At 38.9% G+C, this 72089-nt stretch overlaps 1 protein-coding gene across 1 annotated transcript; it reads left to right on the plus strand.

Annotated features, from left to right (window-relative positions):
- Positions 1-5577: 5577 nt before the first annotated feature.
- Positions 5578-59727, plus strand: LOC149007514 (uncharacterized). Its single transcript, XM_089166052.1, has 6 exons — positions 5578-6309; positions 16700-16786; positions 35493-35675; positions 35815-35901; positions 35979-36050; positions 56794-59727. Exons 1-6 carry the CDS (start codon positions 6121-6123, stop codon positions 58732-58734), a joined length of 2559 nt encoding a protein of 852 aa, XP_089022178.1. The 5' UTR covers positions 5578-6120; the 3' UTR covers positions 58735-59727.
- The last annotated feature ends 12362 nt before the right edge of the window (positions 59728-72089 follow it).

A 72089-nucleotide genomic window follows, 5' to 3' on the forward strand; every position in this document is an offset into this window, starting at 1 on the left:
CCCGTCAAACTTGTACTTTATTGAGAAGTCCCACGTGCATCTGATTGCCTTTTTCCTTGTGGAAGACTGACGAGCTTCCATGTTCCATTCTTGTCTAAGGCATCCATCTCCCCTTTCATGGTTGCGATTGAGGATCCTTCATGACATCCTCCACCCTTTCAGGAACAAGCTCAACAGAGACATTTGTAATGAAAGCTTTGTATGTTTCTGATAATCTTCTCATTGGCAAATAATTTGCTATTAGAGCTTCGATTTCCTATATTTGACTTTTGGAGAGTACCTATCAGGTGCCATGCCCCTATTGTGCCTATCAGGAAAAACATACGTCTTGCAACCATGTAGAGAATCACAGGGCTGAGAAGAAGTATTTACCTTAGAATCATTTGCAGGAGCTTGGTCGGGTACTAAGGAGGGAGAGGAATGGATCAAAGGTTGTTTGGTAGCCACTGTATGGTCTTGTTATAAAGCAATATGATCTGGAGTCCCTAGAGACTCTTCTTGAAGCCCATCACTGGCCGAATCCTTCTATTCATCTTCCATAGAGTGTCAGACTACCACCATAGGTGACGGTGAGATCATGGTTGAGGGGCCACATTATGTGCCAGTATACTCTTCTCCATCATAAGGGGCTATGTGGATGTAGTATTTTTAGGGATTGCAAGCAACAGCATATTTGGAATATCCCACCAATTTTTATCCGCCTCTTCTTCCTGGATACTAACACTTGGTGGAGATGTTGGGTAGAAAAATCAGATTCAATGAAGGCAACATCAAGTGTGACATATATTTTATTGGCATTGGAGTTGTAACATAAATATCCTTTTTTGTGTGATCTGTATCCAATAAACATGCACCTTTCTGCACATGGATCTAGTTTGGTCTATTGATTTTTATGTTGTGTGAAATCCCCTAAAATTCTAATCCGATAATCCATCGTCTTAGGTCCATGAACTCAAAGTGCTAGTAGAAAGCAGATTTGGATCATTTAAGTTGAGACTGAGATTTTGAAAAGTGAACCTATGGACTTGGACAAGTTAGAAGATGACCCAGCCACCTTAGATGATTTTGGAAGGAGAGAGAAAACTAACCCAGAAGGCTTAAAACTGCAATTTTGGCATGCAAGAAAACCCCAATGCCAAGGTAAAGTAACCATTGAGGCAAGAATGTTTAGAGGAGTCTACACTCCGAAGTTTGTTGGAAATCGCATTTGTATGAAGAAATTCTAGTGGTGGTCTCTTAGGGGGCAATCAATCAAACTGACTAACTACCTAGTACCCAAAAAAGGGCAATTTCAGGTTTTCAAGTCTTAAAACCCCATTTTATTATTCTTTAGCCTCATATACGAATTGTTTTTGTTCTTTGGAGGCTGAGAGCTTGGGATTTAGTGAAATCTTGGCGAAATTGACAGTGCCGAAGCATGAATCACAAGGATAATCGCATGCTGACAAAAGACCTCTAAAACCCTCTTTGCTACTATTCCTTTGATGTATTTATGATGAATGTTTGCATTGATGGTGGTGGATGTTGGTAGTTGAAAGAATTTAATGCTTGTATGTGTTACCTAGCATGTTTCCCAACTCTAGTAAGTGATGGATTGTGTTATTTCTTCCATTTAAGAATGATTTATCATCTCAAAGATGCTCACAAGCAACTCTTTGTTAACCAAATTGGGGCTTTTTGGTTGAATACTTGTCTAGGTGTTTGGATGGGTTTTTTGGGGACACTGTTATTGTTCCATTGAAGTCCCACGAGTTTGGAATTTGAATTAAGCTTGAGATGGCCACTTCGGTTTGCAGCCTAGGGGGCAATTGACTGGTCCTGGTGAGCCTGGACCAACCGCCCTATACTGGTGGTGTTCTTGGTCCGACTGATGCTTAGTTGTCCCACCCCACCCGGCGGTCTCGGTTACCCGCCCAACAACCCGTGGGAGTGATCCATCATAGGATCCACGCTTTTAGTCTATCAACAATAATAAATACAAATAAAGACAATCAAGAGCAATAATAGTTCAATTAAAGAATTAAAGGATTATAGGAGTCCAACTACTCCAATAAAATAATCAATGAAATAATAATAAATCAAAAGAATACGAGTTCAGCGGAAGCAATTCAAAAAGAGTTAAATTATTTTCTTTCTAGTTTCCTTCTCTAAAGCTAAGTAATGTTTCTCATGAATCTCTAGAAAGGGGGTCCTCCAGTTCTTCTCCATTTGTTGAGCGAACTGCCTGGCAACTTCTCTCCTCTGCCCATCAATGGGTGCGATAAGCGCATTCCATGCACTAGCAGGAGCTCCCGCACAGGCTATCTCCATTTCCCATTGTCGGTGCCACATCTTCTTCATACGGGAAGGTTCCTTCAAAGGAAACCAATCCATCTTCCGACACATTTCCTCGATCTGCACAGACTAATAAAACATATACAAATAAAGGAATGAGTTCTGGAGAACTCAATAAGAACAATAACAATTCCCATCCATATGTCCAACAAATCATAAATGCATATATGATATGTATGAGTGCAAAGCATGAATGCTACTAGATCTAACTATGCAAGTCTCTAATAGTTGACATGCTTTAAGATATACACCAACCCTCCTTTGGGTAGGTCTAGTCACTCTGATCCCGCAAGGACTGGTTACCTCTGTAGGGATCCTAGGTAAAATGGAAAGTCCACACCTGGGTCTCAAACCATGGCTGGGGTTAAGTCAACACTCTCTCACCACGACCATTGGCAATGAGTACTAGCGCATGTCGGGGTTTCTAATCCAATGCAAGGTCATACAGGAAACATGTCTACATGAAGTTCAGATACATCCCCTATGGCACCGACCAACTCGGTTCAGTATCCTTTGCAACCTAGGAATGAGAATCCTCACGGACTGGCTACCGCTATTGGACTTCATTCCATAACCCTATGATCATCCACATATTGTTTGGGCGGAATGCTCTCATGACTCCTCATGACACCCGGTCTGTTCCTTGGACGTCCATGAGCCCAACCCTAACATATGCAACCCTACCATTTATATGACCAACAGTGGACCAACGTCACATCACTATCATCACGGGTTATCCAGTTTCAATCCCCCTACCGAAAGGGTAGTAGCATGTGGGGTACCCAGCCATGCAATTCTAGACTCTACCTAAGTATGTCATCTAGTATTTATGACAGTGCTAGAGACATCAGCAGGCATGTGTCCCATACCACAGCCTTCTGATATCCCAATGGAATACCTCATCCATCAGAACCACATACTAACCATCATCAGTATATCACATTCACAACCATCAAAGTACATCACATTCATAACAATCATAGTATAAGTAAAGACAGTGTAAACAGCAGTCATATAACAAGATCAGCATATGAAACATGATTACAAAGAGTATATAGAACAAAAGAACAGTGAAAGAAGACACTGGACTAGCAAGTTCAAGCCAATTTATAAAGATAGGATTGTATGTCCTTACCTGCATATAAGTAATTCGTCCGTAAAAAGAAATCCGTAAACAATTATAAAACTTTCTCTTCAAACAGAGAACACCTATACATTGGGTTACAATAAGGTATAAGTCAAATGAATCAAATTGGATCAAAACCAAAAGCCATTTGGTCATTGTGTATCAGCCGGTCGCTCGTGCCGATCGCTTAGGTTGAGCGATCGCCACTAGTGACCGCCCCAAAAATAGTAAGTTTCAAATCCGAAACTCAGGCTTCTGATCATCCGTTTTCAATCCGGATTTCGAGTGATCATAGTTTGAATCTCGAATCTAACACTCCTATAGCCAATGGGTGAAAGGAAACCTAACAAAGATATCAAATTGGTTATCCAAAAACCTCCCTCTTGATATGATCAGCCCTTTTCACGAAAGCAGGGTTTTTTTTTGGATTTGATCTCACCAAGATTAACAAAAAGGTAGGCAATGCAATAGAAGGATCAAGAACAACCAAAGGGAATACTAATCTACCTTAATCATAGCAAGTGGTGAAACATAAATGAACAGGGAACCACTTACCTCAATTGGATTGACTATGAATAACAGTAGAACCTTCTGAGACTCCAACGACACTTCATATCTGCTTTCGGCACTTCTCCGCAGTCGTTTAACCTCCAAAAACGGTAACCACGAATAAAATATTCGTAAATTTAGGCAAGGGTTACTATTTATAGAAGTCAGGGGGCAAAATAGGGCAAAACCCCTCAACCAGAACCAGGCCGGTCGCTCCAGGGGTTGCTTGGTTCAATCGACTGCCACTAGCAACCGCCCCCATGTATTTTGCTATACAAGGGTGCTTTTGCTAGGGGGTTGATGTCCAAGTACAACCTAGCCCTAAAGAAGACATGGGGGAGATCTTATCTTCATTCCAAACATCCCCAGACATCACTTGTCTTCTAGAAGTCCAACTACAAAGCAAGGCAAGCTCTTCAGCCAAAGAATCCAGATCCATGGTTTCAGGGTATGGATCATGGACTTCTATCCGGACACTCCACAAATTTACCCGACTAGACCTTTGGGTTCTCGGACCTGCAAAACGGATCCCGGATTAGAAATACGGGGGTTGTTACATTAGTTCTATCCCAACTTTAACCTAATTTAATCTATATGTTTTCTAGGGTTTGTGTAGCTTGTTAACACTTTGATTTGTGGATTTCTTGGACTCTTGGAAATCATTTTGTCATTGACAGGTAAGGAATACATCCTTATGTATTTGTGTATTTGACTCGTGTCCTATTTAATTCTATTATTATTTTATTATTCACTCTTGTGATTGATGTGGTAAGACTTTGCAAGTATAGATGGCAATATGAATTTATTTTCTTGTGTTATTCATTGTTCATTTTTATTTCAAATTATGATGGTGAATGTGATGTGTTGGGGATTGAGTGGTAATGCATATTATATATAAATGTCAACCTAGGGTGGTGGATTTGCCCATTACCTTTGGTGCCTTTGCATTCATTTAGGGGGGCGGCGGGATTTCAATACTAAAGATTTCAAATTTAGACTCAAACATGGGCAATTAAATTGTGTGGTGGGAGAACGGACATCAAAACTTTTGCCGGATTTGGAGGGATGCTTTTAAACCGGTTTCACCCCCTCCGTCCTTTTGTGAGGTGCCGTCGGTTCATCATGAGATAACTATATACATGGTCAAAAAGGTATATAAGTACATTGGCTATTTTACAAGGGCGGAGCTCCCTTGGGGCCAGAGAGCCATGGCCCCCTCCAACTTTTCAAAAATTCTTGTTTCTCTCTTCATTGTTCCTTTTATGGAAATGATTTAATAGAAAAACCTAATCAAGCCAAAGCCAAATTAGGATATTAATGAAATGGAAGGATGAGATGGTATGGAAAGAATTCAAATGTAAAGAATGATGAATGGAAGGAATTCAAATGAGAAGAGTGATGAATGGAAAGAATTCAAATGAGAAGATTAAATGATATGGAAAGAATTCAAATAAGAGGATGAAATGATATGAAAAGAATTCAAATTAAAGAAAATTAGGAAAACGATGAAAAATCATATTTATCACGCCTAATATTTTTCAAGAATTTTCCCACTCCCTTATTCCCACTCCACCTTTATTCCAGCAAACAAACGCATTCAAGACGCATATGCGGATGGGAAATACTCGGAAAACAAAGAAAGGAGGAGCCTTCAGTTTTCGCTCTAACAGAGCCAACCATTACCCAATTAAGGTCGATTTTCACTGGTACTAACCAACAACAAAGAAAGTGCAACTCATAAACGCAGGGCCGAAACGTGAATACCCATTTTGGAGAACCTGTCACTTTTCCTATATCGCAATTCCGCATCTCTTTCCTTTCCTGTCTCATCCATTTCTCAATCTAGTTAAGCCAAGTGTAACCTCTCTGCAAATCAAATCAATCCGAGACTAAAGAAGAGCAACCAAGGGTTTTGTCCAAATGGCTACGATGAACCCTAGGGTTTCGGTTTGTGAAGCTGGTGTGCTCTTATTGTGAAATGGAAGAAGAAACTCTCAAATGCTTTTTACAGAAATCGAAGTCCGTTTGATCCAACTGAATCTGACGAAAAGGAAGGAAATTCATTCTTGGGTTTTCTAGCTTGGCTTCGTTATTGGCTATCTTGATCTGTAATGGACTTCCGAGATTTATCGTCTTCAGCGACTGCTAGTAGAGATGGTTCTTCTTCCGAAGAGGATGGTCTACTCTCCGTCACTGCTGGTCTTGCTAAGGAGGCGGCTTTATTGTTTCAGTCGGGGAGGTATACGGAATGCATCGATCTATTGAATCAGCTCCTACAGAAGAAAGAAGATGATCCGAAGGTAAGGTTCTGCAGGTTCTGTTTTGTATATTTTAGAGCTATTCGTGGTTTCAAGAAAGTGACCTCTCCCCCCCTTTCAATCTTTATCCGCTAGTGTCTGGTGGAGGTACTATCCAGATTCTTTCTGGTTCTTTGGTTTCGGTCTGCGGGTGTATCCCAACTTCTTTTGCTTTTGTTAAAATGTTTTAAGTTTATATCAGTTGTAAAAGCATTTAAGTTTATGTCATTGGAAAAAGGAAGTGCACATATCATTGTCTGGATCGTTGCTTTGGATGGCCGCATTCTCAACCTGTAGGATAACTCATTAGGAATTTGATTTTTTCCCCTTTCGAAATATGTTCATTTTGACCATCCAAGAATACATTAGGATGACTCAGTTACATTACTAGTAATGAGCTCACATTACACTAATCCTTTGAGGGATAAATTTTAAAAATGCCCTATTTGGTTCAATACTCATTTCTTTGAAGTTCCCGACTCAGGAGTTGTGCCATGCTGCTTGAAAGTTTTAAAGAGTAGGAATTAGTAAGAGGGTGAAACAAAATTAGCAGTTTTAGGATAATGAAGTAATGTTCATCTAAATTTACGTGTAGAGTGGGATTTTATGTCTGTCATGGAAAGGTTTTTTGTTGTATGATTCATTCATGAGATTATGATCATCTTGTTTGATCATATATTTGCCCAAGAATGCTGCATGGTCTAGACTTTGTTGGATTATCCTTCAAGTACTAATATCTCCGTTTTAGTCCTCGCCAGGATTAGTTGAGGTTGGACACAGTTTATGGTTAAGGATGGGATAATGTTTTAGGAGGGTACTTTTGAGTGAGCATGTGTGTAAGATTAATAAGATGGCCCATGGACGCTCACAGTGGAGAAGTGTAAAACACCTAACCCATTGAGAATCTAAAGAGGTTATATTAGAGCTTCGTGATACACCCTGAATCATCTAGCACTGTCCAAAGGTGGAAAATGTGGTCAAATGGAAACCTGTATTTGGTCTTTTAAGTAAGATGGATGTAATTTCAGACAATGGCTGGAGGATTTTGATTATTGAGGACTAATGGCTGGTTAAAAGCTATTTGCATCTTGCCCTTTTAAATGGGTTTATGAAATGAGTATCGGTATATTGAGAACCAGTATTGAGGTGTACAAATTCTTGTTATGATATGGTTTTCATGTATAGGATTGGATTACAGCCCAGTAAGGGACGTTGTATTTGATAATATTGGTAATAAGGTTCTTACGAAAAAGTAGTATCTTCAGTCTTATCTCAGCCAAATGCATCCATCTGCTTCTGGTTATTTCTATGGGTTGAGGCAGGTTGATGTAGCCCTGGATAATTCAAAATGTCTTAAGGATTTAGGGATTTTATGATTTTGGGGTGGTTGATTGGGATACATAAGAATGCAGCTCATGGTGGTTGGACATTTTTGGAGAGATTTAGGGTAATGCGGTGTATGGCTGAACAGGGTTGGTTCTTGAGATTTGGGATGAAAAGTTATTTGAATGGAATGAAACTTGGAGAGACTTAGGTAATGATATACGGGAATGATCTTTTAAAGTTTGGGACCGTTCTAATGGTTAGATTGGTGTAGATCTAAGTTGGAAATTTGGGATTTCTGGTTAGTATGAAAATATGAAGTAAAAAAAGAAATTTATGGTTGGGGAATTTAGAAGGTTAGAAGAAGAACTTGAGGAAGAACTTGAGGTGGGGATAATTCAAATTAGTACTGTTGAAGATATTCTTCAATGTCTGGCTACATGGGAAATATATCCTTGGGGGAGAACAAAAGAGAAAAATAGAAGACAAGAAAGCATAAGGGGGGGCTGGAAGGAGATGTTATGTCATTGAACCTCACTGACCACTATAAACAAAAATCAAAATTTAATTCATCAATTCATTATCAAAGGTGGGGGATGATTATATATATTTACCTTTTAAAATTCCTAATTTGACTCATCTGAATCACTCTAGAAGACTCAACAAGGTAAATAAAATCAATACACAATTCTATGTATTAACCAAGTATCTTAATCTAACTCAAAACACTAAATCAAATATTGAAATTAAAGCCTAATTCCGTGATGCCATTACCCCCATCATATGGGCTTATAAATTAGGCTCATTACATCAATAAACCCCCAAACAAGAAGTTTACTGTCTAGAGACACACCCATGGCCAAAATTAAGTACTTGAAAGGCCAGTTAACCCTTTTATACATTCTTTACTGCATCACTAGTGGGGAAGTGGAACCAAACTGAGTGCTTCTTTTAGTATCTAGGGGTTGTTTATTTATATAAAAGAATATACAAGTGTTGGTAGGACAAAGTGGAAGGCCTTAAACATTTCATTGTATAAGATGATTAAAAAGGGTAAAAGTAAATTCCAAATGAACATACATTCTACGCCAGAAGAAATGAAGTAGGTTTAATGAAAGAAGGTTTAGTTGTGTTCATTTTCTATGACCCTGGTTGGTAAGGATTGACAACCTCATGTAGCCCAACTCTAGAGTTAAGGATTGTTTGAAATAATCCCCTAGAATTTAGGGTTAGACCGGAATCTTCTTATTGAGCCAACAAATAATTAATAAAATCAGATGGGAACGGAGAATCTGCTATGGTTAGGTTTTCGGATGTCAAAGATCTAACAAAAATCTAATAGGTGATTTTAGGATAACTTAGAAACCCAAGGAAAGAGTTATGGGGAGATTTGAGAGATGTTGAGGTTTTAACAGATTCCCAAGGGATAGTTTGGTAACCCAGAATCAATATGGGTTGCAACAAAGAAGCCTGGGCTGTGTTTGGTGATACATAATATTCCCAGGAAAGCTTGCAGTTGGGTATGGAGGGTTTAGGATGATCTTGGGTAGGTTCTTGGAGATGTTAGAAGAGATTTCTTGGATCCTGGTAAGTTCTTGGGCTGTTCTTGATACTCCCCCCTTTTTTTTTTTTTTCTTTCCTTTTCTTCCTTCCTTTCTTTCTTTCTTTCTCTTCTGTCTGTTTTTTTTTTTTTGTCCTCTCTCTCTCTCTCTATTCTGAAATTTCAGAACCTGCTGCAACAAATAAGAGGCAAGAGAGGGGGCTGAATGAGAGGACAGGGAGGGGTGCTGCAAGGTGTGAGAGGGGAGGGAAAAGGGTGCCGCAGGGTAGGGGAGGGCTTCTTGGTGTTGTGCAAGAAAGGAGAGGGGAGGGGAAGGGTTCTTGATGAGAAAGGAGAAGGGAAAAGGGGCTGTAGTCACTGATTAGGGCTTGGATGCTGCTGGAATTGTTGTACTGCTGTAGAAGGTGCAAGAACTTGGAAGAAGCTTGAAGAAGATGATTGCAAGATACCCGCTGTGGCCCTTCCAAGAAGACCATGACTCAATTCCCTCAGATTCAGATTCTTTGTTCAACACAATGTAAAAATACATGGCCGGAGGGCTTTATTTATAGCCTTAAATAAAGAAATAAAAAGACTCTTAAGTTGGAAAATCAACTAGAACTCTAGTTGGCTTATCCAAAACTAAACTACTACTCAACTACGACGTTTAAAACAAGAAAACTCAATAACTCACACTAGAAGACTCCAATCCGAATTCTATTAGTAGATATAGATTCCTAAAAATAAGGAGATTAAAATTGACTCTACTTCTAGGACCCCAACATCTCTGGGAATTTCACCTAGACTAGGACTCTTAAATAAATGGCGAAATACTAACCAGAAAAATAAAACAAGATTATATCCAAGGTCCAGACAACATTCTGGACTCAATGGGACCCTGATCTAGGACACCATGACATTGACTAAAATTACCAAAATATCCCTAGTGTTGGTCAAAATTTTCTGGCTTGCTGGTGGGGCCGTAGGACACTAGTGAACCCTTTGGAGACTGGGGTTAATTTTGTTGAGTCTTGGGAGGGGGGGGTTGGCTTGCTTACTCATCATAACTGTGTTTCATAAATATCTATATTGACAAATAATGGAGGAGTGCATGATGGTTAATTTGTTTTCTGCTTTTAGAAGTGTAGTGTTAGATCAATGATTTTCTTAACTTGAACTACGGTTGGTTCCTTAGTCACGTAGGCCTTTCTGATGGCTTCCCTAGAAAGGAGGTAGTTTGGTTGTTGAATCCATGTGAAGATTTTGTGCGGATTGACCACACTATGTTAGAATGGGGCTTAAACCTTGGCTTAGATGGGAGAAACTCTATGGATCTTATGTTTGGGTTGATGTAGTGATGATGTGGTTTGGTAATGATATGTTAACCAAGAAATCAGTGATTAAGGTTCTTGATAAGGGGATGAGTTATGTGGGTTCCCTTGGATTTGAGGATGTTGTGTGTAGGCTTAGGCTTAAGTTAGGATGGATTCCAATGGTCTATATAATTGGTAGGAGTGTTCTTGGGAATAGAGGTATCTGAAAGTCAACCTAGAGGTGAGGGTGAGGGGAATAGGTTGAGACTAGTGAAACATTCTTGTCTTTGCAAATAATTAACAACTTAAAATGAAAGCAAATAAAATAAAGGAATGAGAAAAGATAGGTTTTTATAATGGTTCAATTCAAATGAATCTATGTCCAATCTTCTAGTCCTCTAGAAGGATTTCACTAGTATGTCCACTTTCAGTATAGTGGGTGGGGATATAACACCTTTTACGAACCTCTGTCTAGGCAAGAGTACTTTTATAAGACCTTGCTTCTGGGCAAGAGTACCCAATTACAAATAGTGATGTTACATAAAAGAAAATTGCAAGCACGTACAAAACCTTGAGGTGGCACGTCTGTTGGACTGAAATGCCAGCCCTGAAGATTCCAATCTCTACCTTGAGATCAACACTACAGCCTTCTACAAGAAAAGGGAATGAATTTTCAAAAGGATTTTGGATCTAAGGGAGGCTAGGTCGCTATAATGATGAAACAATAATGAGGGCTTTTTATACTTGGATTCATGCTTTAGAGTGTTATGATGACCTTTATTTGTAGCCAAAAAAGGGGGTTAGAATGGGTCCCAATAGACAGAAGAAGATCATATTTTTGAGCTCAAGGTTGACCTTGGGGATCCCCTAGTCGACTGACTCATTCTAACCATTGGAAACTAGCCATTAGAAGGCTAGTTGTCTCCTTGGTCGATTGACGGTTGACTGTGACCATCATCTGTGGGGATTGTTGGTCTTTCACGGTACGTACCATGAGCTATCTGGAATGGTGTTGGTTGATAGGCATATTTTACTCACAGTCGATTGGCACTTAGATTATAGGCCTTTCAAGGCTTTTTAAAAATGTTTTTAAAAAATTATGGTTACACGCTATGAGGCTGAGCCAATAGCTCGTTTTGCCCATATGATTAGCTTCTTTAAAACCCTAACTTTTCATGCAATTACGTGCCACTTTCCTAATCTATATGCATGGTTTGCAAGTGCCATCTTTTCTTCATCCTTGAGCCTTGAACTGGTACTTGCATGTGAGGATGTCCATTCGTTGCTCTTCTATGCGTTGAGTCCTTAAAAATTTTGGGTAAGTTTCTATCTCTCCCCTGCACTTATTCTCTATTTAGCCTGACTCCCCTCTTAAAAGGCTCACCTCTGATTACCCCCAAAAAGTTAACTATTACCTCTTCTTCTCCCTTGATGTTTCAAATGGCCAGATTACCCTTTGTTTTTACCCCTTTAATCGTTTTTTATTTTTATTTATTTTTTTATAATCTTCTAAACCTGTTTTTCTTTGTTTCTCCCCCCTCTTCTTTTTGTCCCTCTTTTATGGTAATCATGATACTAATTAAATTTTTTTTTTCATTTTTGTACAAATTCTATATCTTATTTTTTCCTCTCATCTATTTTATACGATTCCATTAAATGTGTTTATATGGATTTTTTTTAAAAAATTGTCTTCTTCTGTCTTTTTTGGAATCCATTAATCATTGATTAGATGTACTTTTTCTTTTAATATCTGCATCTTTTATAAGAATCCATTGAAGGATAAAGGAAAACATTAAAAACAAAATGAAATATAAGTTCCTTTAAAAAAGAGAGAAAGGAAACAATAAATAAAAATACATCTAATCGCGTATAATATGTTCCTATAAAAAAGGAAGAAAAGGAAGGAGAAAAATAGATTAGAAAAAGAAATGGCTTTAATCGTAAAAGAGGGAGAAAATGAAGAAATACCAAATTAAATAAGAAGATTGCTTTGACCAATTAAAGGGGTAAAAAAAGGTTAACTTGGCTATTTTGAGTATCCGGGGAGGAGAGGTAATACTTCATTTTTTGGGGGAATCTGAGGTGAAACTTTTGAGAGGGGGAGTAATAGTAAACACAGAGTAAGTTCAAGGGAGAGAAAATTTCCCCAAAGTTTATCTTTTCATGATGCTTGGACTGCTTCTGTGCAACATACACTCTCTCCTTGGTGTTCTGCTTTGTATATTGTGATGTCAACAGGGTTGGCAAAAACCCTAAGGTGGGCTCAAAACCCACAGATAGGTGAAGGCCTTCCTAGGCTGGGTTAACCATGGGGGGCAATTTTGTCCTTATTTCCCCTTAGAATAATTAATTCTCTAATTTCTGCAGCTGTCTTTAGTTAATTAGGCTTCAATTTCAGCATGTGAGTCTTTAGTTTTTGATTCCAGCATGTGTCAATTAGAGTCTTTAGTTGAATAAAATTCAGCATGTGTCAATTAGTCTTTAGTTAATAGAATTCAGCACGTGTCAATTAGAGTCTTTAGTTGAATAGAATACAGCATGTGTCAACTAGTCTCTTTTAGTTGAATAGATTCACCATGTGTCAACTTGTCTCTTTTAGTTGAATAGAATTCAGCATGTGTCAATTAGTCTTTTAGTTGAATAGCATTCAGCATGTGTCAATTAGAGTCTTCAGTTAAGTAGGATCTTAGTTTCCATTAGATCTTTTATTTTTATTTTGGATGGTTGTGATTAAATGTAATGGGATCCTAATCCATAATGGAGTCCCACTTTGGTTTAGACTCTTCGGTAGGCTATACAAACCCTTTTCCTTTGTAAAAAAAAAGTCTTGACTATTTGAATAGGAGTTATTGAGCTGAGGACCTTGGTTCCTGTTTCAGAGGGCCATGGTGGATTTCCAGCAAGCTTCTTTTTTAAAAATCAGCAACCATCTTCCAGCTAGCACCCTTCATATGGTCTCCATCAACGACTCTAAGAAACTGCAGCAGCCTACAAGTAAGTACAGCATACCCCATCCCCTTCTCTCACCTCCTACAGCCCCTCTCCTGCCTGTGCAACCCTAATTCCCCCTTCCCGTTGCTGTGCTACTCTGGCAGCATCATTCCTCAATGCCCATGACACTCCAGCCCCTTCCTCAACCCGCTATGATCTTCCTTAGAACCTCCCCTACCCTATGACACCCTTTTCTCCAAACCTCTCAGCCCTCTCCCTCTGTCTTTTCTTCTCTATGGCAGCAGCAGCACCTGTCCCCTATTGGGTCTCTAATACCCACCCCCTTACCTCCCTTTTCCCTCCTAGCTGGATTGCATATCACCCCTCGTCCCATGCCTACCCTTGATTCCATCTAAAATCTGAAACGCTGTCTCTTCTAAATTTCCTGCACTTCATCTTCTTCAGTAAAATTCTGCAATTCATCTTCTACCTCTAGATTTAAACCCTGGGTCAACATAAACCCTCAACCACACTCCAAACCCACTTAGGATTAGCATCTCCTATACCTGCTCTACTTCCCCTTCCAAATCCTAATGCTAGTGGACTTCCCTAAGAGTCCCCCTCCAATTAGGAAACGTCCAACTAAACCTAAAACCATTAGGATTAAATCTGAAATTACAAAATAACAACAACAGCCCCATTCCTAACCTAACAGAAACCCTAAGATCCTAGTTTCTAAACGCTAGCTTCTAACGTCCAACTAAACCTAAAACCATTAGGATTAAATCTGAAATTACAAAATAACAACAACAGCCCCATTCCTAACCTAACAGAAACCTTAAGATCCTAGTTTCTAAACGCTAGCTTCTAAATCCAGATCTATAAATATCATTAGAGCAAGGTTTTCAATTTTAAATTGCTCAGCTTCTTAACCCTAAGCCTGGCTGAATTCTTCTAAGCCTTTATCCAACCCTTGTGAACCCTAAAACCATTATAATATTAGACTTATTTGCTGGAAGATTCTTGGCAGCCCTTAATTTTAGGGAAATCATCAAAAAACGCTGACCTTAAAGTTGGGTTTCACATCATATTGACAGGTTCATTTTAAACGCACAAGTAGATCATTAGTTCTCAATTATATGTGTTTGCGATCATCAAAACATTTTGAGGGTAGTTAGGTCATTTTCCTAACAATTTCTAGAAATGAAGATAGGATGAGTTACAGTTCAGAGTTAGTAGGTTTTGGAGAAGAATCTTGGGGATGCAGATCAATACTTGATTAAGTTGTTTCAATGGCGGCGCAGCAAGGATCCTTTATCACAATGCTTGCAGTTTAAGCTGACTGTGAGTAATGTGTTTATGTTCTTCGACTTAATTAAGAGGAAGCTTCAATACCTCCCGGGCTTCACACTTTCAAGGAGTTGACTTGTCCCACCAATCCCACTAATTTAGATAGAATTCGCTCAATTAAGGATCTCACACCATGGAGAAGAAGCCAATGGCAGTGGCTAGCAATTATGAAGCAATTAACTTGAAAATTCTTTAGTGTTCTAGTTGCGGATGATGGGTTACTTAAATAGAGGGGTGTGTAGGCTTTATCCAATTGTGTTTACAACGAGAAAGTATAAATGTCAAAAAGCATAACACTGTCTTAAAAATTGTGGGAAGCAGTGGGGTTCCTAGTTTCATTCTAATTATGTCATGGACAACTTAAGTTACTACCTTGAATTGAACCAAACCACAAACTTAAATTGAACCATAGTTAACCACTGGTTATATGATAAAGAGACTGAAAAAACTAAGTGTTAACAAAATTACTAAACTACCAAGGTTTGAAATCTCGGCAAGATGGGCTGGAACCTGGAAATTTTCCCTGGAACTTCCGGCCTGGTTTTGGCCCTATTTTGACCCATTTTTGGAGCTGGGTTTTGGCACACACCTTGTCTAAAGCCTTATAAACACAACGAATGAGCTCTTCGTATAAAAAGTCAATGAAAATAACTCATTCATATTCTATTAATTGAGAGACATAATTCGTTTTGACAAATAGAAAGAGTTGTAAATTGCCATTCTTTGAATGATCATTACAATTTACATTCCATGACAAACACCATGGTGGCCACAAACTAAAGCAATATGAGACTTAATCCTAGATCTCCGTGTAATTCCAGTATGTGTTCCTTGGTGGATGTTGTTTCACATATATTAGATTCAATGCCATCTATCATGTATAGATAGTAATTTTTTCAAAATAATATGAAAATTAATTTAAAAAAAAAAAACACTAGGTCTACTTCAAAATAAAAAAGAAAGAAAAGAACTTGAACTACATTGATTGATAGATTAGGCCCCTAAACTAAACACATTGATTTGAGCAAGAAGTAACATGAATTAAACAGTTAACCATAAAAAAAATCTAAAATTTTGGGAAGAACACATACCTTCTTCAAATGAGCTTTAATCCACCGTAATCTAGCAAGTGGGAGTAAGAATCACAAAGGAGTGGAGGGATTTGAGTGGAAAATGGAGGTTTGAATTCAGAAAACCACTTTGGGAGCTTGAGAGGGTTGAAACTGCTAAGTTGATCGAGGATAGATCTGCAAAACTCGCAAATGTCAGTCAAACATTTGGGAAATGGACCGAAGTGGTGGTTTCCAGGTACATTTTATCTCATGTTTTGATTTCAGTCAGATATTGGCGAAATCTCACTGAAACTTGGACTTTGACTGCTACTACTAAAAGTCTAAAACTACAACTCTGAGCAGCTTCTTCTTCGGCGTCTTGCCGATATAGGTACTCAGATAGTCAGATCTGAATCATGTTGTTTAATTAATTCAATTCAATTCTTTGTTATATTCTGTTTATCCACTGGAAGCGAGGAAGGTGCCTTCTTGTTTGATGGGTTTTAGCAAATTTTAGTCTTACCATGTAAGCACTGATTTTATTTCTTTAATTAATGTTTATGATAGTTTTCTCAGCAGACACATACTTAGTGGCTATGGGATGCTTTCTTTTTACTGTGGCTTTTATACAACCATCAAGCTCAACCCTAATGGACCATAGGAAATAAAGCATAACAATGATGTGTGTTTAGAATAAACAGACTATGCTTTTTACTGTTTTAGTGTTGTTGGTGAACAGTCGCCTGGACTTGGTCTCTCCTTTTGGAGGGGGCACCCCCTTCTCTTGAAGTTACCTGGTTATTTTCAAAGTTCCTTGAAGAGTTTCCATTTGCATCTGTTCTTCATGTTCTATTCTTCTAATGTTATTGATAAATATCTTTCAGGTTCTTCATAATATTGCAGTCGCTATGTACTTTCGCGATGGTTGTTCTGATCCCAGAAAGCTACTTGATGTGTTTAATAAAGTTAAGGTATGCAGAAAGAGAATGAATGTGCATGTTGTGTTATTTTAATGTAAATTTACCCTCGTGCTGTGTAATGGAAAGTATTTTTTTTTTTGGATGAATAAATAAATTCATTACCAAGAAGATAAAAGTATGAGAGCACAAAGGACAAAGCCCGAGCACCGAGAGCCACAAGACTCAACAAATATGCAGTCAAATAGACAACAAATTTAGCAACCACTTAAGAGTGCAATGGTAAGCAAATAAGGCATACAAAGTTGCGCCAATATAAAGATTTTCTAGACACGCGGCATCGTAAAATCAACGATTAAGACTTTGTCGATTCAGTGTTACCCATAATTGGTGCGGTAGCTCCATCATCAACCCTCACGATCGGGAACTGACAAAGGGTTAGGGGTGGCGTCTATGGCTTGGCAGAAGAGGGGGGAGATAGGTTAGTCACTAGTGGAATGGGCTGGAGAGAAGGGCAGGTTAGAGAAGTGAGATAGGGAGAAGAGGCAAATAGGGCCCAGATGGCTGGCAAAGCAGGGTGGTCGAGGTTGGGATAAAAGGGTGGGGCTGGGTTAAAAGGAACCAGAACCAGAACCAGAATGGGTGAGGATAGATTAGCACAGTGGTCCAACCAGTTTTGAACCCTACTGCGACCTACCGGAACAATGGCAGGTCACTGCTGTCGGCGCCAGTAGACCGAGGTGGCACTAGTAGCGCGCCCAAACATCGATTTGGCTGGAGAAGCAGCTCCAGACTTTGCAAACTGAACACCATTTCCAGAACCACTAGCCACATTTGAGAACTTGCTAGAGCAGATACACAGCAGACGAGCTAGAGCTTCTGGTTGGCGGAGCTCGCCCTACCAGAGCAGATTGCAGTAGAGTCGAAGCAGAGAGGTGGTAGAGGATTGCTTCTCCAGATTGATTTGGCTAGAGGGGCGGACACCCATCACACCAGCACATTATTTTGCACCGGAGCATTTTGCAGCAGAATTGGATTTGCGGCGGAGCTTGCAACAGAGCATTTCGAAGCAGATTTGAAGGCAAGACTGCAGAAATCTTGGGAGTCAGGGATGGAGAACACTCGCAAAGCAGAAGGGAGCAAGGGGTGGAGAGACGCAGAGGTGGAGGACCACCAGCGTCTCTCCTCATTTGACAGCAGAAATAGATATTAGCTGCGTGTAATGGAAAGTTGTATAGGTTGGTCAGTTTCTTTTGTTTTTGAGTTTGTTGGACCGTTGTGATCATTTAGATTGAGGAGGATGATGGGACGGGGTTTACGTCCTTGCCCTGACCCTTTTTAGTAAATTATTTTGGACATGGATGCTTTTGGTATCTTATATCTTTAACCATAATAGGCAACAAGTTCAATCTGCATGACCTTTTATGCTGTTATAGCAGTACCAGTTGATGATAGGTATGGTATTGTTTTTATCTACTTCTATTATGGAACAAGTTCAATCTGCATGACCTTTTATGCCGTTATAGCAGTACCAGTTGATGATAGGTATGGTATTGTTTTTATCTACTTCTTTATCTTTATCTTTAGAAACTTCTGACTTAACTATCTGCCCTGTTTAGCATACTTGTCAAGGTGTCTCTAGCTGACGTCCAGACTCAAGTATTGTGTTGCCCTTCTGGTTGAATAAAACATGGGGCTTTTGGTCCCATATTTTCTATTATTCCTTCTTTGCTATTGTGCATGGGACATGTGATTTTAGTGTGTGTTTTCTGTAGTCAGACACCTTGTTGGTCATGGTTCCTTTGTCCAGCTGGGCAATTAGGGCCGTAGGGGAAGGAAATAGTATTAGAAATAGGTGTTTGAAGGAGTTGGCAGAAGAAAAAAGGGAAGCAAACCTGGCCCCTTGTTTAAGGAAATAATGAATTTATTGCATGATCATTTTGGAACCAAAATGTATGAGTAATTTTTTTTTGATAATTTTGTCATCATTTTTGTACCTTGGCTCAATGATTAGTAAAAAAAGGTGATATAGAGGATGATGTTTCTCCAAAGAATTATAATAGGGTAGATGAAGTGGAGAGGTACGTCTGATTGATATATCCCTTTAAAGTTCATAGGGAAATTCTATGGGACTGTCGTATGACCAGCTATAATGTGTAGTGCAGATTGTTGGGCTATTAAGAAGCATCATATCAATAGACTCAATGTAGCAGAAATTTGATGTAACTAGGATTGGCAACCATAGGACACTTCATATTTTAGGCCCAAATTCAGCCCACAAACATGCGGCACCAAGGCTGCCGAATCTGGCCAGGATTTTTTGGTCATTTTACCCCCTCTTTTGGAGCCCTAGGCCCCTAGTATGGCTAGTTAGATGTAGAATGCTGTTAGGAACGTACATCTATTTTTACCTCTAAGTTTGATTTTGTTTTGGTCAAGTAGGAGTCCCAGTTGTAATCCAATTTTCAAGTAGGATTCCTTATGAAAGTTGGTTGTTTATTTATGTGTGTTATCTTTGTTTAGGAGTTCTCTAGAAGACTCCTTTTCGAGTTGCTTTGAGAATCCTCTTCTTCTTTTTCTTTCCCCGCTTTTTTTCCCTTCAGTTGTTGAGTTGTAAAAAGAATCCTAATCCAAATTGGATAGCCTAAGTTAAGTCCAAGTAGGTTTTCTATGTTGAGTCTTAGATGGTTTTCCTCAATTGGAAGGTTACCGCCACCTCATTGTAAGCAATTCAGCTGTGAGAATTGAATAAAATCAGCGGACTTTGCATCGTGGGATTAAAGCCTATGGCCTGGGTTCTGAGGGATATGAGTTGTTCTACAAATTCTTCATCATCTTCTCAAGCCTATGGCAACCCTAGAAGCTTATTCAATTAAGCAAGCCATTAACAGTACCTTTCCTAAGCAAGTGCAATCCCAGCCCCTCCCCCACCCCATTCCACCTTCCCAACCCCTGTGCAGCCTTCCCCCTTCTTCCTACCCTTCCAGCACCCTCTCCCCCAAACCCTAGTTCTACTATCCCAGCCTCCATCTCCTTCACAATCCATTTCCCCGCCTTAGGAACCTGTGGTTGAGTAACTCCCCTTCCCCAACTCCTCCTCATTCCCCTGACTCCCCAGCCCCTTTCCTCTCATTCTCTTCTCTTTTTCTTCTTTTCTCCTTGTGGCAGATTTCTGCAAATTCCAGATTTCTGCAAATTCTTTTAAACCCTAAACGCTAGGAGGTAAAATCATTCTTAAACCTCTTTCCCTTTACATATAGCCTTAGGTTTGGTATCCCCATCCCCTACTCTACTTTCGACCCCAACCCAACCCTGACCCTAACCCTTACCTAGAAACCCTGGTATCTCAAAACCCTAAAAAACTACAAAACCCTATCTTGTTAAATTCCTGCAATTACATTCCTATTAGAGACTGATTATCTCCTCTTCTTTTCACACCTAATTCTAGTCTGGCTGATCCCTAAGTCCCTCCCCAGTTGACCCTAGACCTACCTATACCTAGATCTAAGAGTTGGGAAACTAACCTGACCTAGCTGTATGGATCCTGTACATTACAACTGCTGTCCATGAATCCCAGACTTGAACAGAAGGGTTACAAGTCCTAAACTGCTGCAGTCATTTGAGATTTTAACCCCAAACATGAAGGTTTTAAGCCCCAAAATACTGCTGGTTCAATTAGAGAGAATCTTGGAGATTGGTCCAGTCCCTGGGTTACATAAAAATGAGGACGCTAACTTGCTAAATTCGACAAGTGGAAAAACTAGGAAGGATAAGATAAGGAATGATCATATTATAGCTGGTCTAGAAGTAGCTATGTTTAATGACATGTTGCGAGAAAGTCAATTGAGGTGGGACGGCCATGTTCAACGGAGGCCTCTAAATCCCTTTCTATGGAGAAGTGATTTAATCTATATTGAAGGAATTAGAACTAGGTGCAGATCTAGGACAACCTTAGGAGAAATGGTTAGAAAGAATATGCATTGCTTAGGCCTTTTATCTATTATAGCTTCAAATAGAGCTGATTGGAAGGCAAGGATCCATGTTGCCGATCTCATTTAGTTGTGACAAGGCATGTTGTTGTTAGAATCTTAGATATGATTTTTGCTTATTACATGGCCTCATAACCAATCAATCATGATTGGCGAAATCAGTGATATGAATAATATCTAAATACCAAATCTATTCTCTATATAATCTCTGCAAAAGGGAAGAGGCTCTTGAAGATCTAAAAGAAGACCTTCGTCCTTCATAAAGAATTCTAGAAGAAAAGATCAAGTAGAAGAAGAAAAGTATGGAAGAAAATGGCAAGAGAAAAAAAGTTCTGAGAAGAATCATGAGAAAAAAATGCCAAAAGAAGGTCGAGGGGAAGAATGTAGCAAAGAAGAAAAGGAAGAAAAACATAAGAACGTTGTGTTTTCTTGTTGTCTTGCACTGGAGTGATTGCCATGCACAAGCCATGGTAGAAGATCTCGCTCTCGAGAGAGATCTCAACTATCTCGGTGAGATCTCGGTCGAGATATACAACTTTTTGGCGTCAACTCGGTGGCCCATCTCGGTGAGTTTTAGGGTTCCAATTGGGTTGAAACTTGGTATTTAGCTTATTTAAGGCCTTTTGAACACTTTGGTGGCCTTGGATTTGTTAGAAACAACCCTATGTATGATTTTTAAGTCTACCCATAGTGTGAAACCGAAATGTAGTAGGATTAGGGAATGCAATGTTATACAACATGTAATATAGAACCTTTAAGGCATATAAATGAAAAGCAAGTATATCAAATGCATCAACTAACTTAAATGTTATGAAATTCCATCCATATGAGTATCACAATCTCAATTTTCAAGAATAAAATAATTATACAACCATTAGAAGTTCTATATAAGTCATTAAATCATAAATTCATAAGTCAAGTAGAGAATGATTGATCTTCCTTGTTGTAGATGTGTTAAGAGTAGTTGCAAGTGAAAATTCAGCCAAAATCCACAAAAAAAGGTAAAAATTGAGAGTTCCAGCGAGATATGGCGAGATATGGCGAGATCTCGAGCGAGATATCCCAACTCGCTGCTCTCGCCCTCCATCTCGTCTCGCCAAGCCAAAAAAGGAGATATCTCACGAGATCTTGGCGAGATCTCGGCGAGATCTCCCACCATGGCACAAGCAGAACAAACTCTACGACCTGAGTGTATAAATGGGATTTAGGCAAAGATCTCTACTTTTTTTTGCCCCTTGGTCTGCCACTTTGACATTCTATGTTCAGATATTGCATTTATTGTGCACTCCATGATTTATCGATTTGTGGCATTTATTCTGTTATATTGACGTTAGTATTGGCATTCATAGCCAATAGAAAAGCTAGTTCTGTTTCTTTTAGGATTAGTATATTTCCTAAGAAGAACCAACCAGCCACACCCATCTTGCTTACATAAGCACATATCTGATGTTTCTCAGACAACTCATATCCTAGTTCATACAAAGCTTGATGTGTCACCCCAGTCTTGCCTGTGGTTAATGTTGCAGGGTTGTAATGGTTTATGGAAAAAAGTAAAGCTAGAGCAGACAAATGTTACATTCACGAAGAGAAATCTGTTACATGGTGGTGCATATTAGTTTCAGCATACTTTTTGTTTACTCGGATCCAATAAGAGGAGTTTCCCATGGCACTACCATTTGATGAGGCCAAGACATAAAGAGAAGACCAAAATATTGTTTTGGCTTCTCGCTACTGTTCATATTAACAATATCACAGTCAATATTTGCTCAATTTTGGAAATACTTTTTGGTAGATTTTGTGGATTCCATAGTCTGCTGTATGAGATCAGTTTGAATATTCACTTCCCTAAGTGTGGAGTGCTCCTACTGCTGTCTTAGATTTTTAAATATCAGTTATTTGATATAATTCTAGAAGTAGTTTTAGGATTCTTATGTTTATTTATTTACTCAGATTTGGTGGGGTCAAATGCTAGCTTGCGTGTAGCTTAAGAGTTTTAGAGGTTCAATATTTTAGTTATTTTCTAGATTGGGACTAGGAGTTTTTCTTTTCAATAAGGTTTTCCTGTTTGAGTTGTATTCCTAATTGGGAGTCCTAGCTTAGTTTGGAATCTTAGTTAAAGTTTAGTTTTTGTCTTTTTGGTCTCAGCCATTAGGCTATAAAAAAATCAGCTTTTGAGTGCCAATGATTTTTTTTGGGGGGGGTTGGGGGGGGGGGTGGATGATACTTTGTTTTGAGAATTATTATTGTCCTGGTATGATGGGCTGAGAGAACTGAAACCCTATTTCCCTTTCCTATCTCCCTTCCTATCTATCCCTCGTGTCTTCTGTTTCATACAATTCTCCTTCGATCTCCTGCTGCATGTCTTCAACTGTGGCCCTCCTGTTGATTCCTCAGATCTGCTGAAGACTTGGTATCATCCCAAGTCTCAACTGCTGCTTTAACACTTTTTTGAAGGCCTGAATCAACTATTTTGCATCTCTGAAGCCTGTTTTTGTTGCATTTTGCTGCAAGGAAGACTGAGACCTGCAGTTCTGGTTTCCTGCCCCGACCTTCTGCAGTTCTGGTTTCCTGCCCCGACCTTCTGCAGTTCTGGTTTGAGCATTATTATTGTCCCGGTGAAAGGATGAAGGGCTGGGAGAGCTGAAACCCTATCCCCCTTCCTATCCATCACTCTTGTCTTCTGTTTCACTCAATTCCCCTTCTAGCTCTTACTATCTATTTTATTTTCCTTCCTGAAATACTTCAACCGTGGCCGTCCTGATAAATCCTGATATTTTCTGGAGACTTGCTATCATCCCACATCTCAACTGCTGCTGCTTTAACACTCTTTTAAAGGCCTGAGTTGCATCTCCAAAGCCTGTTTTTGTTGCATTTTGCTGCAAGGAAGACTGATGCAGTCCTGCAGTTCTGGTTTCCTACTCCAACCTTCTGGCTTCTGCAACTTCCGAACTCTAACATCTCGACAATTAGCCATCTTAACTGGCACAAAATCCCCTCAATAGCAACCACTCAATCCAATTTGGGAAGCATTCTTGCTGCTGGTTCTCAAGGTGCAGACCTTTCGATTTTCAAGTCTCATCCCTTTAATCCTTTCTTTGGCGATCTTCTGCAACCTGTCATCAAGTCCACTGTAGAATTGATCTTAATTGAACTTCTCCTACATTACTACTGGTGATTGATGACAATTCTATAAAAATAAATGTTCAACCCTTTACTTTCATGTTCTTTGTAAAAGAAGAATTTTTACTCGGTTAAGAATTTTAGAAACAGAAGTATGTTACTCATTTTAACCCTAGATCTTGGGTTTCTAATGATCTATATTCATCGTGAACTTCCCCACCCCTTCCTTTTTCCAGTGGTTTAGTTTCATATACTTTTTCTGTGTAGCTTTTTTTCTTTGTTTAGAGGTCAGGAAAACCGAATTCTCTTTTTTATAACAAATGTCTTTTATCCTATTATGATTCTCGTCCGTTCTCTTTCATGTTTCTCTTTAGACATGTGAACTATTTGGATCAGGCTACCCGCGGCTTGCAGTATAAGTAATATAGCAATGATAAGTTTATATAAGGAATTCTCTGATTTACAGCCCTCAAGGTGTCAAATAATTTCTAACCTTGTACTTTTTTGCCCTTCTAGTATCACACACTTCTTTTAGTGATGGTAAAATCCCATCATGTCATTGCATTCCCTAAACACATGTGAGGCAATGATAATCTTGACGATGATGTTGTGGTAGGAAAAGTTTGAATTATTTTTGAGATCCCTGTTTTACCCTAGCTTAAAGAACCTTTAAGAATCTACAAGTGGCCATCATAAAATGGTTACTTGTTATAAGTTCACCCACTGAAGTCTCACAAAAGAGACAATTCTTTTATATGCTTAGGTCAACATAGAAGCCATGTCAATTTAGTATCATATAATTATGCTAGTAATGACCTAATATGTGAAAACCAAGGTAAAAATTTCGATCGATATGAACATTTCGACCGAAACTGGATACTTTTTTCCTGAATCTTGAAAACTCAATTTTGAGCTTCAAATGCACTCAAATTGATTGGATTTTTGCATACTAGCTATTTCAAGCATAATAAACACTATAAAACTACTAGTTTACTAAAAAACTACTGAAAATGTAACATCCAACATTCCAAGTATATAATACATGAATCAAAAAAGAAGCGGGAATGTTATTACTTACAAGTCTATTCTATTCAAGCCTCAAGGTCTCCCTCTTCCGTCTGCACCCCATACAAATGACTAATATAACTCCCATGATGTTTGCCCCCGCCCCATATAGTTTTGGACATAGTCAAGAATTGCATCTCTGTATGTGGCCTCATCCACATGCATAAGATTCCCTAACGGTGGGAAGTTGTGAATCTCCAAAGGAACTGGTGGTGGTGGGCCTTGTGGCTATGGAATTGTGTGGAAGATCTGCTCAACAAATGAAAGAGCACCTTGGCTCTCAAGACTAGGAGAAGGATAAGGATACTGATAAGGTCGCAGTGGCTGACTCCGATAATCGACAGTGGGAGGGACACCATAAGCTCCATAGGCCACTCCATAACCATAAGGCTCCAGTTGTGGTTGACTGGCCTGACCCTGAATCTTATAGCCAGGAGGGACACCATATGATCCATAACCATAAGTCGACTCGGTAGAACCAATACTCTCCACAGCAGTATCATATGAGGACTCTGCAGGCCTATGCCATCCGGATCCTCTGGAGGTGGAGGAGTCTCTAGCATCATCATGCTCATCGATCTCATAGATCCCACCAAGCTCTTGGCATCGGATGGGCAGTAGGACCCATATGATGGCGTGTCCTCTGTGCTCCAGCCTTGCTGTCTCCCCTTCCCCTTCCTCGAATATGTAGAGGAAACATTTTTGCCTCGAGATGCAGCTTTAGTATGGTCTAAATCCTGTGTCGCGTGGGTGAACTGACTCTCTCCTGTGAATCTCGGTGGTCGTCCTCCCTCCCCTTGACTCTCACGTACTGCTGGTGGTGGTCTGTCCCTAGGATCAGCTGAATCCTGATCACGAGGTCCCACACCCTCCTCATCCCCTCCATCATCACCGTCATCGCCATCGTCATCATCACCACCATCGTTGTCATCGCCGGAGGCCTGAGTAACCTCATACTCAGTGTCGGACCAGAAAATCAAATCCTCACTCTGGGTGGATGCACTAGGGTGTGGCACGAAGGGACGGGCGGGCTCTGCATGTGGCCTCCCCTCCTGAGCCATGAAGTCCCCCACATCAGCCCCCATCTCCTCTGCAATCTGACTATTGGGAAGACCTCCCTCCTCATCCAGCAATCCGTCTCCACTATCCCTGATCCAGTCAACTACTGGGTTATCATCATCATCCATCTCAAATATGTCGGCCAACTCGATATTGGTGCTCTCTTTATCCATCCCCTGTCTAATATGATCCTCTCTCAGTCTCATATTATAGTGTATGTAGACAAGGTCCTCTAGAAGCTTCACATCCAATCGGTTGCGCCTCTTCGAGTGAATGAGGCTGAAGGTGCTCCAATTTCGCTCACAACTAGTGGCAGAACATGTCTGGGAGAGCACTTTGCTTGCAATCACACTCAAGTGGTGTGAGTCACGTCCAAATTGCAACCACCACTCAGCTGCAACAAACATAGACTCCTAGTCATTTTAATACTTAAATAACTAAATTAAAGATAGAATATAATAATTAAATGTATAATGAAATAAATGAATGAACTTACCCGGAGTGGCGGTTTCCCGTCCCGATATGGCCACAACACGACCGAAGCTCCCAGTGGCATCCCTAAAACCCTTTATCTAATATATAAAGAGAAAAAACAATAACTAGTTACTAGGTTAATGACTTAGTATAAAACTACGAATTGTGAATATCAAATGATTCAAATCACTATCTCACCTCCATAAGGATGATTGCTTGTTTAGCTGTTTCTGGTTCGAACTTCTCCACTACAGTTTGGACAGCATCCATCAAATCTTGCCTCATCCCAAGATTGTCCTTGTAATGGTACTTGGGATTTAAATAGTATGCTGTGTAAGAAAAAGTATGCCATAAAAGGGAATAGTTAATGCTTAATGGTGTGATAACATAATGAAAATTAAAATTAAATACTAGACTTAACAACTCACCAGCCTTATGCAGTGGATGCTGCAACATAGACTCCCATCTACTGTTGATGATTTGAAGGACTTTCTTGTTGCCGCGTGGGTGGACCTGAGCAAGTTGCTGCTTCATCCTATCTACTACAACAAATATGTGTGGTAGAGTAGGTTTTCTCTGCTGATCTACCATCCTCAACACATTCACCACAGGCTCAAGCATTTTCACCACTATCCTCACATTGTGCTAGAAAGTCTCATCAAGGATGGTCAACTGTGCTCTCCTTCCTCCCACTGATGAAGAACCCTCCCAGTTAAACCACTCTTTTGATGCAAACATACTCCTAAGGCGAGTCTTCCTACTCTCAAAGCTCTGCAGTGCTATCCAATTAGTAGCAAATCTGGTTATGCCTGTCCTCACTAACTCACCCTAACACTTGTCCCTCATCATCCTTAATGCATAGGTGTGGTTATATATGAAGGTGCTAACATGTCGAGCTTGGTCCACGGTATTCTTCACAAGCTTGACCTTTCCAATCTCCTTGAACATTAAGTCAATGCAGTGAGCAGCACAAGGAGTCCAAAAGAGCCTATATCTATCCATCCATCAAGGCATCAAGCCATCAATACGAAGTTATAAAGTGTACATGTATATGTGTAATGTAAATATATGTATTTACAAATGAAAATTAATACTATATGTTTAGATACTTGGAGTTCTCTTACATCTTCAACCCAACTTTCTTGCAATTGGAGCCATTATCAGTCACAATTTGAACCACATTTTCCACTCCAACCTCCTTCACCACTTGCTTCAATAATTTGTAAATGTATTTTGCATCATTCTTCTCACCGGATGCATCTACTGACTTGAGGAACACTGTCCTCCCATCACAATTCAACATGAAATTGATGATGGACTGTCTAGTGGGACAAGTCCAACCATCAGCCATCAGAGTCACTCCATAATGATTCCACATGGGCTTTAATCCCTTAATGTACTCGCAATTATTACATTTATATTTATTTTATTTAAATTGATTTTTATTACAAATAGCAACCAAATCTCTATTCCCCTTTGAATTCCATATTCGAAGTTGCGATTGGATCTATTCATTAAAAAGAATCGATTCGATACAGGGATTCAATCGAAATATCGAATTCTTGCGTGTTCAATCAATATTGTTAAATGATCCCCTACTCTCTCGTCGTTTTCTATTTATTATCGATAGTGGCGCTGTCTGGGTGCCCTTCTTTTCTTTGTTTATTTTGTTGATTTCTAATTTTACGTATTGATTTGATTGGATAATGGATGTGAATATTTGGTATTCGAATTTAGTTAGGTAGTTTCTATCTGCCTGGCCATTTGAATAATGATGAATAGGTTGCTGGTGCATGTCTCCTCCGGGAGGTTTCTCCTCTTCTTCTAATTATATTGAACAAGTTGAATAATGTTCTGATCTCGTCTTTTTGGTGTGGAGAGAATGACAAAAGATTTGGACATCTTTGGAAGAGATGTCTATATTTCGTGGTGGAATATTGAATGCTCTATATCTAGTCAATATCTAATATCACATATACATGTCTTTCTTCCATACGTACCGTCATTCGCGTCTTCTATTCGACTTAGCCGATCAGGTATTGATGCACCCAATTTTTCCGATTCGGCGTCGATCTATGATTTATCATTCATGGATGTTGATAGATCCTTCCATTTAGCGCCCTTCCGCCGTCAGCGGAGGCGGTTCGAGTCCCGTCGGTCCCGCCTAGTTCCGTGATCCATCAATTTCTCTCTCCATTTTCCGGAGAGGGGGACGAGGTGGGATCTAATTCCCGCGGGATCTTTCTTTTATTTTCGAATAAAAATAAATAGGGAATTTCCATTCCACCAACTAGTCGTTGATGAGGGAGAGCATAGATCAATGTAGTTGTATGTAACCTGAGCAATCGCTGATGACCAAAGTCTCCAGGACCTATTGTTAAGAATAATGAATTACTATTCTCATTAATAGCATTTAATTTATGTCCTCTTTATGTTTAGGCAAATACAAATTATATATCTCATATGGAGTGGGGCCCGGTACACCACTCCCAGCCCTTCCTATCTGCTCAATCATATCTCTATAGTAGGGCCCCTGGGCTGTATGTGCTGGAACACTATCGTAATGCGCCCATTTGGAGAAAGCCATCCCAACTTTCTCCTTCACACTTCCCCATAAGTGCTTCAACTTTCTCTGTTTATGCTCAGGCCTCGCAAATAGGGCCGGATCATTGCGAGGAATCTCAATATCCTGATCTGTAGAGGATGTGCTGAGGAAGCTCGACCCCTTGTAGGGGCCCATGGGATAGGAGCTTCCTGCCTCACACTCTGAGACCTCCTCATAGGGACTTGGGAGCCACCTGTGCCTCCCATAATTACTGGCTCTCTAGAGGACCCACAACCCAGACCCTCTGTTGCCTCCTGATGTCATCAATCCTCTGTTGCTCCCTACTCATCATCATCGCCCTCCTCAGCTGATCGGCCTCTGGATCAGGGTCATTGTCTCCTGGCTCATCCCTACTATAACCCTCAGGATCTGGAAGGTCATCTAATTTGGCATCCTCGAACTCATCCCTTTGTGTTCTCTTCTCTTTCCTCTTTTGCTTTGTACCAGTAATATATGAGGCCATTGCCCCCTTGACCTCTACGAGCACCTTTGGGCACCCTGTTACATCCCTGTTGCCACCAGCTAGATGCACCTTCAATCTAGTGGCCCCACCTCCTCCTATTTGTTTCTTACAATAATTACATTCGCTCTTCCTCCTATCAGCTGTCAGTGGCCTCCCATGTTCCCAAGCTATGTCTGACATCTTTAAAATAGAGTGCCTGATACAAGAAACACACACTAAGTATCTTGAAAAGCTCCACAATATGCTTAGTGTGTATAACTATATAAGTATTTTTTAATATATAAATAATTTTAAAATATATAAAATACACAAAAACTATTTTAAAAATATCCACAACATACTCCAAAAATTGCATACATGATACTCCGCTATTTTAAAATTTAAATCAGAAATTAATTGGTTTTTTTAATATTTAAATATATTTTTGTAATTATTTAAATATATATTAAATACAGTAAAATTGCATAATTAACAGAAAAAAAAAATTAATTCAACACCATCACAGCAATATGGTGTCTCAACTCTCACATATATTCATTTGAAGCTTATACATGTACTATACATATACATTTTTAGCAATATACATAATTTAGTAAATAATTTTTAATAACAGAAAAATAAAAAAATAGTAGAAAGAATCAAAAAATAATTTTGACACTACAAATTCATAGATCAACACTCTAAAGTAAACATATATAAATTTGGAAGCAATCTAACATGATTTAAGGCACAAATGAAACAAAAATAAAAAAATGAGGAAGTTGGTTACTCACCTTGCAAGATTTGAGAAAATGCACAAATGGAGGAGCAAATCAAGTGTTTGAAGGAAATGGAATTCTAGAAATTAGGTGTAGAAGGGGATGAAAGCAAGAGAAATCAACAAAATCTTCAAAAGGAGATCGAAATCTCCAGGACAATATCGCTCGGTATTGCTCGAAATGACGGTAAGGTCGAAAATGAGCTCGAGTTGGATACTTTAAAGCCTGTGGAAGTATCATTTCGGCCCGATATGGTATCGGGCCGAAATATTGACTTGTATTGACCGATATTTCGGTCGATACGAAATGATACATGATACATTTTGTGCCTACTACTACATTTCGTTTCGATTTGGAATTTTGCAGGCATTTCGGTCGAAATTTCGACCATTTCAATCGAATTTTTTTCCATGGTGAAAACCAATTTATAATAAAGCATATGGCATTGTATAAGCATGTTTATAAACAATCAAAAGCAATAAACATAGATCATTGCAAACTTGTGTATAGAAACAGATTTTTTATAGGGCATGCTGAAACAAGGCTACAAGGCAATGCTGACATGTCCTAGGCATCCAAGACAGTCATGTTTCTTTAATCAAATGAGATGTATTGTCTCCCCAGACAGCATCTGATGTCTAGGTGGACCTAAGCAACGGCTTGACAACCATTGTTTGGTTGAATATCTATCAATCTAGCCTTTGGTGGGTTTTGAGCAAATAATCTAGGGTAAAGCTATTTGGAACCTACCCGGTGATAACCTATTGTGTTTTCTAGTATTTTCCCTTTCCCGCTCCCTTTCTTCTCCGTTTGCATTCTTCCCCATCTCCACAATCTGCAACCAACCATTACCTCTACTCCTGCTTCACTGCCCTGGCTTCTATGGGAAACCTCTATGGGTAGTGGAGCCCCATAATAGAAAACTAAGGCTTGGAATAGTTTAGCCCCATTTAACCCACAAAATCAGAGAATTAGACATCTAGACAAATAATCAATTTAGGGTTTGAAATCAACCAGTCACCAAAATTAGAATCAGCCTTGGTCTGAATGCAGCTTGCATGGTAATGAAAGCCTGGTGAAAGTTTCACTTGTTCCAATAGTGGGAATGGAAGTCATGAGGATGGTCACCAAATTAGAAGCTATTCTCAGAATGGCAGCAGCTTGGTAGAGAGTTGGTCTCAGTTGGAAGGCCTCCTTCAATCATCAGAAGCAGTAACAAAACTCCACACAGGCTTGATTTGAACAAGCAGAGAAGGGAGAGTGAAATGTGTATTTAGCTCTCTCAGTGAGGTTACTTTAGGCCTAGCATTCAGCAGTCCACAGTAGGGTTCCCTAGATCCTAAGTGTTTGGCTCTCGTTGCAAGGCCCTATGCTTATCACATAGCTTGGACAAGAGAACAGTAGTAGCAATGCCAAGCTTCTGTTATCATTATCTTGGGCTGTGAGCAGCCCATTGCATATCTGTAGAGCAAAGGTTTGCTCCACAAAATAGAAACCCCTAATTGTTAAAATAGAGACTAGACTTTGCTGAGTTATTTAGCTAATATTCCTAGCAATTGCAAAATAGAACTTTGTTAAAATTATAATTAGAAAACTAGGAGACTTTATACTTATGCCATATGCATAAAACTAAATGACATCAAAGTAGTTATCAAAGATCTTTAGTCTTTTAGGATGTGCTTGGCAATAGTCTTGGAGAACGTTCTGGCTTTTAGTTTTACTTGGAGAACTGAAAAACCGGTTGGTTGTTTGTTAAAATGATTTTTCTTTTGTTCTTGATGAACAAATCGGTGAGAAAAGTGGTCTAAGGAACGGCTTTTGCAGAAACACGTGAGATATGATCTGTTGATGGAACTGAAACTTAATAAAATGGTCCCAACAATGAAGTTCTCTCAAGACCACTCCACCTACCCTTGTTCTCTTGCCCGCATCCTTGCTTGAAAACTAGATTCTTCAATTTCTGGACCCAATTGGAAATATTTCCAGAACGAGCTTATCAAACGCTCAGTTCTAAACAAAGAACGGTCATGCAGCACAGGAACATGTAAAACAGTTTTACACAGTAATTGGTCTCCCAGAAGGAAATATTACCAAACACATACCTGCTAAGTCTTCACGTGGTCTGGTCTTGGGCCACACAGGATCTTTAGTATCATTCACACAGGCAAAATAAGTGCTGCGACACTGTTCACGTGTGTAGCATTTTGGCCTCTTTTTGGCACTTCTAGAGGATTTGTGGGACTGGTTTGATGACGTTGAGCTGGTCCAGCTGAAGCTGATTTGGTTATTCCTAGGTTCTACATCCTCCCACCTTACTGCTGCTTCTCTCAACATTCCATAAATGCTGTGATAGGAGAAAAAAAAAATGTGAGGTGTTAATTGGAGGTTGAAACAATGGGACAATGCCAATCAGATAGGTACTATCTACTAGTTCACCATTCATTTGTCCTTTGTATGTATTTACTAATCCAAATTAGAGAAATGATCCCAAAACATCATTGAAAGTTAGATTGAAAACTCATTATTTTACCCAGAAAATTAGAGGATATAGATTAAAAATGTTGAAGCCACCAGAGGGTATTCTAAAACCCTAAATGACTGCTGATTCCATTAAAGATGATCTTGGAGTACCAACATCTAGTGCAACATTCCTATAAGGTAAATCCTAGGATTTTGGTTTACATCATGTGGACTTATAAAACCTATTGTACACATGATTTACTTCATAAATATGATAGAGAAAAAAAATTAGAGGGAAACTCAAGTTTTGACCAGGTGAAAATGGGAAACCTAGCTAGGAAACTGGGAAATTTTGAGGAAACTTATGATTTTTTTGTGCAAGTTTCGACATTAAGTTTCAATAGGTTTTAGGGAGTATTTTAGGGTGGGACTCCTTAAGCTAATTAGAGTATAAAGAACACATTGGCCTGTATTTTGCTAAAAAAGTCAATGTAGATATGTCATTCAATGTACATAACATCAATGTAGAGTCTGAGAAGTACACTATAAACTTAACTACTTAAATTCATAACATTCAATATATAATTTTTAACTTCAAAACATCAAATACAAAATAACTGACAATAAAATGAAAGTACAACTCAATGCCAAGAAGATTGCCTCGATGGATCCATCCTGGGAGCTGAATAGTACTATGCATGTAACATCCTCTCCTCCAACCAATGAACATAGACATTTCATGACATTTTATGCCCATGGTTGTTAAGGTAATCGACAACTATAACTTTATAAGTCTGTTCATCAACATGCCTAAGATTATCAGTTTGAGGGAATACACAATTTGGATAGGGAAGTCTTGATGGAGGGGGAATTTGTCATGGTATTTGGGGAAACATGAAAGAAACAAAAAAAATTGAAATTTGGAAAGCTAAGTATGCGTTTGGTAACGTTTCTGTTCTGAGAAACCAGTTCTTATGCAAAACCGTTTTTTCATGTTTCTATGCTAAAAGACCGTTCTTTGCTTGAAATTGGGCGTTTGAAAAATCCGTTCTGAAAATATTTTTAAAACACTAATAGAATATGTTAGTGTTTTTTTTTTTTTTTTTGGGGGTTAAAAAATAAGTTGGTGTTTGATAAACTTGTTCTAAGGCTTCAATTTGAACCAATTTTATCACTTTCGTTTCTGTTCTTTGGTAAAAACATCTTTTTTATGTTTTGCAAAAAGCGTTCTTTAGAACACTTTTTGATTGGCCGTTCAAAGAACAAGAACGACCGTTATCAAATGCCTTTACTCCCCCCCCGGCCGCGTTTTTTTACCGAAACTTGCAGGAAAAAATCCTAGGTCTCCACGAAATTTCTCAAGTCTCCACGAAATTTCCCAAGTTTTCACGAAATTTTCCATGTTTCCCACGAAATTTGTGAATTTTTTCCTCTCATGAACCAACTGGTCTAGCTGGGTTGAACGATGTTTTGACAAGTTACGACGAAATTTCGATGGTTTTGATTGAAACTTGGGATTTTTTTCGGTCCCCTAGTTTTTCATTTCGAGGATCCCAAAATGGGAAATTTTGGTCGAAATTTCATTAGTTTTGACTGAATTTTGTTCCATGATATATGAGTACATTAAGGTGTAAACTCAAACAACTTTGATATATTTCATGTCACACATGGTTGTCACCGATGTTTAAATTAGTAAGTTCACATGACAAGATGGGATAGTTATAAGTTACATCACAAGAGTACAAGACTGAAAACACGAAGCAGATCCTTCAACTCTTGCAGTCTTGCTCTCCCAGCACCAGCACCAGCATCAACTCCATCTTGTCCACTGGCTCCACCAGGTCCTGCAGAGTTCCTCTATGTCCTCAAGCTCTAGCCAACTCCAATTAATATAATTTTCAAATTTTTGGGGGGGGGGGGGATCTCACCTTTCTCGAAGATTTGGCTTAAAACCACCTTGATCTTTGCAATAGATGTTGTTGGAGTTTAGTTGATCAAGTGTAAGAGGTGTTCTGACCAAGTTACCAGCAAAAAATGGGCACTGAAAGGAGTCGTTGAAGAAGCTGGGGGCGTGAGGGGTGAGATGTTGGTTGAGATTGAGTCGGAATCTTGATCTCGAAAACCTATAATGGTGGCTTGACTGAGATTTCAATTGAACGGAGATGTTGACTCAAAGGAAATCTTGGTGGAGGTTTTTTTGATTACATCTCGACTTCTTAAAAAATGAGATATCTCACGAGATCTCGCAAATTCTTGAACCACGTTGTCATCAACCATTGTTTTCTACCATGATACTGATTTGAAACGCTCAACTTCCTGACTGAAAGAGGTCGATGTTGATAGTGGAAGATAAAAGTCTGCTGAAGGGAGAAGGGAGCAAAAGCGGGTGAGAGGAGTGGGACCAAATTGAGAAATTAGAATATTAGGTTGCCCAACCTATTGCCTCATCATCACACAATGGGAATAGTAGCTTGTTGGTTACACAAACACCCTTTTTTATTTAGTAGTACTGCTGATTTTTTTTTTTTGGGGATGAATGGTACTAATGATTGTTAAGTTTGCAAAGTAATCTATTTATTATTTGCAACATAATTGACCATCGAGTTATCTTGTTTTGACTTGTATTTTGTGTGAGTTGGCAATGGCTGTAAAGATGTTATATTTTGACATTTATGTATATTCCCCCCCCCCCCCCCCCCCCAAAAAAAAAAAACAATTGATGTGCATCATGTATCTTGCTATGCTTAATTTTGTGATGATGGTATAGATGAGAAGCGAAGAGCTTGCTCATGCATCTGGAGACCAAGTGGAGGCTTCAGGCAATCTTGGCAATAATGTCATTTCAGGGTCTAAAGGGAGCACTGCTACACAACAACAATTTTTGGCTGCAAACAGTTGCAGTATTGCATACACAGATGAATCTGACACTTCAGTTGCAACCCTGAACACCGTAAATTCTTGTGGATTCTTTGACTCATTGTTTTGCTGAAATTTCATACTTCTCAACCCTTCAAGTTAAAATTTTTAGGTGGTTCATTACCTCTTCAATATTAATTGTTTATTGTTGATTTCATATTGTACATGTACAGGCTGTTATTTTGTTCCACCTTCATGAGTATGCAAATGCACTATCAGTTCTTGAACCGTTATATCAGAATATAGAACCCATAGACGAGGTATAACAAGTACTTGACAAATCTATTTAAGTTTTGAAGTCCTTTTATGCTGTCTTAACTGTTGTTTTGGTGTGCAGACAACGGCTCTTCACATATGCCTTTTGTTACTGGATGTTGCTCTAGCGTCACATAATGCATCAAAAGCTGCAGTAAGTTTATGTTCAAAGACATTATCAGTTGACTTTATTTTGAATCTTCTATATTTTTTGGGTTTCTCATTTACTTAGGTCAAACTTTTATGGTTCTAATCTCAAATGCAAGATTGCAATATATTAGATAATTTGGGCATAAGAGGTTTTCTGTATTTACATTTTATTTTGTTCTTGTGCTTTTACATGTTGGATTTCACACAGTATGTGCCGTTAGTGTGAATAGGTATCATACACCATTTGTTCACTTTCTGTACCTGCTCAGGAACTTATTTCTCTTTTATTGTGTTTCTGCTAAATCTTTTATTCTCTTGCTAAACAAATAATTTATTGTAATTACATGTTAATAATTGCACTGGAAATAATACAAGCAGATAAATTATGGATCTTGATGTAGAAAACGTAGTTCAAGAACTTGATCTTAGTGGCCATCTTGGCATGCCAAAAAACCGAGACTCAGTGAGTTGAGGGAAACTTTTCCTCCCATTTCGCCACAACATGGTGGCCCATCTTGGAGACTTTAAAGGGTCTTTTGGGGTTGGAAATTGCTGTCTAGCTGATATTAGGCCTTCAAAGCACATTGGTGGCATCAAGATTGTTGAAACAATGGTAAATGTAAGTTCCATTGAAACTGTTGTGTTGAAGAGGTAAAGAAGTAGATTTATAGAACCTGTTGCATACATGATATATCTGAATACATTAATGTTCAAACTCAAAAAACTATGATATATTGTACCCCGCACTTGTTCATTTTTATCATTAATATTTAAATTAATACGTTCACATGACAAGATGCGCATGGTTATAAGTTACACCCATAGTTGTCATGGCGGTTTAAGCTGTTGAGGCGATGAGTCAACAAGGGGCCCTCCAAGGTGCTTTTGAGGCGATCGAGGTGTTTTGAGTGAAATTTTTAGCGTATATCTCATACACTCTAATTCATTATAAATCTATCATATCTTATATAATAAAAAAACTAATATTAGCCTACCTCAAGTCATCCAACATACTACAAACCACACATAGTAGGTCATAAATAAATTCCAAGTATCATACTATCATTAACAATTGAATTCAAGAATCAAGATACGATAAAATGGGACTAAATAGTAAACACATAGATGTCTAAGCAAAACAAGTAGACAACATACCTTCATTAAACGTCACCAACATCAGCACCCCCTTCAACTCCACCTCCACCAGCACCTACAACTCCACCTCCTCTACATTGTCGAGCTCTAGCCGAATATCCTCACAAGTAAAAGGAGAAAATGAAACAAAGCATATAGCCAAATATCTAAATAAACTGTTTTAAATATTTAAGCAAACAATCCCACTTATATTTAAATCTAAAGTCCAAATCCCAAATATAACAAAACATTCATATCCAAAATTCCCAATAAAAATCCACAATTTATATCCAAAATTTCCAATAGAAAAGTATAAGGCAACTAGTTATAATAATCATCAAGCAAATTGGTAGCAAGTGGGAGATCTTCTCGAAGTTGTTGTTGCTCCAAAGAGGTACTTGTGCTAGACCTCAAATCATAATCATCTACAATGCTCTTATCATCATTCAAATCTTCCGCTTGTTCCATGTCTCCATCAGACTCAAGAGTATGTTCCCCAACCATCCTCTCCAAAGACCTGCGATGTGAGTAGCATATATTAACTCCAACGGATGTTGATTCACTTGGCTGACCTCTCCTCGGTTTGTTTTGGCCCTTAAGTGATGTAGATGCCCCCATAGCTCTATTAACAGTGCTCCAAGTAAGATCACCCTCAGGATGGACTAAATCATTAGGCTGACTAACCATCCACTCATAGCTCCAGTCAAGCTCATCAAGGAGTAGTAGATCATAATTTCTACTCTTGAAGATGGCGATTGTACTGAATAAAAACTAGGTCATTCAACCGCTCATGTTCCAGCATATTCCTCTTCTTGGTGTGAATTTGAATTCATAAACAATTGAAAAGAATCCCAAGTCATTCTTCCAAATTTAAACTTAAAAGTATTTTAAATACTTAAATCACTTAATACTTATAAAATCAAATGTGCTCCAATTCCGTTCACAACTAGAGGAGGAACAACAAAGGCCTATTATCCTCCATGCAATCCTTGTAAGCTCAAAAGCATTTCCTCCATGTGTATCCCACCATGTAACTATAGTATAAAAAAAATAGATTAACATAAAAGCTAGAGTTGTAAACCAAATAAGTATAACTAAAAATAAAAAACATACAAGTAAAAAACGAGGACTCATAGTTGTACGTTGTTTGATAGCCATGCTTGTGGAGAAAGGACCTCTAACTTGCTTGTATTCACTTGCTTGGTGCAATATCTTATCTTGTAGATGTACATCAAGCACTAGTCTTCCAACAACTTCATTGAAAGAAGTTTGGAGAGAACTAATCAACTCACAATCATCTAGAACATTTAAATTGTAGAACTTCCTAGGACTAAAAAATAAGGCTGTACCATATAGAGGTCTCTCCATCTGACACTTCCATCGCCTATCAATTATTTGTTTGACTTTCTTCCATAGTCGTTCTTTGCCTCCAAAACTGTCCTTTATTCTTCTCTTAGCCTTTTGCATGGCTACAAACACTTTAGGCAATGCGGGTCTTTCATCAGGATGTACAATCCTCAATACAATCATAAGAGGTTGTGATGCTCTAATGCAATCATCCACACCATGCCAAAATGCTGTTGAGAATGTTGTTTCAGCTACTCTCTTCCTTGCTTCTGTCTTGGACAAATTAGATTTTGTCCATTCCTCAGAAGTGAATAAGTGCCTTAAGTAAGTCCTCCTTGTGTTTCAATAAGCTTTGTAGTGTCAAATCTAGTCACTACAGCCCTTACAAGATCCTTGCCATTTGTCTTCTATCTCAAGGCCTTCAGCAATCTTGTGTGCCTATAAATGAAAGTGGTTATTCTCTTCTCCTAAATTATCACCTTCTTATATTGTTTCAAAGTCCTAATGTCCTTTAGTATCAAATCAATACAGTAGGCTGCACGGGGAGTCCAATATAATGTAGTCCTTTTCTCCATTAATAATGCCCTTGCTGCTTTGTAATTTGAGGCATTATCAGTCACTATCTGAACTACCTACTCTTCCCCAATTTCTTTAACTTTGTTATCCAATAATTGAAAGAGCATCTTTGCATCTTGCACATGGCTAGATGCATCCATAGAACCAAGGGAGAATGTTCCCTCTGGACAATTGACAAGAAAATTGATGAGGTGCCTGCCCTTTTTGTCAGTCCACCCATAAAACATGACTGTGCATCCATACATCTTCCAATACCTTTCATAACTTTTCCTCATCTCCATCGTTCTTCTTTCACATTCTTCAATAAAGGCACCTTCACTTCATGGTAATTTGGGGGCTTATACCCAGAACTATATTGTGTAACAGACTCGATCATCACCTTAAAGCTTAAAGCTTTTAGCTTTAACTGCATTGAATGAAATGCTACATTGATACATCCAATCAGCGATGTAGTTATCCACTCGCTTCTTTTCTTCCGCAGATCTCATTCTATTCAAGATTATTGTTTGAGTAGCACCCTTTGCTCTCCTTTCATCAAAAACTTTTTCAGGAGTGTGTCTAACATGCATATCCATAGGACCCCTTACTAGTGCCTTATTGAGGGCATTTTTCAATCTCTTTTATGCAGTCCCATAGCTTGGTTTTTGGAGAACACCTTAGACCCAACACTAGGTAATGTCACTCCTTCAGTAGAGGCAGGAGTAGGATGTTGTTCTCCTTCTCCAATTACTTGTTGAATATCATCATACTCATTATCCCAATCAGTAACAACTGCTCTCTTTTCATTTTTCAGCAACACTGAATTCATTTCTTGAGCAATTGTTGCAGTGGTCTTGGTGCACTTGACAACATCCCCATATCCACCCACTAGATGTTGCTTCAATCTTCTAATTCCTCCTTTAAGGTCTTTGTTGCACAAAGTGCACCTGACTGTATTCTTATTAGCTACATTTGGCCAATACCCATATTTCCACCTTGGGTCATTTGACTTGGCCTTTCTCTTTGGGTCTTTTGGCTGGATCATAACTAGCTTCACCCCCATCTATTAAAACCGCTGGATTATCAGTTGAGGCCATTGCAAATAACCCAGAAATATCTACAAATAAAAAACATAAAACATAGACAACAACCGAAATTAAAAACAATATTAACAACAATAATAATGATACCACAAAGCCAATTAAACAAATTCTATTGCTAGAATCAATTCTGATAATGGATAAACAAAACAACCCCTAGTTTGGATCTTTTTTTTAAAATAATTGCATACCCACAGAAATACATGTATTATATGTTTCTTGTCTAAAAGAAATAAGCTAAAAGAATCTACCAGGCAAGAGAAAATAAACAAAGAGAATGGCCGGAATCAAAACAGATTTCAAAATGAGATATAGGCTTCTAGATTTAAAGATTCAAAATTTAAATAAAATCATGGGGAAATACCGAAATAGGGGAAGTTTAACATAAATGGCCGGAATTATAACAAAAATGAATCTCAGGGAAAGAAGTATGCGTTCATGGCTCAATTAGTCGTTGGCAGCCTTGAATTGTGCTGCTGCCTTATCAAATGCAGAAACCAATGGCAATATTCTGGGTTACAGAAGACAGATAACATAATCGAGTTAAAAAAAAAAAGAATCAAGAGACATACCATCGCCCGTTGCCTGAGAAGACGGTGAACAGACATTTTTAGGGGGGGGGGGGAGAAAAGGAAAAAGAAGTCGCCAGAGAGAGGAAGCACCTACTGTAGTGCCGCTGCAACTTGAGATGGTTCGAGTGATGTTATTCGGAGTGCTGCACTGCCGCTGCAATTTTAGACTACCGGCGCTCTTGCCGCTGCAACAGTTTTGTACCAGAATTTTTTAGAAGAAAAAAAAAGAAGGAAAAAGAAGTCGCCGGAGGGTAGAAGCAGCTACCGGAGTGCCGCTGCAACTTGAGATGGTTCGAGGGACGTTATTCTCTTCGCCGGAGAGTCGCTGCAAGTTCAGACCATCGCTGCTGCAAATGGTTTGTACAAACATATTTAGAATAAAAAATATAAAAGGAAAAAGAAGACGAAAGAAGCCGGAGGAAGTAGAAGAACTTACCTGCTGCTGCCTCGTCGTATGTCGGCTGCACTTGCCGGAATGTTGTGGGAAGAAAGGAAGAGAAGAAGTCGCCTGTTGCTGCCTTGCTGGCTCACTGCACTTGCCGGAGTGTTGTCGTGGGAAGAAAGGAAGAGTAGAAGTTGCTTGACTCACCTGTCGCTGGCTTATTGGCCGTTGCTTGCTGGAGTGTTGTCGCGGGAATGGAAGAGAAGAAGAGAGGAAGAGAGAAAGAGATTAGGGATTAGAGTGAGAGTGTGAGACTCGAGTCAAGGGCTTGACTTGTTATTCTCTTTCGATTTTTTATTTTTATTTTTTATTTTGATCACATGTAGCGTCATTATAGATATGCATATAGGTTCCAACCAATAGATATTTTACATAATTCAATATATGCCTTTGATTTGGCATCTTTCATGTTATTTAAAAAAGAAAAGAAAAGTAGATGCCTAGGGGTACAAGGCGTCCGAGGTGCCTGAAAACAAGGTAAAAAATTCATTCGAAATGAACATTTCGACCTTGGAAAAGGTCGAAATTTCGAGGTTTCGGTCGAAATTTCGACCAAAACTGGATACTGTTTTCTTGATTCTTGAAGACTCAATTTCGAGCCTCAAATGCACTCAAATTGATTTGGATTTTTGCATACTAGCTATTTCAAGCATAATAAACACTATAATAACTACTAGTTTACTAAAAAACTACTAAAAATGTAACATCCAACATTCCAATTATATAGTACATGAATCAGAGAAGAAGCTTTATTGTTATTACTTACAAGTTACAACTTACAACTTACAAGTCTATTCTATTCAAGCCTCAAGGTCTCCCTCTTCCGTCTGCACCCCATACAAATGACAATATAACTCCCATGATGTTTGCCCCCGCCCCATATAGTTTTGGACATAGTCAAAAACTGCACCTCTGTATGTGGCCTCATCCACATGCATAAGATTCCCTAATGGTGGGAAGTTGTGAATCTCCAAAGGAACTGGTGGTGGTGGGCCTTGTGGGCTGTGGAATAGTGTGGAAGATCTCGCTCAACAAATGAAAGACCACCACCCCTTGGCTCTCGGGACTAGGAGAAGGATAAGGATACCGATAAGGTTGCGGTGGGCGACTCCGATAATCGACGGTGGGAGGGACACCATAAGCTCCATAGGCCGCTCCATAACCATAAGGCTCCGGTCGTGGGTGATCGGCTTGACCCCGAATCGATAGCCGGGAGGGACACCATATGGTCCATAACCATAAGGACCATAACCATAAGTCGACTCGGTAGAACCAATACTCTCCACGACGGTATCATATGAGGGACTCTGCAGGCCTATGCCATCCGGATCCTCCGGAGGTGGAGGAGTCTCTAGCATCATCAATGCTCATCGATCTCATAGATCCCACCAAGCTCTCGGCATCGGATGGACGGTAGGACCCATATAATGGCGTGTCCTCTCCGTGCTCCAGCCATGCTTGTCTCCCCTTCCCCTTCCTCGAATATGTAGAGGAAACATTTTTGCCTCGAGATGCGGCTCCGGTATGGTCCGAATCCCGTGTCGCGTGGGTGAACCGACTCTCTCCTGTGAATCTCGGTGGTCGTCCTCCCCCCCTTGACTCTCACGTCCAGCAGGTGGTGGTGGTCTCTCCCTAGGATCAGCTGAATCCTGATCACGAGGTCCCACACCCTCCTCATCCCCATCATCACCATCACCGTCATCATCACCACCATCGTCGTCATCGCCGGAGGCCTGAGTCACCTCATCCTATGTGTCGGACCAGAAAATCAAATCCTCACTCTGGGTGGCTGCACTAGGGTGTGGCACGAAGGGACGGGCGGGCTCTGCATGTGGCCTCCCCTCCTGAGCCATGAAGTCCCCCACATTAGCCCCCATCTCCTCTGCAATCTGACTATTAGGAAGACCTCCATCCTCATCCAGCAATCCGTCTCCACTATCCCTGATCCAGTTAACTACTGGGTTATCATCATCATCCATCTCAAATATGTCGGCCAACTCGATATTGGTGCTCTCTCTGTCCATCCCCTGTCTAATATGATCCTCTCTCAGTCTCATATTATAGTGTAGGTAGACAAGGTCCTCTAGAAGCTTCACACCCAATCGGTTGCGCCTCTTCGAGTGAATGAGGCTGAAGGTGCTCCAATTTCGCTCACAACCAGTGGCAGAACATGTTTGGGAGAGCACTTTGCTTGCAATCCTACTTAAGTTGTGTGAATCACGTCCAAATTGCAACCACCACTCAGCTGCAACAAACATAGACTCCAAGTCATTTTAATACTTAAATAACTAAATTAAAGAGAGAATATAATAATTAAATGTATAATGAAATAAATGAATGAACTTACTCGCAGGGGCGGTTTCCCGTTCTGATACGGCCACAGCACGACCGAAGCTCCTAGTGGCATCCCTAAAATCCTTTATCTAATATATAAAGAGAAAAAACAATAACTAGTTAGTAGTTACTAGGTTAATGACTTAGTATAAAACTACGAATTGTGAATATCAAATGATTCTAATCACTATCTCACCTCCATAAGGATGATTGCTTGTTTAGTTGTTCCGGTTCGAACTTCTCCACTACGGTTTGGACAACATCCATCAAATCTTGCCTCATCCCAAGATTGTCCATGTAATGGTACTTGGGATTTAAATAGTATGCTGTGTAAGAAAAAGTATGTCATAAAAGGGAATAGTTAATGCTTAATGGTGTGATAACATAATGAAAATTAAATTAAATTCTTAAGTCACTTAAGTACTTAACAACTTAACAACTCACCAGCCTTATGCGAGTGGATGCTTGCAACATAGACTCCCATCTACCGTTGATGATTTGAAGGACTTTCTTGTTGCCGCATGGGTGGACTCGAGCAACTTGTCGCTTCATCCTATCTACTGCAGCAAATATGTGTGCTAGAGTAGGTTTTCTTTGTTGATCTACCATCCTCAACACATTCACCACAGGCTCAAGCATCTTCACTACTATCCTCACATTGTGCCAGAAACTCTCATCAAGGATAGTCAACTGAGCTCTCCTTCCTCCCACTGATGAAGAACCCTCCCAATTAAACCACTCCTCTGATGCAAACATACTCCTAAGGCCAGTCTTCCTACTCTCAAAGCTCTGCAGTGCTATCCAATTAGTAGCAAATCTGGTTATGCCTGTCCTCACTAACTCACCCTGACACTTGTCCCTTATCATCCTTAATGCATAGGTGTGGTTATATATGAAGGTGCTAACATGTCGAGCTTGGTCCACGGTATTCTTCACAAGCTTGACCTTTCCAATCTCCTTCAACATTAAGTCAATGCAGTGAGCAGCACAAGGAGTCCAAAAGAGCCTATATCTGTCCATCCATCAAGGCATCAAGCCATCAATACAAAGTTATAAAGTGTACATGTATATGTGTAATGTAAATATATGTATTTGCAAATGAAAATTAATATTATATGTTTAAACTTTAGATACCTGGAGTCCTCTTGCATCTCCAACCTAGCTTTCTTGTAGTTGGAGCCATTATCAGTCACAATTTGAACTACATTTTCCCAAACTCCAACCTCCTTCACCACTTGCTTCAGTAATTTGTAAATGTATTTTGCATCCTTCTTTTCACCGGATGCATCTACTGACTTGAGGAACACTATCCTCCCATCACAATTCAACATGAAATTGATGATGGACTTTCTAGTGGGACCAGTCCAACCATCAGCCATCATAGTCACTCCATAATGATTCCACATGGGCTTTAATCCCTTAATGTATTCATTTATGTCCTCTTTATGCTTAGGCAAATACACATTATATATCTCATATGGAGTGGGGCCCGGTACACCACTCCCAGCCCTGCCTATCAGCTCAATCATATCTCTATAGTAGGGCCCCTTAGCTGTATTTGCTGGAACACTATGGTAATGTGCCCATTTGGAGAAAGCCATCCCCACTTTCTCCTTCACACTCCCCCATAAGTGCTTCAACTTTCTCTGTTTATGCTCAGGCCTCGCAAATAGGGCCGGATCATTGCGAAGAATCTCAAGATCCGGATCTGTAGGATGTGCTGAGGAAGCTCGATCCCTTGTAGGGGCCCGTGGGATAGGAGTCTCCTGCCTGACACTCTGAGACCTCCTCATAGGGACTTGGGAGCCACCAATGCCTCCCATACCTACTGGCTCTCTAGAGGACCCACAACCCCTGACCCCTCTGTTGCCTCCTGGATGTCATCAATCCTCTGTTGCTCCCTACTCATCATCATCGCCCTCCTCACCTGATCGGCCTCTGGATCGGGGTCACACGTCTCTGGCTCATCCCTACCATAACCCTCAGGATCTGGAAGGTCATCTAAGCAAGCATCCTCGAACTCATGCCTCTTTGTGTTCTCTTCTCTTTCCTCTTTTGCTTTCCACCACTAATATATGAGGCCATTGCCTTCTTGACCTTCTGACGGCACCTTTGGGCACCCTGCTACATCCCCTGTTGCCACCAGCTAGATGCACCTTCAATCTAGTGGCCCCACCTCCTCCTATTTGTTTCTTGCAGTAATTACACTCACTCTTCCTCTTATCAGCTGTCAGTGGCCTCCCATGATCCCAAGCTATGTCTGACATCTTTAAAATAGAGTGCCTGATACAAGAAACACACACTAAGTATCTTGAAAAGCTCCACAATATGCTCCAAAAATGACATACATGCTTCTAATAATAACCTCCTATTTTTAAATATAAAAAAAAATATGTATAACTATATAAGTATTTTTTAATATATAAATAATTTTAAAATATATAAAATACACACTAACTATCTTAAAAATATCCACAACATGCTCAAAAAATTGCATACATGCTTCCACTAATACTCTCCTATTTTTAAATTTAAAACAGAAATTAATTATTTTTTTAATATTTAAATATATTTTTAATTATATAAATATATATTAAATACAGTAAAATTACATAATTAACAGAAAAAAAAATTAATTCAACACCATCACAGCAATATGGTGTCTCAATTCTCACATACATCCATTTGAAGCTTATACATGGACTATACATAAACATTTTTAACAATATACATAATTTAGTAAATAATTTTTAATAACAGAAAATAAAAAAATAGTAGGAAGAATCAAAAAATAATTTTGAGACTACAAATTCATAGATCATCACTCTAAAGTAAACATATTTAAATTTGGAAGCAATCTAACATTATTTAAGGCACAAATGAAACAAAAATAAAAAATGAGGAAGTTGGTTACTCACCTTGCAAGATTTGAGAAAATGCACAAATGGAGGAGCAAATCAAGTGTTTGAAGGAAATGGAATATTAGAAATTAGGTGTAGAATGGGATGAAAGCAAGAGAAATGAGCAAAAAATGCAAAATCAGGTCGAAATCTCCTGGGCGATATCGCTCGAAACAGTCGAAACTGACGGTAGGTCGAAAATGAGCTCGATTTTGGGTATTTTAAAGCCTATGCAAGTGTCGTTTCGGCCCGATATGGTATCGGGCCGAAATTTCGACTCGTATCGACCGAAATTTCGGTTTCGGTAGATACAAAACGAAATGGATACTTTTCATGCCTTCTACTAAATTTCGTTTCGAGTTGGATTTTTGCAAGCATTTCGATCGAAACTTCGACCATTTCGATCGAATTTTCTTCCATGCCTGAAAATAAGTCGACGCCAATTGAGGTGCTCGGTCGCCTAGGCGACGCCTTAACAACTATGGTTTCACACTTACACCATGAGTGCAACACTAAGCAACTCTTTCAACTCTTGCTCCACCAGCACCAGAACCACCTCCACTTGCTCCACCTCCTCCACCATAGCTCCACCAGGTGCTGCTGCTCCTTTATGCGCTTGAGCTCTAGCCAACTCAAATTGTCACATCCACCTAGCCGATACCTATCTGGCATACTCGAGTGTGTGATCCACAGCTCCAAAGATCAGTTTGAGGAAATCAACCTCCCACATTCACATTAATACAATCAAGAATAGGACTAAATCAATGTTTAAGTATTATAAAGGAATAATCAATTAAAGATTCAAAAGAGATTACGATTCAATCAGAGTGCAGAAAATGATACCAAAAGAATAAATCAAGTGTAGAGTGTAGCGGAAAATCACTCTACAAAAGCAACGGAAAAGTATATCAAAACTTGAAAAGAAATTACAACCGATTCCAAAATGAAAGGAAAAGAAGTTAACTTAGCTAAACTAATGTCTCTTCAAATCTATAAAATGTATGTCTAAATGTAAAACCTTCGATGTCCCATCGCCGACACACCAGTACTAGAGTCGGACTAATCTTGAAAAGCTCCAGCTTTGTCTGGGTAGTTTTCACAGTCGTAGTCATAATTGCTAGCACCTTGGGTACAATACGAGTCATCTGCTTGGGCTTTGTAGTATTGGTCCTCATAGTCATCAGTACTTGTAGAAAGATCTAACAACATTGTTCCAAAAAGGATGAGTTCAAAAAAACTCAGTAAGACAATTTACTCCACAATAGCACATATAACATGATAGCAAGACATACAAGATGCAATATGATATGAGACAGTCATGCAAGTATGTTTCTAATTCTATGTATGCTGATCTCTAGTGGCAGACATGCTTTAAGTCATAGTGTCATACTCCTCTGGGTAAGTCTCAAATCACTCTCCCTCAACCATCTCGGTATTTTGCGTTCTCCGGTTGTACTTGGGTCCTGCACCCCTCTTGGACATTCCATGGCTGGGGTTTAGGTCACCGCTCTCTCACATCACCATTGGTCGGAGTATTGGCGCATGTCAGGGAAAATCTTAGCCCAATGCAAGTCACCTACCTAGTTATATCAAGTCAAGGTTAAATCCTTTCATTCCTCGCCTCTTGCGATCTTTTTCAGTATCCTTGCCACTAGAGTCATCGTATCCTATGGCTACAACCAACTCGGACTACGAGCCCATTAACCCTATTGGTCATCCACAAATAGTAAACGGGAAGCTCTCATGTCCTTCACGACTTGGCTATCGGTCTTAAGCTCCTATAAGCCCAAGTCTTCTACTGCAACCCTACCAATGAATGGCCCCCGCAATGTGATTTATGCCCTCTCACGGGTTGGTTACCGGTCTTGAGCGCTCACAAATCCCCATTGCTGCCACAGGTCACTCGGTCTCAATTCCCTTCCAAATCGGGTCTGATATAACGGGGTAAATCTAGCCAAACATTGATAGACAAGCCCTCGGTATGTCAACCAATAATCAGGGAAAGAGTTAAGGGGCATCATAGGAAATTGTCCCATACCACCTCCACTGGTGTCCAAAGACTGAAATGTCAAAAGAACATTCTCCATTCCCTAATTACAACTTAGGCATACACATTCCAAATCAATCATTCATAACCACAACCGATAAATCATTTACATAGGGAAATAACCAATCATTTACAATCAAAATAACAAGTGAATCACATGATTAAGTCCTATTGTAGTTATAGTACTTACAACAGCAATGTAACTATAAGTTAGTTGTGAAAACAATAGTATAATCATACAATTCAAATTAAATACAAACAATCTTGTATTTTAGGTTAATTGGGAACAAATGTCCTTACCTTAGTTGATCTCGAAAAACTCCAGAGAAAAGGATGAGGAAAGGTCCAAAGTTAGCAAATAAACCCTAAACAAACATAGGTTAAGCACTAGGAACAAACCCTCGAGATTGGAAGTGAAACGGATCAGAACAGGGCAAACCTTGCTGTCACTGACTCTGTTGGTCGGTTAGGCTTGGTCTGTTAGGCTGATCGACCAGGCTAGTTTTGTACGGACATAATCCCTAATTTTTTTATCCGAAACTCAACTTCTGGGATTCGAAACACTCCGAAATTTTAAGGGAAACTCTAAAACAATAAACTAAGATTATTTAGCATAGATTAGGTATCAACAATGATCATTAGAGTAGAATTTTAAATTATTCAAAAACTAGGTTTTGTCGAAATCAATCCGTGAATTCTATGGAAAGGCTAAAGAAAATGAGAATTCACTCTAGAAAGAAAATAACGGTAGATAATAGTCAAAAATCATCATGGGAATGAATCTAGCATGCTTTAGAAATCAAAAACTTAGAATGGATATTCAATCATGAAAATCACACTTGATTTCCCTTCGAAATTATCACGTGGAGATTCACAAAATCATATAGTGTATGGAGATCCACTCTAGAACAACAGAGATTGGAGGATCAGTCATGAGAATGATATAAAATCATCCTCCTAATCATAGAGAATAGAAAAATTCAATAGGAGAGTAGATCAAGTGAGAGTAGGAGTGAATACCAACCTTAAGGAAGAAGATTTGCTGAAAAAGCTTTGAGGCTTTGATGATGCTCTTCCAAAATTCCAATGTGAGTGCTTGAGAGAGGCTTCTCACGTTCTTTAGAGACTTAGGAACATAATGGGGCTGATTACCACAAAGTTCTAATATAAAGAGCATCAAAACCCTAAAATCAGTGTTTTACAAAACAGCCCCTGTCACTGTTGGTCGCTTATGGTTGGTTGGTCAATTGATCGACTAAGGTGATCAACCAACATTTGACAAGAAGGCCAAAAACAGGGTTTTGAAGCTCGAAACCTCAAAATTCCAAAGGGACTTCTCCCAACTCAATCAAGTGACTTACCTAGCATTGAGGGACCTTCCAAAATATGTCAAACTAGGGCTCAAGTCCATCAACCAAGTTCTTGATCATCAATATGCAGTTTCTTCTCCAAATCAGGTAAGGTTTCCATATAGGGAACTCCATCATCAATCTCCATGGGTTGTGGGTCAAACACCATGTCTTCCACTGAGATGGCCTACAATTGCCTTTTACCTTCACTTTGGGTCTTCGGACCTACAAACAAATGGATTTCCAGTTAGGGATTGGGTTGGATTTCACACAAATAGTATACTAATTTATTCAAGTATAAAGTGTTATACATTAACATATGTACAAACCTTACCCCAACTAAATGGGGTTGGCTACATGGATCCTTGCCTTTCAATCAACTTTATTTGATACTGTTAGAAAATAAAGTTTAATGAAGCAAATCAGTGCACAGGAAGAACTGAGAAGAAGAAAAGAGAAGAAAGAAGAATTGATAGGAATCCCACAAACGTGTGCTTCTAGTTTAGTACTCCTAGAATCGCAGCCTCTTATTTATAGATATCAATAGTCTAGATTACAATTTGAGAAGCAAGCCATCTTGCCCGCTAAAAAAGGAAATAAAGAGTACTACTTATGGACACAATTTTCTAGTAAAACTAACTCCTAAAATCTGTCCAAAATAGAGAGTACTAAAAAAGGAAAGTTTTTAAATTAGTAACTAATAGAAAATAGGAACTATGCTTTCTAGAAACTACCAAATCTTGTGTAGCAAGATTCCTACATTAGAAAGAGTAGCATATCTAAAAAAGAAACAACGAATAATGGCATAACACTGTTCATGTTACTGTTTACGTGAACAGTAACAACCCAAACTTCAACAGATACCAGACTAGAAAGAAGGCATAAGCCATGTATATCCTTTCACACCACTTCTCCTAAGATATCAATGGGCTGCCCTTGCTCTTCTTGTCCCTTCGAGTTGGAATAAATCACTTCTTTGTACAAGGGCATTAAAGGCCTTCTTTGGGACTTGGTTGTACCACCTCACTTCTTGTACCTTATCATTTGTTGGAGCTACTTCTAGATCAGCTCTAACACGATCATTCCTTTCCTTATCCTTCTAACTTTTTAGTTTTGCCACTCATCAATCTTACCATTCTGATTTCAGTTATACTAAGTTTGTCTTTATGATGCTTCTTAACAGTCCAACACTTTGAAACATACATTGTAGCTTGTTGTACAACGCTTTTGTAAAATTTTCCTTTGAGCTTTAAAAAAAAAACATCGAACACAAAACTTTGGATGCATTTCTCCACTTCACCCATCCTATTTTAATATTTAGGAAACAACATCCTTTATTGTCACCTTTTTATTTTTATTTATTTTTATTGATTGAAATAATGTACCTAAAATAATCGCTTTGTGGAATCTCCTCGTCAAGTTTCACCATTTCATCATCTGTTCAATGACATCCAAAGCTACACACTAGATATTCTGTCTTCGTTCTACTTATTTAAAGCCTTTTGATTCCAAAACCATGATTCTAACTTGGTTTTAATTCCTACTTGTCTCACCTAAAATAATTGCTTTATGAAATCTCCTCGTCAAGTTCCACTCCTACAACATCTCCAACAAAGATCGAAGATGTATGAAATTTCAGTCCTATCATTCTCTTAATTATCTGCCTTGTTGGAAAACCTATTTTTGGCCAGAATGTCTAGACCTCATAAACGACACTCCTACAACATCTATAACAAAGATTGAAGAGGTTTTCGACCAAATCCCAAGAAAGGTGTTGCTGTTGCTGGAGCAGGAGTTTTAGGAGTTGCTTAGTGTTTGAAGTCTTGTACTGTTGTGTAAATTATAACTATGCCAATCTTGTCATGTGGACTTTCTAATTTAGACATTGATGTTGAAGATTAACATGTATGATGCACAATATATCATAGTTGTGTGTGTCTGAACCTTAATGCATTCATATATATTTAGTAAATCATGTGGACTTTTATGTAATGTAACACTAGGATCAAGGACGACTTAGCCCCAATTAAACACGCGAACAGAAAAAATCAGAACTAAGACAAAATAGGAAGTCTAAGTGGTATGGCCAAATCAGATTATAGAGACTAGATCCGGATTTGATTGGAGGACAACAATAGTTCATGCAGCAGCAACAAGAAAAGAATAGAAGAAATAGGGAAAATAGAAAGAAAAGGGATAGAGGTGGTTCAGCTTGCAACAGCAACGTCCTCACCTCTAGGTATTTAGCTCAACAGCAAGGTCCTCACCCTTCTTACCACTTAAAGGAGGAAAAAAAAAAAACAACACTAACTAATGCAAGCATAGCTTCAATAATCGATTTCATTAGTATGGGGTGCAACGAAGTATTCCATATTTATAGGGTTCTATTACTAGCTCTCCAAAGTTGCATAAAATATAGAAACTATGAGCTGAAAATGTTTTGCTGATCTAGCCGATATTCTTAGCAACCAAAGAAATAACAACTTATTATAATTAAAAATCAGAGTTTAGTCTTTGTAAATCAACCACTTGCATGAATAATAAAATAGAAACTAACTTTAGGCACTTAGGAAATAGGAACTACTAAAATAGAAACTAAATAACACGTAATATAGTTTTCAATCTTCCAAATCTTTAAATGCCAGTGGGACCCATCAAAGCTTTCACAATCTTCTCTTTTAAGATCCCAAAACAAAGCTGTGACACTGTTCACGTCACTCTGCACGTGAACAGTGTTTTGGCTCTTCTAGAGCCTAGGTGTGCAGCTATATGGCCCAAGGAGGTTGAACCAGCCCTATTCTTTTGAACTCTTCTAACATATTTCTTGCCAAACAGCTTGACATCTACATCATTATGTTTTGTAAGTCTGCATCTTCTGATGTAACCCAGGAATAGAGGGCCAGTTATAAGATCTTTCCTAAGAACCAGCAGGCAATTTAGGGTTAAAATCCTGCTATTCTATGTCAGAAAACAGTAGACAGAAGCCAAGAATGCACCAAATATCCTGTGGCAAAGGTTGGTTTGACTTCCAAACCTTGGAGCTACTATGAATAGGGAAGTCTAGAGTTAAGTGGGGGAATGAATTAGGGTTCCGCCAAGCTAGGTTTGGGTCTGAAGATTGAAGAAACAATTCTGTTTTAACAGATTTATAATTGCAGAATTGCTCCTCAAAATTGGGATTCCCAAAATTAGGGTTTTGTATTTTCTAGGGTTTCTAGGATAGGGTTAGGGTTAAGGTCGAAGGTAGAGAGGGGGTAGGATAAGGTTATCCTAAAAGGGGTTGGGTTTTGGGTGAATGGTTAAGGAAATATAGGATTTGAATTAATTAGGTTTTTACGGTTTAAAGGATGAAGATCAATTTGCAGGTTTCTTACAAAACTAAAGAGGGATAGGGGTTGTGATGGAGTTTGAGGAATGAAAAGAGGGGGAAGAAAGGTGCGACCCTAGGGTAGGGGATGGGATGAAGGGGAAGGTTAGGGTTTTAGGGGTGGGGGACTGCTGCCACAAGGAGGGAAGAGGGGGCAAGGATGGTCTGCACTCTGCACAGGGATGGGGAGGGGAATTAGGGTAGGGAAGGTTGGGGATTGGACTTGATTAGGGAGGTGCTGGAAGTGATCAACTACTGTATTTGATGGTCTTCAGGAGCTGCTGCAGGCTTGAAGGGGGAACAAAGCTGGAATTTTGCTGAAATTATAAACTCTGAATCATGGGGATCCTTCTTGGATCCCACAACTCTCTGTGTCCAAACAAAATCTTTTATTAATTTCAATTAAGTGTGATTTGTTACAACTGAGTGGGCTTATTTATAGCCTTATATCTATACTTCCGACTTGTACTCAACTAAGGGATTCTATTTGAATTAGAACTCCTCTTTTTAATCCAATTCAACTTTAAAACAAAACTAGGAAAAGGACTCTTGCTTTGAATAGTTCCTAAACAAGTAAAACTTTCAAGATAAAACAACCAACTTTATAATGGGGTTCCATCTAGGACTCCTAACTAGACTAGGATTCTCGCTGCTTGTTCAATTGAAAAACAAAAAGCAGATCCCCACTCCTAAAATTAATCTGGAATTTTCAGGACCATTTTGGACTCCAAAGTGGGTGGGAAAATGACCCTTTTTCTCCCAATAGGGCTTGGCCACCCTCTAGGGCCACCACTTGGGTTCTGATTCAGGCCCAAATTCTGCATTGCCATATGGTTGACAATCCTGGTTATATCATTTTTCACTTCTTCAGCTCGGTGGTTTCAAACCTAGAGTCAAAATGGAACTCACGTTTACTACTTTTTTTTCATCAATTTGAGGCAGCCAATGTTTTTAGAAGGCGTAACATAGGCTGAACTGTAATTTTCAACCCAAAAGACACTTAAAAGTCAACAAGATGGGCCTCTGGGTTGGGTCAAGATGGCAAGAATCTGTCCCTCCAACCCGACAAGATCGCGCTGAGATTTGATTTGATCTCGCTTTTTTGGCTCATTCAGATGGCCACTGAGATTGAGTTGTCGATCCATGCTTACAAGCATAGTACGAATTCACCGAAACAGTTCGGTATTTTGACCCCCAGTTTGGGATGGGGGGTATTTCCCGTCATTCTGGCCTGGTTTTTGGTCTCTAGCCTAATTGCTGCTCATGCAGCTTCTCTTGCTTGCTACCGATGATGATTTTGATGATATTCCTAGACTTTCCTGATCTGTGTTCCATAGCATGACCAGCGATTCCCAAGAATGGCAATGGTTGGTGTCAAATTCTATACCCACGTGGGGTCTCTTCTTCCTCATCTTTGTTCTCACTTGGTATTTCTCTTCTCCTTTTCCATATTTTCTCCCTCAACATCTCTCCCATGATGTATCTCTTTATGAAGCAGCCAGTTTTTACAGAAAAAACAGTAGCCTTTAATTCTTGTCAATCGGTAAATTGTGTAATTGATAGATGCCAGACTTGGGAAAGAAGATTGGAGTGATGAGAGAGAAAATCATGAATGTCCATGCTTTCCAATATTTAGTTTTTGAAAGAAAACTTGTAAGACTGGAGAGACAAGAGCTATCCGACTTGGACGGATTTGTGTTTTTAGTTAAAGGGCAAATGACATCTTTATCCTTAGCTACGGGAAATGAGCAGATGCTCATTAAAACCACTGCAAAAATGACCAATTGAATTTTTGTCCATAATATATTATAGGCTGCTAGTCTGTTATGGATTCTGCTGTTTCTCTATTCCTTTAAAAAAAATAATTTTCAAAAGGGATACCAAACACACAAGAATGTAAAAATTGTTGGAAAACGAGAATGAAAAGTGATACCTGAAAGAGCCCAAGTTTCAGCACAAACTGAATTATCAAGTGGCATAATAGGGTTTTGAAAATTTCGGGAACTAGGAGAGTGCACAGTATAAATTGGCCTAACAGGATTCTTGCATGAACATACATGGTATGTACGCCAGCATATGAGGGGTATATGGTTGAATCAGAGTCTGAAGCCTGACATGTGCCCGATCAGATCATCCTTCTCTATTTGGCGGAGGTTGAAATTGCCACATCTTTGTGCAATGTTGCAGAATTTGGTATTCCATGAATGCTAAACTTTGTAAAGGCACGTTTGGCTTGGAATAACATGTATACAACTCACGGTTTTCAGGAAATGCCTTTATTTTGTCACTTTGTAGTAGCCTTTTTGGGTATGAAATGTCAAGTAGATGGAAATATTGGGTCCAACATTTCTTGCTCAAAACTGTCTTGATCAAAATTGATTATGGTCCTTCCAAAATTACAATGCGAGTCATTTTCTGGTACTCAATTGGTAAGGGTCCTCCTGGGTATTTTACCCTTAATTTCCTGAGCGTGCTTCAAGAATTCGCTCTCGCCAGGCATCCTGCCCCTTCAAAAAATTGTGATCTCGACCGAGTTGGCGAGATCTCGGTCGAGATATGGTCTTCTTTTTGGGCCAACTCGATGGCCTATCTTGGTGGGTTTTAGGGTCTAGGTTGGGCTCAAACGTGGTAGTTAGCTTAATTTAGGCCTTCTAAACACATTGGTGGCCTTGGATTGTGGGATAACAACCTAAGTATGAGTTCTAAGTCGACCCTAAGTGTCAAACTAAAATGTTGCAGGATTGGGGAATGCAATGTTATACAACATTTAATATAAGAAACTTTAAGGCGTATGAATGAAAAGCAAGTGTACCTAATACATCAAATAACTTAAATGTCATTAGAATTCCCCCAATATGAGTATCACAATCTTGACCCTCGAGAATAGAATAGTAAAATTTTACAACCATTAGAAGTTCTATACAAGTCTTAACTCATAAGTTTGTAAGACAAACATGGAATAATTTATCTTTTTTGGGTGTTGTAGATGTGCTAAGAATAGTTGCAAGTGAAAATCTAGCTGAAATCAGCAAAAAAAGGTGGGGCGAAAATTGAGAGTTCCGGCGAGATACGGTGAGATTTGGGGAGAGATATGGTGAGATATAGCAAGCTATGCGAGATTTCCAGCAATTTATGGGAATCATGCCCTTTATCTCGTCTCACCCTTCATCTTGTCTCGCCATTTGAAAAAAGCGAGATTGCTGAGATCTCGCGAGGTCTCAAACCATGTTCCTGAGTGATGAACTTTATGTGTTTCATAGTATTTTTTGGCTGTTTTGTTTCATACTGCTTTTGTCACCATGCGGTGTGCTAGTATGGGGGCTTGGAATGTGATTTTTCTTGTGATTGCTAAACCTTTATATTCTTTATCTAGGTAGTTATTAGTTTTGGTGTATTATTTTGATTTACAGTTTCTTAATCCCATTTGGCTAGTTTTATGTTCTCATTCTGAAAATAATTCTGTTCTTTTTCCTTTCACAAATGTACTGATCCATGCATCTTCTTCTAAGGCAGTGCCTCAGTGCTTGTAGACTTGGTCTTTATAGGTTTTCCTTTTCCTTGTACCAGTCTTAGTTTCTTATTTTGATTTGATGTTCTCAGGATGTTATTCAGTATCTGGAAAAAGCTTTTGGTGTCGGCTATATGATTGGTCAAAGTGACAGTGGAAGCACCAATCAACATCAATCATCAAATGCTGCAGCAAGACCTCAATCTGCACCAGGCAATTCAGTTCCTGTTGATGCTTCTACTTCCGACTCAGCCAATGCAAATTCATCTGAAAATCCTCTAACTAGAACCATATCAGATGAGGCACTTGAATCCCTTTTGTCAACACTAGACAGTGGGGGACAAAACTTGACCAGGCCATCTGGCCTTCCGTCAAGCGATCTTTTGAGATCCTCCACTGATAGGCCTGCTCCTGCTGTTGATCTGAAGCTCAAGCTGCATCTCTACAAGGTGCGACAACTGCTTCTCACTCAGAATCTGAAAGCAACAAAGCGTGAAGTTAAGCTAGCTATGAACATTGCACGTGGTAGAGATTCTTCCATGGCATTGCTTTTGAAGGCCCAACTAGAGTATGCTCGGGGTAATCACCGCAAAGCTATTAAGCTCTTGATGACGTCGATTAATAAGACGGAGCCTGGTACTGCAAGCATATTCAACAACAATCTTGGTTGCATCTATCATCGACTACGGGATCATCAGATGTCAACCGTTCTCTTTTCTAAGGCACTGAGAAGTAGTTCATCTCTTCGATCAGAGAAACCCTTAAAGCTTTTGACTTTCTCCCAGGATAAGTCCCTCCATATTGTCTACAACTGTGGCTTGCAACACTTGACCGGTGGGAAACCAATAATTGCTGCTCGCTGTTTTCAAAAGGCCAGTTCAGTTTTCTACGATCGACCCTTATTGTGGATCAGATTTGCTGAATGCTGTCTGTTGGCACTTGAGCAGGGGCTTCTGAAATCTGATGGGACTTCAAGCAATGGGGAGGAAGTTAGAGTCCACGTTGTTGGAAAAGGGGTATGGAGGAAACTTCTTGTGGAAGATGGGATCTCAAGAAATGGATATTTGGATCCTGCAAGAGAGGAGGATGGATTGTTGGGTGGCAATGGCCAACATAGGCTTTCGATGCCCTTTGCTCGACAATGTCTTCTCAATGCCTTGCATCTATTGAACAATTTGGAGTTGAAGTACTTGAATGATGGATCACCCAATTCTGCCACAGAGGGAGATGGCTCAAGTCAATTTGGATTTATCAAGAACTTGAACAGCAAAAATTCATTGGTTGGGGATTCAAAGGCATCCAATGTCACAGTAGTTTCTGCCTCAGCCAATGCAAATGGGGATGCAAAAGACATTAGGGGAGTCGGCCTGAGTAACACCCTACAAAGTTCTGTGGTTGCTTATGAGGATATGTGCAGAAGGGAAAATCACTGGATCAAGCAGGCTATTTTAGCTGACCTGGCATATGTAGAGTTAAATTTGAAAAATCCATTGAAAGCACTATCAGCCACTGATTTACTTTTGAAGATTCCAGAATGTTCTAAGATATATGTCTTTTTAGGTCATATTTATGCAGCTGAGGCACTGTGCCACCTGAATGAGGCAGTGGAAGCTGCTGAGCATTTGTCAGTTTATGTCACAGATGGGAATGTGGAGTTGCCTTTCAGTGAAGAAGATAAAAAGTGGCAAGTTGAAGGAGGTGGAGATGGTGAAGAGTTAAATGGTGGTTCCATTGCTGCCAGTTTTCTGTCAGCAGAAAATTCTCAAGGGATCATGTTCCTGAAGCCTGAAGAGGCACGTGGAGCCCTTTATGTAAATCTTGCATCTATGTCCGCAATGCAGGGTGATCTTCAGCAAGCTCATCGGTTTGCTACAGAAGCTTTGTACCAGGCGCCCAATAATCCACGGGCTATCCTGACTGCAGTTTATGTGGATCTTCGGCTGCAGAAGACACAAGCAGCCCTTGCCAAATTGAAACAGTGTAGTCGTGTTAGGTATATCCCTTGCAATGTAACATTTAACCATTCTGCCTGATAGTTGTATTAGTGGTTTAATTGATTTGAAGTGTCCACCCAACACCCTGTGTGAATTTTTAGCTGGTAGAAGAGGAATCTCTCTCTTTTTTTTTTTTTCTTCTTTTAGAGTATCTGTAACATATATAAGATGAGCCGTAGAATAAGCATTTTTTTTTTGATGTTTTAGGGTTTGGTGGCATGGCACTTCGTTTTGATTAGCGCAGATGCCCCCTTTCAGAATTCAAAATGTACTAGTTCTGATTCAGATTAGTGTCTAGTGGCTAATACAGTTTATATTCAACGAGAGGGAGATTGACCTCTCACAAAAGCTAGGTTTGGGAACAATTATTCATTCTGGGTAGTAAATGCAAAGTCTCATTTCCATGAATTATTTTCTTCCTTTCTTGCTTCCCTTCCATCTCTTCCCCTGCTTCTTTTCCGTGAAGTTCTCTGTTCTGAATTGCTACTTGCACAAGAACTTGGCATGTGTTTGTGGCATGAAACAGCATGTGAGAGGTGGTTTTTACTCTTGTTTTCGGCCGCAGCTGAGATGTTTCTTTGTGGACCAAACTTGACAATATTGTGTTTTTGGGGGCCCAGAGAGGGTGGAGAGAGAGGGTTGATAAAACCTAAAGCCTTGAAAGGCAGCTTCACTTGACAAAAGCTTGAAAGAAAGAAAAGGAGATGAAGATCCCAAATCTCATGTAGTTGTCTGGGGATGTTACAAAATCCAGGGATTGATGGATTCCAGAAACAGCCATACTATTATTATCATCAATTGACAGAAGCCACTTGCCCTGTGAGGAGAAAGGACAAATAAGGTTCATGTGCTTAATTAACACTTCCGAGGTCCCCCCCACCTTTATGTGTGTAGTAAGACAGAACATCTATCAATATTTACTGTACCTGAGGATCTCACTACGAACTCGTGTTGTCTTCACCGGTGTGATAATGCCGACTGATCTGTCTGGGCCATCTGATTGATGGTTAGGGTTGCACTGAATTTAACTTTCTCCGTCGGAAAGATTGGTGGTCGCTCCACTCCAAAATCTATTAGTTGTTGGTGGAGACTTTTAAGGTGTGGGTGTCACTTCATGTCATTTCATTTATCGACATGGAAGGCTTACTATATCGTATCATATTGTATTGAATAAATGTAGATAATACTGGTGTACCAAAATTTATATCCTGCAGTATCGTTAGTTTTTTCTTATGTATTAAAATAGAGATTTATATTTCTTCCATTTTATTTGATTAAAAAAAAAAATCACTTAGAACTCGGGACTTTTAGGGACCTTGCTTGACTGTCAAGATCTGAAATTCGGCTTGACAGTCCTGCGCATTAAATGCGCATGACTGAAACAATTTCTAACTTTTAGGCTATTTTAGTAGTTTGATAGCAGAATTCCTTTGTTTCTATATTTTCGGAATATGGTGTCATCTTTTATTGAAAGATAGTGAAAAGAAACATTATATCATTATGAGTGTATCATATACAAAGGATCTCCCCCTGCCACACAGAATAGTAGCAAAAGAAACTCTTAGAACTGATACCTAGACGTTTAGTAGCATCCCAATCTAATTCCTTTAAAATCATTGCAGGTAACCAACCCCATGCATTTGTCTCTGAAACTCCTGTCTTCATTACATCCCCTACCAAATAATCCGTTGCCGAAATCCTTTCTCTCTTTATAATGGGATATTTTTCACTCTATTTCACTCTATCCCCTTGAGAAACTCATCAACTCCTCTCTATTGTTGAAGAATACAACATGAAATTCTCCATTACAACCACTCTGCCAAATCACACTCCAACCAGAGTTTCGTTACATGTAACCACTCTGTCAAATTCCAATTCCTATTACCATGACACGCACCCACCCACTTTCAAACTTCAAACTTCAAAATTTCCCATTAACCCATTCCCATCTTGTCAGGCTATCAGTCATGCAATCCCAAGAGAAGCTTCTCTCTTCAAACTTATCCCACATGCAACCCTTTCTTCTCTCTTCCCACCAGAGTTTCGTTACATGTAACCTCCATGCCTTCCGCGCCATACATCAACACTTCAAATTCAGCCTAAAATTTTGTCTGCTATCTACAGGGCAAGATGATTCTTGCTTTCTCATAATCTAAAAAGACCACCAGCTACATCCCCTCTTGAATTCCCTAAGGAAGCTCCCATCCACATTTAGCTTTACCCTCCCTGTCTTGGACGCAACCAAAAATCTTCCTGTGTACATACCACTTTGCTGACCATCAAGCTTGATTCCCATCAACCTTGATTGCAACAACATTTTATTGAGTGACTTCCCCTCCTTGAACACAATAGTGTTGCTGCCCCAAGTCATTCATATGACCCACCCACTCCCTCATGTTGTTTACTATTACGATCCAGCCATATATAATAGGCTATTAACATGCATCCATTCAACGAAGCTAATTCAAACGAACACTACCTAGCTTATTGATGTCATGCACTGATATAACATCCAATGTACTTCTACAAGTTCAATGTTCAATGTGGTTTAGTATGAATAAAATGATACCATGAAGGTGTGATCTGTAATTTCACAAACAAGTTGGTTGCTTCAAAGTAGGAAATTTTGCTGAGAATTTGTGTTTTGCTGGTTGCCGACACTAGCGAATTGGCGAAATCACCGATATTTCTCAATTTCGTTTCCCAAATCCCAATTCCTATTATTATGACACGCACCCACCTACTTTCAAAATTCAAACTTCAAAATTTCCCATTAACCTATTCCCATCTTGTTAGGCTATCAGTCATGCAACCCCAAGAGAAGCTTCTCTCTTCAAACTTATCCCACACGCAACCCTTTCTTCTCTTTTCAAACTTCACTAAGGTTTTAAATGGAATAATAGAGGAGAAACATTGAGAGACCACCGGCGATTCAGGGTTTCAATTTCACCGGCGATTCAGGTTTCAATTCCTAGCAGTGGTTCCGGAGCTGAGTGAAGAGAATTTTGCTGTTGGAGTTTGAGTTGCAAAGTTTGATTTTTTTGTAGCTTGGGAGTCGGGACTTGGGTTTGAGTTGCAGAGGATCAGCAAATATCGGGGATGTGGTTGGATTTTTCGTTTGTTTGAATTGTAGGGTTGCAAACGGAAGAGTATCCGACGACATTAGCCAAGATTTCGCTGGTTCGCTAGAAAAATGGCGATTTTTCGGCGAATTTTAGAAATTTCATTTTCGGTGCGACTTTTGTATTGTTGAGTGTCGAATTGGAAGAATTTCACCATATTTTAGGCGAAATTCGCCGAAATGTTTTACCTTGGGTTGATTGGCTCATTGTTTAACCTAGTTGGTTGTTTGTTTACTTGGATTCAACTTCACAATTTAACTGGCACCATTGGTTATCTGTTGGACTGGAGTACATATACTTACTTTGGCTGGTTCATTTGATGATGCTAGGGTTGCCTCTCTTGGTGTGTTTAGGGCTCTCTCTTCTCTCCCTTTGCTTTGTGGTGTACAATGATTTTCTTAATCTTTTTTTTATCTGTAATCCATAAGGTTTTGAGTTCTTTCTTGTAGATCTATGGTGTATGCCCGTAATTGTACATTTTGATGTAAGGATTGCAAGGTTCCATGGTGCATTGGGTTCGATCTAATCCCAAGAGACGTAGGCCTTATGACCGAAGTCCGTGGTCAAAGATTGTGGTGCTTTTCTTTTATTTCTTCTCTCTTTCATGATGTGATATTCTGATAGTCCTCGGATTTGATTCACTAAACTTGACAATGGATCAGAGCTTTGGGATTTGGGGTCTTCATTGCCTATTTCTAGGGTTCTAGGATTTCTTGCAATGTTTCTAGTGTTCCTTGGTCTTTGACAATTAGCATTGGTTTTCAATTGAATCTTACGATGGATTCTAAGGTTCTAGAGGTGGTTTTGGTGGTTTAGACTGGTCTTCAATTCTAGGTTTCCTTTATAATTCTTCCATCATGATTATTGGAGGATTGAAGGCTCATGATTCTTCATCCCTAGAAGAATTGGAGGAGCAAGGAGAAGTTAGGTGACATATCCACCCAGCTGGTATCTAACTCACCCGATTACTTGAGGAAGCGATCCATAGTCACATGATTAGGTTTGCCGAACAATCACAACCATTCCACATAATAACATAATCATGAACAATAATCAATAATAAGTTCAATAAATGAAATAAACGTTATCACCAAGGAATTCCCCAAAGAGTATCAAAACTGGAAAGTATTTACATCATCTATGTGTTCTTAGTAAAACGATAAATAATGAATTCAAAGGTTTTCGTCTCTCTAAAGGTCTCAAGTCTTCCTAAGTGAAGGGCTGTGTTCGTATGAACAGTTTAGACATGCATACGTTCATTGTGTACATCATCATTGCCGCAATCCGGCATCTCATAGGCATGGTCGCCACCTTGTAAGCTTGAAGCACCAAGGTATTGTAATTTGCAACACAATCTAAAGACAAGTATTCCACAAAGGATGAGTTTCACAGAACTCAACGAGATCATCAACAACATATGCCACATATTTAACCATAAAAGAACGAATGTCAATATAATGCAATGTAGTGCAATAATTCACCTATAACTCTAACCATTCCAGTCTCTAACTAGGTAGACACGCATTAAGGGATGCCACCAGCCTCCTTTGAGAAAGCCTCTCACAGACCCCAATGGCTTTGACCGAACTGGGCGTCACAACATAGGAATAGGGATATCAGTCCGTTCATCGATCATGGCTAGGGATTAGGGCCCAATCGACCAAGCAGGACAACAAGGCCAAGACAGGGATTTGAAGGACCAAACCCAAACCAAACTTAAAGAGCTTCTCCACATACATTATATGACTTACCTAGTATGTAGAAATGCCTTCGAACTAAATCAAATAATACTCCAAGTCCAACAACTAATCTCATCTTCAACTAGGTGCAGTTTCCTTTTCAGTTCTGAACAAGTTTCCATATATGGAACACCATCATCAACTTCCATGGGTTCTGGGTCAAACACCATGTCTTCTACTAAGAGGGCCCATAGATGACTTCTTCCTTTGCTTCAGGTTATCAGACCTACAAACAACAGGGTTTTTGGGTCAAGGTCAGGGTTAGGATAGGGCTAGATTTCACATTCTCTCCCCCCCACCTTAAAAGAAATTTCATCATCGAAATTGAAAGCGTACTTGTACTTCCAAAAAGAGGAGGAAATTTCTCCTTTATATCTTCTTCCTTCTCCCAAGAAGCTTCTTCAGGGGTATGGTTCTTCCACTGAATCTTCACCAAAGGGATGGTGCGATTCCGCAATTGTTTGTCCTTTTTATCTAGGATTTCGGTTGGCTCTTTATCATAGGTAAGATCAGCGCTAAGTACTTCGAGTGCTTGCTGTAGTATGTGTTCCGGATTCTCTATGTATTTCTGAAGCATTGAAATATGAAACAAATTATGAACTCCAGCAAGAGATGGAGGCAAGGCCAAACGATATGCGACAGGTCCAACCTTCTCAAGAATCTCGAAAGGTCCGATGAAACGAGGGCTAAGATTTCCCTTAACATTGAATCTCATCACACCCTTCATAGGTGAAATCTTCAAGAAAACTTTCTCCCCAACTTGAAATTCCAAATCGGTCCTTCTCTTATCAGCATAGGATTTCTGTCTTGACTGAGCAGACTTAATCCTTTCTCTAATCATATCAACCATCGCGCTTGTAGCTCCAATCATTTCCAGACCTAAGACTTTTCTTTCACTAGTCTCAGTCCAATACAAGGGTGTCCTACAAGTGTTACCATACAAAGCCTTGAATGGAGCCATGCCTATTGTTGCCTGATAACTGTTGTTATAGGCAAACTCAACCAAAGCTAAGTGTTCATCCCAATTGCCACCCATATCAACAACACAAGATCTAAGCATGTCCAAAATCTGAATTGTTCGCTCAGATTGTCCATCCGACTGTGGGTGATGAGCAGTACTCAAATTCAATTGGGTTCCCAAGGCCTTTTGCAAATTGTTCCAAAACCTTGAGGTGAACCTAGGATCACGATCAGAAACAACGCTCACAGACAATTTTCGCCGACGTACCAAAGTTGCACTTGTTAAACTTAGCATAGAGCTTGTTTTCCCTTAGTCTTTGCAAGGCAAAACTAAGATTGTCTTGCATGCTCTTCTTCATCCTTCGAATAAATCAAGATGTCGTCGATAAAAACTATCACAAACTTATCAAACATATCATGAAATACTCGGTTCATGAGGTCCATGAACATAGTAGGAGCATTAGTCAAACCGAAAGGCATGACTCTAAACTCATAATGCGCATACCTTGTTCTAAACGCTGTCTTGAAAAATCACTTGACTTCACTTTCAACTGGTGATATCCAGATCTCTAGTCAATCTTCGAGAATACAGCTGCGCCTTTCAATTGATCAAAGAGATCATCAATCCTGGGCAGCGGATACCTATTCTTGATGGTCAACTTGTTCAACTAACGGTAATCAATGCATATACGCATACTACCATCCTTCCTCTTGACAAACAATACCGGAGCTCCCCAAGGTGATACACTAGGCTGTATAAAACCTCTATCTAAGAGCTCATTCAACTGGTTTTGTAGTTCTTTCAGTTCGGTAGGAGCCATTCTATACAGAGCCTTAGATACTGGGAGGAGCTCCGGGATTAAATCAATAGAAAATTCAACATCCCTATCAGGAGGCAGCCCTGACAGATCACCAGGAAAAACATCAATGAAGTCACAGACAACCTTGACTTCTTCTAACTTCTTCTCTTCCTTAATCTTGCTTTCAGGTGAAGCATCTTCTACTAATGCACAGACTTGCATCAATGCGGTCAAGGTCTTCTTATCAATTCTTCCTTTTCCGCCTTGAAATTCGAAAACTGAACTTCCACAAATCTGGAACTGAATTTTCTTTGAAGAGCAAAGAATTACAGCTTTGTGGGCTGTCAACCAATCGATTCCCAAGATGATATCAAAGTCTTTCATATCGAGAAGTATTAAATTGGCTTCTAAGTTCTTCTGACCAACCAAAATAGGACACTTAGCTAACACTTTATCTAGTTTCACCATAGATTCAGTAGGAGTACTAATCAATAAACAACTAGATAAATTTCAGGTGTTAGTTCAGTCTTCTTGATGAATGCAGATGATATGAACGAATGGGATGCACCCGTATCAAATAATAAAAATGCAGGAATAGAAGCGACTAACAATGTACCTGTAACCACATCATGGTTTGCATCTTGTTCAGTACTGGAAATATTGAACACTCTACCAGAAGGAGAGGCAGGAGTACCCTTCACTAAAGGAGCAGACTGTTGAACTGACCTCTTTGGACAGGCACGAGCAAAGTGACCGGTCTACCCTAGAATGGAATAATTATAAATAGTACTAAACCGGTCCTCCCATGACTTTGTTTGTACCCCTTGAACCTAATTCAGGTATTTAGCCTCTTCACATAGGTAGGGTATCCATCATGTGACCCGAGGATTAGGCATTAATCCCATTCCTGTAGATGCAACACAAGTTTTTGACACACATAGCCTTTGTGAACATGTCAGCTTGATTCCTTTCTGACTTCACATAATCGATAGCTATCATTCCTTCATCTATGTATCGTCACACAAGATTGGGTCTAAGGCATATATGCCTCCTTTTACCATTGTACACCTTATTCTTTTTTAAAGATAACAAGATGTCAACATGACTTTCCCACATATCAAGTGGTACATTAGAACTCAACAACATAGAGTTTATCATCTCTTTAAGAGATCTATTTTTCCTTTCCGCTTCCCCGTTTGATTCCGGTTGGTAAGGAGCGGTCGTTTTATGGATAATTCCATTTTCCTCACAAAACTTATAAAAAATCAAAATGCTCAGTCCCTTTATCGGTTCTAAGTCTTTTAATCTTCTTGCCAAGTTGATTTTCAACTTCCATTTTGTAAGATATAAATGCTTTTCTGGCGTCATCCTTTGATTTGAGCAAATATACCATGGTATATCTAAAATGATAATCTATGAAGGTGATAACATAATTGTTTCCTCTCCTTGACTCATATGATTTATAGTCACTTAAATCACTATGAATCAATCCCAAGAGATCACTCTTTCTATCCATAGTCTTGTGAGGCATTTTCGTTAACTTAGCCTCCACACAAGTTTTACACTTGTCCTTTGGAGATTCCACCTTATCGGTGATCATCCCTAACTTGCATAGTTTGGTAATATATTTCACACTACTATGGCACAAATCATAAGTATTGAATGAAACAACAAAGTAAACAGAATAAGTGCTAGACTTTTCAATTACAACATTTGAAATACTAAGAACAAACAAACCCTCACTAAGGTATCCCTTTCCCACAAATACATTTTCATCATTTGAGCATATGGAAAAGGAATAAAACATATTTTTAGTTTTTCCTTCATGAACCTACAATCTTTTTTGAAATGGCCAACCTTTCCACAAACAAAACAAGCCAATTTCTTCTTCTTAGAAGGCTCATCATAGTCTTGATGACTTTTCCTCTTATTGTTTTGCTTGTTGGTTTCCACCAAGTTTGCTTTTAAGCTTATTTCCCCAAGGTCTTTTTCACCCTTGTCTTTGAACCGGTTCCTTTCTTCAATCTTGATCCTTACAATCAGTTGGTCTAAGGTCAATCATGTCTTCTTATGTTTCATAGAAATCTTGAAAGCATTCCATGAAGGTGGAAGTTTCTCAATCAAGGCACCGGTTACAAATTCTTCAAGTAGGACCATTTTTTCTTTTACTACCTTCCCAACCACAATTTGAAATAAATCAATTTGGATTGATATGGTGTCACTATCTTTCATAGAAAAATTTAGAAAGCTAGCCACTAAGTATTTCTTTGAACCAGCATCTTCAAGAGTATACTTCTTAACCAAAGCATCCCAAATCGAATATGCATATTCTAATGAATTATACTTATGGTATAAGTCATTAGGTAATGCATTCAAAATTCGATTCTTGCATTAGTAGTCCGCTTGAATCCAAGCCACCCTTTTTCCCTCCTTAATAGGATCATTATTTTTTTCTGGCATGGGTTTAGTCAAGGCAAATGCCACCCCAATTTGGGCTAAGGTAGACAACAACATTTGTCTCCACCGTTTAAACTTTTGACCTCCAAACTGTTTGATTTTGTTGAACTCAGTGACAATCCTCATCTTACCCAAATCGGGGATAAGATTTGTCACTGTTGGAATTACATTAGTGGGGATTGAATCATGGGTAGCAAGGAATGGATATTTCATACCATCTATGCCAACGAATGTGTCGTCACCTTGTTTGTTGACGTTGCTCTCAACGGTATTGTTTGAAGGATCTCCTCTAGTGTTAACTCCATCAACAACCTCAATGTTGTTGTTCTTGTCTATTTTGAAGTCGTCATCTCCAAGACTTGCCATTGGATATTTTAGAATCAATTACCTTATTCTTGTTAGGGTAATTGTATTACAAATTCTACAAAATACAAAAACTGAAATTGCAACACAATTGAAAGATGAAGATCCTTAGCCAATCCGGAGAGCTTAATGTTGCAACCGAACGAACCACCGATCAATGAGGTTGAGTCACACCTTGAGTGCTGTCTTTAAGGTAATTGATGCACCCTACTACCAAGGGTTCTTCACACCACCACTTCCAAGATAAAGCAACCTCCAACTAGAAGATGAGGTAGTTCTTCTAGTCCCTTCAAGGAGCCAAAAGCTAGAGCACAACACTTAGACAAATTCAAAGAAAGAAATTAACTTTGTAACACAAATTATGCAAGTGTGAGGAGTGTCTCAATTACACACCACATGCAAGGAAGGGTTGGGTTTATATAGGTCCAAACCACACCTTACACCCCTTAGGATTCTTAAGGCAATGAATTGGATTTAATCCATTCAATAACCTTAACCCCACTCATGGTAATGGCCATGAATGGTCATGAAGTTGAAATGAGAATTGATGGTCAAGAGTTAGAATTTAAGTAAATTCCACCCTTCAAGTAAGCCCACCACACCACCATGATCAAGACCTTTAAGACCCATGACCAATGTCATAAAGAGCCTCATAACCAAGGTCATGAAGGGCCTCCTTTACTCATGTTGCCTCATTACCACCCTTACCTCATGGGTCTCACACACTAACAAAACAATTAAATAAAAGAAATACAAAAACTAATTTTGAAACTTAATATAGATTTTATAAAAAAACCTAACATAGGATTAAGGGGTTATGATCAAAAGCAATCATAGATTCATAGGTAATGTTTGAAGAAGAAGCATTTGTGTACAAAGCCGCCCAAGGTGGGCTTGCAAATACATGATCCACTTGTTAGATCATGTAAAATAGACCCCAGGAGTAGACAACTCCTACAATTAGAAGTTAGATATCAGGTTTTGGAGATAGGGTAGAGCTGGAGAGGCCCTATATTTGCATCCAATTTTGTCCTTATCTCTTAGTTGACTTTCATGAAATCAACTTGCTTTCCAGTGGTGAATTTTTATAGTGATGATTGGAGATAGACCTTATTTGGTGGCATAGTATATTTGGAAGGGTAGGAAAATTGGTAAAGGCAGATATCTTGTGGAAGGTAGGACTTGAGGATTGAGAACTCAGTTTATTAACATTCTTTTCAAGTTGAAAACACAATTATAGGCACTCCTCTTGCACTTTTCTGTTATGGCCCTAATGGCGTCCACTGTGGTGTATGGATGCTCAATTCGGCCAGTTTGATACGGCATAGGTTAAAGAACTTGACTTAAGTACTCAACTCATTCCATCAGTTTCGAAGCTTTTGAAGAATTGGTCAAGTACCTAATAATTGCCCTTGACAAATCATTCTTCCAGAAAGAAGAATGATTTGATCTCTGAAGGGATGAGTTGGTCTTGAGGTTATAAATGCTACTACAAAGGTTCATTTGGGCTTTTTCATATTTTTGGCTCTTCTGTAATTATATTTGTGAAGGTGACTCCATTCAAATGATTATAAGTTTGGGTTTTGATCACATTCTATTAAGGAGAACTAGGGTTTGCGAGGAGAACTAGGGTTTGTCATCAAAAACCTCTGGTCGTTGAAGACGTATGGTGGATTTTGAACTAATTGGCTTTGACAAGTTAAAATTGATATTTTATTTTACTTTTTTAGCATATTATTTTTATTTTTATTTATTTGGATTTGAGATTCATTTGAGCCAGTTTATTCGCACCTCGACTACATCCTTAAGGTAGCTTTTATATATATAATAACTATAAGGCGAGGCTTCACCCCTGGCCTTGAGGGGACTCAAACTCTAACTTCCTATGTGGAAGTGATGGTCTTTTACCTAAGCCACTCCTTGGGGTTTACTTTTCAATATATTTGTAAGAGCATAAACAATATAATCGGTTTTCTAGATAGAAAGATGTTATCTATGATGTATACGATACTATAACATCTAACTTTACTTTGAGATGTATAGAATTATGTAGTTTGTGTATTAACTATTAAGTGTTTAGTGTCATTTCCCTACCAATAAATTAAGAGAAAATTTTGGATTTGTTGATTTTGAAAAAGATTTGCTTGATAAGATGTTTTAAAAAAGTTTTACTCTAATAGATTTTATTTTTGAAAATAAGCACCGAAGCCCTAATTTCCTTCTAATTCTTCGCACTCAACCAATATTTTATTTTAAGCTACCCAAATTATCCTTCAAGCAAAGTCAATATTAAAAAAGGATAACCTATTATCTAAAAAATGAGGTTGTAAAAATAAACTATTAAAAAAGAATTCAGTAATGGTGACTAAAACCCACCATTCTAACTTTTTTATTTAAAATATAGAAAAAATAAAAGAATTTATTATTATCTTAAAAAAATAAGAAAAAGTATATAGTATAAGTAACTATTATAAGACTTCAAAAACTATTGAGGAATGGTAACTAAATTATATGAATAAATTTTAGAAAGAATTTAACCATAACTAACTTTTAGGAATTAAATTAGAAAAACTTTGTTTTTCCAAAAGGGTGGAAAATAATAAATAAATTGTATATATAATAAGTACGACTTTATTAGAAGGATAAGTTGGTTAGTTTAGAATAAAACTTTAATTGAGCAGGAAGAATTATCTCCAATTTCATAACTCTTTTTAAATATAAAATCTGTTAAAGTAATTTTAAAAAAAAAAACATCTTACTCCAATTTGATTAAAAATCACAAGTGTGCGCTTGAGTCTTAATCACTTTTCTTTTCAAGGAAGAAAAACTTGCTCTCCTGACGATTTTGAACCATATAATAGAAGGACCTACTTAAAAATATTAAATAATTAAAAATAAAATTTTAGTATGTCCTATGTGAAACCCACCCGCTATTGTGTGGTACAGAATTGTCAGGGGAACATATTGTTCTTCCCTAATGGGAAGTTGATCCACACTTTGTGTGTTTCTGGTATAATTGTTCCATTAAAAGGCATCAAGTGGTTTGGTTTTAGTTGTTCAGTTGGAGCAAAATTTAAATCCCATTAGATAGTCATCAATCATTCTCTTGGAAAAAGAAAAAAGAAAAAGAAAAAGAAAAAAAAATTGAAAGGAGAACAAAGCAAGCAAATTGAAAAGAGAAAAACAAATCAAAATGAACGGGTGCAAGTTAAATGGATATTAAAATTAGGTTTCCATCCCTTAAGTTTATTATTCTAATCTCAACTATTTATTTGGCATTATTCACGTGTTGCCTTGCGGTGATGCACTTACTATACATAGCAATGATTTTAATCCGTGAAGTTTCTCATCATGTTTCAGAAGATAAGAGTTAAAAGCTAGGGTCCCAATATGAAGATTTCTCACTTTCACCGTAGGAACAAAGGGGAGATGAAGGAGAAGAAATAATGGAAATCACATGGAAGTTTTATATACGCATGGATGAGTATCGAGATCATATATATTTATTATTATTATTTTTTTTTTTTGAACCAGACGACTTTTTATATATTGAGAATAGGGTATTACGTAAGGCAGTCAGGAGAGTCAGACTACACAAAGTAGTTGTCATTGCAGACTGAGCAAACCTTTGATGACAATAATGGAAAACCTTCTCCTTAATGATTAGCGAATTCAAGCGTTTAAAATAATGAATGAAAGTGAAAGCTCCATTTGGTATGATTTCTTGAAATAGATATACCAAACCCAAAACCACCATCCTTTGCAAAATTACAACACCACTAATAATCCGAGATAATTGAAGAGTGAAAAGTGAAAACTAGGGAAAACCATTCTTGCTTGTTTTCCTTACTTCGAACAAACCATGCGTAAGATCAGAATCACATAAGAACAAACGTGTACAATAAAGCCAACCACCAATAGTACCAATGAAGAAGGAAAAGTGAAAGAATAGA

This window comes from Hakea prostrata, chromosome 8 (assembly GCF_041222555.1).
Source record: "Hakea prostrata isolate BN-2017 chromosome 8, UWA_Hpros_2, whole genome shotgun sequence".
Lineage (NCBI taxonomy): Eukaryota > Viridiplantae > Streptophyta > Magnoliopsida > Proteales > Proteaceae > Hakea > Hakea prostrata.

Bases quoted from the DNA above. Each gene is read 5' to 3' on its own strand.
- LOC149007514 (XM_089166052.1), top strand. From the start codon at position 6,121: ATGGACTTCCGAGATTTATCGTCTTCAGCGACTGCTAGTAGAGATGGT. The intron at 6,310-16,699 runs GTAAGGTTCTGC...AATATCTTTCAG, and splicing joins AGAAAGAAGATGATCCGAAG to GTTCTTCATAATATTGCAGT. The intron at 35,902-35,978 runs GTATAACAAGTA...TTTGGTGTGCAG, and splicing joins ATATAGAACCCATAGACGAG to ACAACGGCTCTTCACATATG.